The 57,973-nt window shown below is 49.0% G+C and overlaps 4 protein-coding genes across 4 annotated transcripts in view; 2 read left to right on the forward strand and 2 right to left on the reverse strand.

Annotated features, from left to right (window-relative positions):
- Positions 1-8,522: 8,522 nt before the first annotated feature.
- On the forward strand, positions 8,523-9,308 carry PHETA2 (PH domain containing endocytic trafficking adaptor 2). Its single transcript, XM_038756086.1, has one exon. The coding sequence runs from the start codon at positions 8,523-8,525 to the stop codon at positions 9,261-9,263; it is 741 nt and encodes a 246-aa protein (XP_038612014.1). The 3' UTR covers positions 9,264-9,308.
- Positions 9,309-21,206: 11,898 nt separating this feature from the next.
- SMDT1 (single-pass membrane protein with aspartate rich tail 1) lies at positions 21,207-29,099 on the forward strand. Its single transcript, XM_038756740.1, has 3 exons — positions 21,207-21,398; positions 26,589-26,729; positions 28,844-29,099. Exons 1-2 carry the CDS (start codon positions 21,207-21,209, stop codon positions 26,724-26,726), a joined length of 330 nt encoding a protein of 109 aa, XP_038612668.1. The 3' UTR covers positions 26,727-26,729; positions 28,844-29,099.
- Positions 29,100-34,376: 5,277 nt separating this feature from the next.
- On the reverse strand, positions 34,377-41,852 carry NDUFA6 (NADH:ubiquinone oxidoreductase subunit A6). Its single transcript, XM_038756354.1, has 3 exons — positions 41,626-41,852; positions 37,184-37,299; positions 34,377-34,584 (listed from the first exon to the last, which is right to left on the reverse strand). The coding sequence occupies exons 1-3, from the start codon at positions 41,828-41,830 to the stop codon at positions 34,453-34,455; spliced, it is 453 nt and encodes a 150-aa protein (XP_038612282.1). The 5' UTR covers positions 41,831-41,852; the 3' UTR covers positions 34,377-34,452.
- A 3,559-nt stretch (positions 41,853-45,411) lies between these two features.
- LOC119936823 (cytochrome P450 2D14) overlaps positions 45,412-57,973 on the reverse strand; it is a 28,468-nt gene continuing 15,906 nt past the window's right edge. Inside the window, exons 7-9 of the mRNA XM_038756353.1 lie at positions 53,283-53,470; positions 49,130-49,271; positions 45,412-46,138 (exon numbers count right to left, since the gene is read on the reverse strand). Of these exons, the coding sequence (XP_038612281.1) occupies positions 45,960-46,138; positions 49,130-49,271; positions 53,283-53,470 (509 nt within the window). The 3' untranslated portion in view covers positions 45,412-45,959. The remainder of the gene's footprint in view (positions 46,139-49,129; positions 49,272-53,282; positions 53,471-57,973) is intronic.

Here is a 57,973-nt window from a genome sequence, read left to right on the forward strand (position 1 = left end):
GGATGGAGAGGGGGACGAGGGGGAGAGGAAGGAAGGGGCTGAGTGTGGGAAGGCCTCCTGGAGGAGGTGAGCTCTCAGCAGGGCCTTGAAGGGAGGAAGAGAGCTAGCTTGGCGGGTGGGCAGAGGGAGGGCATTTCAGGCCTATCATAATGATGGCATTTATTAAGCGCTTACTAGGTGCCAAGCACTGCCTTAAGCGCTGGGGGGGGGGGCGGATACAAGGTCATCAGGTTGTCCCATGGGGGGCTCCCAGTCTCCATCCCCATTTTACAGATGAGAGAACTGGGGCACAGACCATAATAATAATAATGGCATTTGTTATAGCGCCTACTATGTTCCAAGCACTGTTCTAAGCGCGGGGGGGGGGGGGGGATGGTAATACAAGGTGATCGGGTTGTCCCACGTGGGGCTCCCAGTCTTGATCCCCATTTGACAGATGAGGGAACTGAAGCAAACAGAAGTGAGTTGCCCAAAGTGACACAGCTGACAGTTGGCGGATTTGAACCCGTGACCTCGGCCTCCCAAGCCCGGGCTCTTTCCACTGAGCCACGCTGCTTCTCAATATGTTATTATTCTTCTTATATGAGAGGAGTCCAAGCTTGCCCCAGCCCCAAACCCGCAGGCCCGGCCCTTCCCCTCCCCTCCCCTCCCCTCCCCTCCCCTCCCGGCGGCGGCCACCAAGTCTTGAATTTGGGGCCGAGGAAGAGGGGAGCACTAGTCGCCCCCCGGTCGCCCCCCGGCCCGGGAGCTGGCCCCAAGCGGCTGCCACGTGGCCCCGGGCCCCCTCCCGGGCATCCTGCCTCCGGGCCTTGGAGGAGCTCAGTAAGAGCCTGACGGGGGGCGAGGAGGGGGGCCTGGGGAAACAAGTTGTGGCCAACTTGGACTTCCCAAGCGCTCAGTACGGTGCTCTGCACACAGCGAGCGCTCAATCGGTACGGCGGAGTGAATGAATGAAGGAAGGAAGGAAGGAAGGAAGGAAGGAAGGGGCTGGGGGACGGGGGGCTGAGAGGCTGGGGACAGGGGGCTGGGGACAGGGGGAGGGGGCTGGGGGGCTGAGGACAGGGGGCCTGGGGATTGGGGATAGAGGGGGCTGGGAGGATGAGGACAGGGGGGCTGGGGACAGAGGGGGAGGGGGCCGGGGACAGGAGGAGGGGCCTGGGAAGATGAGGACGGGGGGCTGGGGGCAGGGAGAGGGGGCTAGGAGGATGAGGACAGGGGAGCTGGGGACAGGGGGAGGAGGCTGGGAGGCTGAGGACTGGGGGGCTAGGGGGCTGGGGACAGAGGGGGAGAGGGCTGGGGAGCAGGGGAGCAGGGGGAGGGGGCTGGGGACAGGAGGAGGGGCCTGGGAAGATGAGGACGGGGAGCTGGGGTCGGGGGACGGGGCTGGGAGGATGAGGACAGGGGGGCTGGGGGCTGGGGACAGGGGGAGAGGCCTGGGAAGATGAGGACAGGGGGGCTGGGGACAGAGGGGGAGGCCTGGGAAGATGAGGACAGGGGGGCTGGGGACAGGGGGAGGGGGCTGGGAGGCTGAGGACAGGGGGGCTGGGGGCTGGGGACAGAGGGGGAGGCCTGGGAAGATGAGGACAGGGGAGCTGGGGGCAGGGGACGGGGGAGAGGCCTGGGAAGATGAGGACAGGGGGGCTGGGGACAGGGGGAGGGGGCTGGGAGGCTGAGGACAGGGGGGCTGGGGGCTGGGGACAGGAGGAGGGGCCCGGGAAGATGAGGACAGGGGGGCTGGGGGCTGGGGACAGGGGGAGAGGCCTGGGAGGATGAGGACAGGGGGGCTAGGGGCAGGGGGAGGGGGCTGGGAGCATGAGGACAGGGGGGCTGGGGGCTGGGGACAGGAGGAGGGGCCCGGGAAGATGAGGACAGGGGGGCTGGGGGCTGGGGACAGAGGGGGAGGCCTGGGAAGATGAGGACAGGGGGGCTGGGGGCAGGGGGAGGGGGCTGGGAGGATGAGGACAGGGGGGCTGGGGGCTGGGGACAGAGGGGGAGGCCTGGGAAGATGAGGACAGGGGGGCTGGGGGCAGGGGACAGGGGGAGAGGGGGCTGGGGGGCTGAGGACAGGGGGGCTGGGAGCAGGAGGAGGGGCCCGGGAAGATGAGGACAGGGGGGCTGGAGGCTGGGAGGCTGAGGACAGGGGGGCTGGGGGCTGGGGACAGAGGGGGAGGCCTGGGAAGATGAGGACAGGGGGGCTGGGGGCTGGGGACAGGGGGAGAGGGGGCTGGGGGGCTGAGGACAGGGGGGCTGGGGGCTGGGGACAGGGGGAGAGGGGGCTGGGGGGCTGAGGACAGGGGGGCTGGGGGCAGGAGGAGGGGCCCGGGAAGATGAGGGCTGGGAGGCTGAGGACAGGGGGGCTGGGGACAGGGATGTTGGGGACAGGGAAGTTGGGGACAAGGAGGCTGGAGGCTGGGGACAGGGGGGCTGGGAAGCTGAGGACAGGAGGAGTGGGGGCTGAAGGATCCGGGTCAGTGTGGGATTGGAGAAGTCACGTGAGGGAAGCATTCCCATTCCTCCACTTCCCATTTCAAGAAAAGCAGCATGGCCTAACGGGTAGAGCACCGACCCAGACTTTAGGAGCTTAATAATAATAATGGTGGTATTTATTAAGTGCTTACTATGTGCAAGCACCGTGGAGAGTTGAGAGAGGCAACGAGGACCTCGGTTTCCACTCTTCATAGCACAGCCCTGCCCATTTGGAAGCCTCCTCTTTGCCAATGCTAAGTGAAGTTTGCCAAGAAATGGCAGGAACGGCGATGCTGAGGGCTTTGGACTCAGCCGTGGCTCGCTTGCGCTTCATTAGCGAACGTGGTAATGACGGAATCAGTCGGTGGTTAATTGGGCACCTACTATGTGCAGAGCACTGCCCCAAGGAGCTCAACAAGGGAGATGTAGAATAATTTACAGGCGGGAGGAAGATTTGTGATTTGCTAGGCAAGGTAGTGCAACGGGAGGTTGAGCACCAGTGTCCTTTGTCACGGACGCATTGACCCAAGCGACCAGGCAGGTACTCAGGAAGTACCGCTGATTGGTTTGGGGCGCCTGGGTCATCATCAATCGTATTTATTGAGCGCTTACTATGTGCAGAGCACTGGTCCAGGGTGCGGAGGCCCAAACTGGGCATAAATGCCATCCTCAGCCGGGGAAGACCCAGGCTATGATGGGGCAGCTGGTAGGGAGGGCCGTGGACACTGCTAAATGGCAGGGGGCCATTTGGAGCCCGGGCTTTGGAGTCAGAGGTCATGGGTTCAAATCCCAGCTCCACCAATTGTCAGCTGTGTGACTTTGGACAAGTCACTTAATTTCTCTGTGCTTCACCTCATCTGTAAAATGGGGATTAAGACTGTGAGCCCCCCGTGGGACCACCTGATCACCTTGTAACTTCCCCAGCGCTTAGAACAGTGCTTTGCACATAGTAAGCGCTTAATAAATGCCATCATCATCACCGTTCTAAGCGCTGGGGAGGTAACAAGGTGATCAGGTGGTCCCACGGGGGGCTCACAGTCTTCATCCCCATTTTACGGATGAGGGAACTGAGGCACAGAGAAGTGAAGTGACTTGCCCAAAGTCACACAGCTAAGTGGCGGAGCTGGAATTTGAACCCGTGACCTCTGACTCCAAAGCCCAGGCTCTTTCCACTGAGCCATGCTGCTTCCCTCCCAGCTCTGCCACTTGGCTAGGTGACCCTGCTGAAGATCCTTGCCAGCAGGGAGTGCTTCTGTTTTTATTGTTATATTGTACTCTCCCAAGCGCTTAGTACAGTGCTCTGCACACAGTAAGCAATAAATATACCGGACTGACTGATTGACTTAACTTCTCTGCGTCTCAGCTACTTCGTCTGTAAAATGGGAATTGAGACTGCATCTAGTCTGGTTTTAGGACGTCAAGTCATAGTAAGTGCTGACAAATACCCTGAAAAAAAGCCCCCAAACCGCTTTATAATAATAATAATAACAATATATCTATCATCATCATCATCATCGATCGTATTTTTTGAGCGCTTACTATGTGCAGAGCACTGTACTAAGCGCTTGGGAAGTACAAATTGGCAACATATAGAGACAGTCCCTACCCAACAGTGGGCTCACAGTCTAAAAGGGGGAGACGATAATATATATCTATACTATATATAATATATTATGATAATAACGGCCCCAAACCCCTTTATAATAATAATATTATTATATATAATATATTATATTATAATAATAATGGCATTACAGAACAGTGCTTTGCACATAGAAAGCACTTAATAAATGCCACTGTCATTATTATTATTTGTTACACACTTACTCTGTTTCAAGCACTGTTCTAAGCGCTGGGGTAGAGACAAGCTAATCAAGTTGGATACAGTCCACATCCCACATGGGGTTCACAGTCTTAAGTAGGAAGAGGAACGGGTATTTGATCCCATCTTACAGACGGGAAAACTGAGGCACTGAAATGTGAAGTGACATGCCCAGAGTCACACAGCAGACAAGTGGAGGAGCCAGGATTAGAACCCAGGTCCTTCCGACTCCCAAGGCCCATGCTTGGGAGAGTATCGTACAACAATAATAATAATAATAATGATGGCATTTGTTAAGCGCTTACTATGTGCAAAGCACTGTTCTAAGCACTGGGGGATACAAAGTGATCAGGTTGTCCCACGTGGGGCTCACAGTCTTCATCCCCATTTTACAGATGAGGGAACTGAGGCTCAGAGAAGTGAAGTGACTTGCCCAAGGTCACACAGCAGACATGGGGCGGAGCTGGGATTCGAACCCATGACCTCTGACTCCAAAGCCCGGGCTCTTTCCACTGAGCCACGCCGCTTCCCTGTTCTAAGCAGTGGGGTAGATACAAGGTCATCAGGTTGTCCCACGTGGGGCTCCCAGTCTTCGCAGCTTGGCTCAGTGGAAAGAGCCCGGGCTCTGGAGTCAGAGGTCATGGGTTCGAATCCCGACTCCGCCACGTCTGCTGTGTGACCTTGGGCAAGTCCCTTCCCTTCTCTGAGCCTCAGTGACCTCATCTGTAAAATGGGGATGAAGACTGTGAGCCCCACGTGGGACAACTTGATCACCTTGTAACAGAACAGTGCTCTGCACGTAGTAAGCGCTTAACAAATGCCATTATTATTATTATTATCATTCCCACTTTCCAGATGAGGGCACAGAGAAGCAAAGTGACTTTCCCAAGGTCACACAGCAGACAGGTGGAGGAGTGGGGATTAGAACCCACGGCCTAAGACTCCCAAGCCCGGGAGCGAGTCGGGGAGGGGGGAGAAGAGGAAAAGAGGCCCAGCACGTCCCCCCCCATCACCTCCCCCAAAGCTCAGAGAGTTTCTTTATCAATTTGGGGGTTTGGAGAAAAAAATACGAACGGGGACTGTGGGGAGGCCAACAGGGCTTGTGTGGTGGTCATGGGCTGAGCGACACCTTGCCTGGGGAGAGGAAGTTTCACCACATTCAGAGTACTTGCTCAAGAAGTCTTCCTGCTGTTCATGGTGGTGAGATTAATTAACGTCCAGGCTAGCTGCTTCGCCAGGATGGGTGCCTTTCTATTTTAAGGCTCTCCCGGGTCTTAATAATTGTGGTATTTGTTAATAATAATAATAATAATGGCATTTATGAAGCGCTTACTACGTGCAAAGCATTCATTCATTCAGTCATATTTATTGAGCGCTTACTGCGTGCAGAGCACTGGACTAAGCGCTTGGGAAGTCCAAGTTGGCAACATCTAGAGACGGTCCCTACCCGACAGTGGGCTCACAGTCTAGAAGGGGGAGACAGACAACAAAACTGTTCTAAGCGCTGGGGAAGTTACAAGGTGATCGGGTTGTCCCACAGGGGGCTCACAGTCTTCATCCCCATTTTACAGATGAGGGAACTGAGGTCCAGAGAAGTTGTGACTTCATTCATTCATTCATTCATTCAATCAATCGTATGTATTGAGGGCTTACTGTGTGCACTTAACTAAACTTAACTAGACTGTGAGCCCATTGCTGGGTAGGGACCGTCTCTAGATGTTGCCAACTTGGACTTCCCAAGCGCTTAGTACAGTGCTCTGCACACAGTAAGCGCTCAATAAATAATAATAATAATGATGGCATTTGTTAAGCGCTTACTATGTGCAAAACACTGTTCTAAGCACTGGGGGGGATATAACATGAGCAGGTTGTCCCACGTGGGGCTCTCAGTCAATCCCCATTTTACAGATGAGGTAACTGAGGCTCAGAGAAGTTAAGTGACTTGCCCAAGGTCACACAGCAGACATGTGGCAGAGCCAGGATTGGAACCCATGACCTCTGACTCCAAAGCCCGGGCTCTTTCCACTGAGCCACGCTGCTTCTCTATTTATTCATTCAATAAATACGATTGACTGACTGAATGAATGAACTAACTAAACTTAACTAACTTAACTTAAACTTAACTACTTACCGTGTACTTCACTAAAGTTAAACGCTTTAGTTTCTGCCAGGCACTGTTCTAAGCGCCAGGGTGGATACAAGCAAATCGGGTTGGACACAAGCCCTGTCCCACATGGGGTTCAGCCCCGTTTTACAGATGAGGTAACTGAGGGTCAGAGGAGTGAAATGACTTGTCAAAGGTCACACGTCAGACAAGTGGTAGAGCCTGAATTAGAACCCAGGTCCTTCGGATTCCCAGGCCCGGGCTGTAGCCACTAGGTCATGCTACCGGTCCAGCCTTGGTCAGTGCCCGGCCCCTTTGGGGCCTGAATCCCATTCATTCATATATTCATTCAGTCAGTCGTATTTATTGAGCGCTTACTGTGTGCAGAGCACTGGACTAAGCGCTTGGGAAGTCCAAGTTGGCAACATCTAGAGACGGTCCCTACCCAATAGCGGGCTCACAGTCTAGAAGGGGGTGACAGTGAACAAAACATATTAACAAAATAAAATAAATAGAATAGTAAATATGTACAAGTCAAATAGAGTAATAAATATTCATTCATTTATTCATTCATTCAATCGTATTTATTGAGTGCTTACTGTGTGCAGAGCACTGGACTAAGCGCTTGGGAAGTACAAATCGGCCACCTATAGAGACGGTCCCTACCCAACAGCGGGCTCACAGTCTAGAAGGGGGAGACAGAGAACAGAACAAAACATATTAACAAAATAAAATAACTAGAACAGTAAATATGTACAAGTAAAATAGAGTAATGAAAATTCATTCATTCATTCAATCGTATTGATTGAGCGCTTACTGTGTGCAGAGCACTGGACTAAGGCTTGGGAAGTACAAATCGGCAACTTATAAGAGACGGTCCCTACCCAACAATGGGCTCACAGTCTAGAAGGGGGAGATAGACAACAAAACAAAACAAATAGAGAGGCGTCAATACCATTAGAAGGCCAAATGCTTATTATCAATACCACATGCTTATTAATAATGATAATAATAATGATTCATTCAATCGTATTTATTGAGCGCTTACTGTGTGCAGAGCACTGTACTAAGCGCTTGGGAAGTACAAGTTGGCAACATATAGAGACGGTCCCTAATAATGATGGTATTTGTTAAGCGCTTACCATGTGCCAAGCACTGTTCTAAGCCCTAGGAGGATACAAGGCAATCAGGTTGTCCCCCGTGGGGCTCACAGTCTTCATCCCCATTTTACAGAATGAGGGAACTGAGGCACAGAGAAGTGAAGTGGCTTGCCCAAAGTCACCCAGCTGACAAGCGGCGGAGCCGGGATTAGAACCCACGACCTCTGACTCCCAAGCCCGGGCTCTTTCCACTGAGCCGGACTGTCTCTATGTGTTGCTGACTTATACTTCCCAAGCGCTTAGTCCAGTGCTCTGCACACAGTAAGCGCTCAATAAATACGATTGATTGATTGATTCATTCATTCATTCATTCAATCTTATTTATTGAACGCTTACTGTGTGCAGAGCACTGTACTAAGCGCTTGGGAAGTCCAAGTTGGCAACATATAGAGAGGGTCCCTACCCAACAGTGGGCTCACAGTCTAGAAGGGGGAGATGGACAACAAGACAAAACACGTGGACGGCTGTCGAGTCAATCAATCAATCAATCGTATTTATTGAGCGCTTACTGTGTGCAGAGCGCTGTACTAAGCGCTTGGGAAGTCCAAGTTGGCCACATATAGAGACGTTCCCTGCCCAACAGTGGGCTCCCAGTCTAGAAGGGGGAGAAGGACAACAAAACAAAACATGTGGACGGGTGTTGAGTCAATCAATCAATCAGTGGTATTTATTGAGCGCTTACTGTGTGCAGAGCACTGGACTAAGCACTTGGGAAGTCCAAGTCGGCAACCTATAGAGACGGTCCCTACCCAACAGTGGGCTCACAGTCTGGAAGGGGGAGATGGACAACAAGACAAAACACGTGGACGGCTGTCGAGTCAATCCATCAATCGTATTTATTGAGCGCTTACTGTACGCAGAGTGCTGTACTAAGCGCTTGGGAAGTCCAAGTCGGCAACCTATAGAGACGGTCCCTCCCCACCAGCGGGCTCACAGTTGTTCTTATCTTCAGGCCACGAGGAGGGGTGCGATGAAGCTGAACGAGAGGAGCGTGGCCCGCTACGCCACGGGGCTCACCCCGGCCGACCACGCCGGCTTCCTGCAGCAGCGCGGCGCCGCGCCCGCCGGCCCCGGTGGCGCCGCCAACTACTACTACCGGCGCCGCTGGTTCGTCCTCAAGGGCAACCTGCTCTTCTACTTCGAGGAGCGGGCCAGCCGGGAGCCCCTGGGCCTCATCGTGCTGGAGGGCTGCACGGTGGAGCTCTGCCAGGCCTCCGACTTCGCCTTCGCCGTGCGCTTCGACCGCGTGCCCGGGGCCCGGCCCTACGTGCTGGCGGCCGACGGGCCCGGGGCCCTGGAGGCCTGGCTCAAGGCCCTGTCCCGGGCCAGCTTCGGCTACATGCGGCTTCTGGTGCGGGAGCTGGAGAGGCAGCTGGAGGAGGCCCGGGCCCGCTCCCCCGGCCGGGGGGCCGCCCTCCGCCGCTCCGCCGCCCGCCGGGCCCCGGCCCCGGGCCGGGAGGACGCTTCCGCCGGCCGTCCCGAGGCGGGGGGGATGACGGGCGACCCTCTTCCTCCGCCTCCCCCGCGGCGCCCGCCGGGCAGCGGCCCCTTCCCCGGTTTGGGGGACAGCCCCGTGTCCCCGGAGACGGCCTGCTTCGCCAGGCTCCACGACTGGTTCGGGCAGGAGATGGCCCAACTGAGACGGGAATGGGGACGGACCCAAAGTCGGGGGCACCGGGGCGGCCCGGCGGGTACCCCTCCGCCCCCCTGACTTTTACGGCCCGGGCCTCCCACCGCTGCCCCGTCCGCCCGCCCCGCCGCCCCAAAGCAGCGGTCCCCAGCTGTCGTCATCATCATCAATCGTATTTATTGAGCGCTTACTGTGTGCAGAGCGCTGGACTAAGCTCTTGGGAAGTCCAAATTGGCAACATAGAGAGACAGTCCCTACCCAACAGTGGGCTCACAGTCTAAAAGGGGGAGACAGAGAACGAAACCAAACATACTAACAAAATAAAATAAATAGGATAGATATGTACAAGTAAAATAGAGTAGTAAATATGTACAAACATATATACAGGTGCTGTAGGGAAGGGAAGGAAGTCTCGCGGGGGAAGTGCCACCTTGTACTTCCCAAGCGCTTAGTCCAGTGCCCTGCACACAGTAGGCGCTCAATAAATACGACTGATTGGGCCTGGAAGTCGGGAGAGCCGGGTTTCCAATCCTGGCCCGTAAGGAGGCCGCCCGAAGATGGGATGCCGGCTCCCAAGACTGCGATCTCCGAAGGCGTCAGTCCCAGAGGACCTGGAATATTATCCAACACCTTTCGCCTTTCAAGCGCTCGAACCTGGGTCCCGGGGACAAAATTTCCGTCTGAAAGAGTTCGGCTTCCTCCGGTCGGATTTACTGAGCGCTTACTGCGCTTCTTCCACGGGGGACTCAGACCGGGCTCCCAGTTGCCGATGCCAGGAAGGGGAGGAGAGTGGGGCGGGAAGATCCATCTGATGGGCTTTTCCTAGGGAAAAGTACTAGAGAAGCAGCGTGGCTCAGTGGAAAGAGCCCGGGCTTTGGAGTCAGAGGTCATGGGTTCGAATCCCAGCTCCACCAACTGTCAGTTGTGTGATTTTGGGCCAGTCACTTCACTTCTCTGTGCCTCAGTTCCCTCATCTGTAAAATGAGGATTAAGACTGTGAGCCCCCCGTGGGACAACCTGATCACCTTGTAACCTCCCCAGCACAAAGAACAGTGCTTTGCACATAGTAAGCGCTTAATAAATGCCATCATTATTATTACTATTTTCCTTCAGCTCTTTACATTTTGTAATAGCATTTGTTAAGCACTTACTATGGTCCAGACACTGTACTAAACGCCGGGGCAGATACACGTTAATCAGATTGGACACAGTTCCGGTCCCACGTGGACCGCAGTCTTAATCCCCGTTTTGCAGGTGGGGGAACTGAGGCACAGAGAAGTGAAGCGACTTGCCCAGGGTCACACAGCAGACAAGCGGTGCAGGCGGGATTAGAATCCAGGTCCTGTGACTCAGCTTCGGAGGAGAGGAGTGAGAGGGTGGTGACGGGCAGGGAGTTGAGCGCCCAGATATTCCCCCAAGACTGTAGTGGGGGAAGAGTCCGGCTTCGCCCCCAAAGGGGACTAGGTGGTCAATCGATCGTATTTATTGAGCGCTTACTGTGTGCAGAGCACATAGTGGTCGATACCATCGCGTTTCTCTTCCTGTGCGGAACCATCTAAGGGGGAAGAATGCCTTAGTTTCCAACCCAGGTGATGACCCCGAAAGTGCCGCAGAGCGTCAAGCGCACAGTTGCTTCCCTTGATTCAGTTCGCAAATACTCTTAGGCCCCGCTAGCGTGTAAGCTCCTTGCAGGCAGGGAACATTCATTCATTCATTCAATTGTATTTATTGAGCGCTTACTGTGTGCAGAGCACTGGACTGAGCGCTTGGGACGTCCAAGTCGGCAACATATAGCGACGGTTCCTACCCAACAGCGGGCTCACAGTCGAGAAGGGGGAGACAGACAACAAACCAAAACACGTAGGCAGGTATAGTGCTTGGCCTACGATAGTTCGGGTATTTGTTAAGCGCTTACCATATGTCAAGCACTGTTTAAAGATATATTATATATATCATATTATTATGATATTATATATATCAATCAATCAATCGTATTTATTGAGCATTTACTGTGTGCAGAGCACTGTACTAAGCGCTTGGGAAGTCCAAGTTGGCAACATATAGAGACCGTCCCTACCCAGCAGTGGGCTCACAGTCTAGAAGGGGGAGACAGAGAACAAAACAAAACATATTAACAGAATAAAATAAATAGAATAAACATATATATATATATATATATATGTATATATATATATATATACATATATATACATATATATATATATATCACACTGGAGAAGCAGCGTGGCTCAGTGGAAAGAGTCTGGGCTTGGTAGTCCAGCAGTCATGTGTTCTTATCCCGGCTCCGCCGCTTGTCAGCTGTGTGACTTTGGGCAAGTCACTTCACTTCCGTGTGCCTCAGTTCCCTCATCTGGAAAATGGGGGTTTAGACTGTGAGCCCCATGTGGGACAGCCTTAATTACCTTGTATCCCCCCCCCCCCCCCCCCCAGTGTTGAGAACAGTGCTTGCACAGTTTCTAGACTGTGAGCCCACTGTTGGGTAGGGACCGTCTCTATGTGTCGCCAACTTGTACTTCCCAAGCGCTTAGTCCAGTGCTCTGCACACAGTAAGCGCTCAATAAATGTGATTGATTGAGTGATAGTAAGTGCTTAACAAATACCAACATTATTATTATTATTATTATAAGTGCTTAACAAATACCTACATTATTATTATTATTATTATAGTAAGCACTTAAATACCTTCATTATATATTAAGCGCTTAACAAATACCACAATTACTATAAACAAGCCCCCAAATACCTACATTATTATTATTACTATTGTAAGCACTTAAATACCTTCATTATACATTAAGCGCTTAACAAATACCACAATTACTATGAACAAGCCCCCAAATACCTACATTATTATTATTATTATTGTAAGCACTTAAATACCTTCATTATATCTTAAGCGCTTAACAAATACCACAATTACTATGAACAAGCCCCCAAATACCTACATTATTATTATTATTGTAAGTACTTAAATACCTTCATTATATCTTAAGCGCTTAACAAATACCACAATTACTATAAACAAGCCCCCAAATACCTACATTATTGTTATTATTATTGTAAGCACTTAAATACCTTCATTATATATTAAGCGCTTAACAAATACCACAATCACTATAAAAAAGCCCCCAAATACCTACATTATTATTACTATTGTAAGCACTTAAATACCTTCATTATACATTTAGCGCTTAACAAATACCACAGTTACTATAAACAAGCCCCCAAATACCTATATTATTGTTATTATTATTGTAAGCACTTAAATACCTTCATTATATCTTAAGCGCTTAACAAGTACCTCAATTACTATGAACAAGCCCCCAAATACCTACATTATTGTTATTATTATTGTAAGCACTTAAATACCTTCATTATATCTTAAGCGCTTAACAAGTACCACAATTACTATGAACAAGCCCCCAAATACCTACATTATTGTTATTATTATTGTAAGCACTTAAATACCTTCATTATACATTAAGCGCTTAACAAGTACCACAATTACTATAAACAAGCCCCCAAATACCTACATTATTGTTATTATTATTGTAAGCACTTAAATACCTTCATTATATATTAAGCGCTTAACAAGTACCACAATTACTATAAACAAGCCCCCAAATACCTACAGTATTGTTATTATTATTGTAAGCACTTAAATACCTTCACCATATATTAAGCGCTTAACAAATACCTCAATTACTATAAACAAGCCCCACAGTTACTATTATTATTAACAATACTTATTATATTGTTAATATCGATATATTGTTAATATTATTGGTTTTTTATTATAAATTGTTAATATTATTGTTGTTATTTCAGTTTCTGTAGGTTTCCCCCATCATCGCTGGCCCAGTACCCCGGAGCGGGAGGTTTTCACAGGCTCAGCCTCTTTGGGTAGGTGTTTTAGAGAACGTCCAAATGGTCACGAGTTCCCCCGGGGCCCGGTTTTCCGTCCGGCGTCCATGGTCCGATGTCCAGTTCCTCCTCCCGGGCCACATTCCTCCCCTCTCGCCCCTCCGATAAAGGTGAAGGGTCCGAGCAGGCCCCAATCCTGGTGATAGGGAGAGATTTCGGGGCGAGCGGGGCCCCCCTGAGAAGATAAGAAAGGATCTGACCATCCTGGAGGGTGGCATGTACACTCTGGACGCACGGCGCCTTATTGATTTCCCCTGCCTGACCGCTGAGGAAGGAGCTGGACGGAGCTGGGGATGTAGGGAAGACCACGCGGGACCGGGCCAAGCTAATCAATCAACCAATCAATCGTATTTATTAATCATAATAACAATAATGATGGCGTTTGTTAAGCGCTTACTATGTGCCAAGCACTGTTCTAAGCGCTGGGGAATTTACAAGGTGATCAGGTGGTCCCACGTGGGGCCCACAGTCTTCATCCCCATTTTCCAGAGGAGGGAACTGAGGCCCAGAGAAGTGAAGTGACTTCATCAATCATCAGTCGTATTTATTGAGCGCTTACTATGTGCAGGGCACTGTACTGAGCGCTTGGGAAGGACAAATTGGCAACATATAGAGACGGTCCCTACCCAACAGTGGGCTCACAGTCTAAAAGGGGGAGACAGAGACTGCCCAAAGTGACTTGCCCAAAGTCACACAGCTGACAAGTGGCAGAGCCGGGATTTGAACCCATGACCTCCGACTCCAAAGCCCGGGCTGTTTCCGCTGAGCCACGTTGCTTCCCCGAGCGCTTACTGTGTGCAGAGCACTGTGCTAAGTCCTTGGGAATCAATCAGTTGTATTTATTGAGAGCTTACTGTGTGCCAAGCACTGTACTGAGCGCTTGGGAAGTAATCAATCAATCGTATTTATTGAGCGCTTACTGTGTGCAGAGCTGTGTACTGTGTAGGGAAGTATAAGGTGGCAACATATAGAGACAGCGAAGCTGACCACCCCGCAGCTGCTGGCTCTGGGAGCTGGAAGGAGGTGGCCTGCGTTTTCAAGAATAATAATAATAATGATGGCATTTGTTAAGCGCTTACTATGTGCAAAGCACTGTTCTAAGCGCTGGGGGGATACAAAGTGATCACATCCCACGTTGGGCTCACAGTCTTCATTCACTCATTCATTCAATCGTATTGATTGAGCGATTTCTGTGTGCAGAGCGCAGGACTAAGCGCTTGGGAAGTACAAGTTGGCAACATCTAGAGACGGTCCCTACCCAACAGCGGGCTCACAGTCTAGAAGGGGGAAGACAGACAACAAAACAAAACATATTAACAAAATAAAATAAATAGAATAAATATGTACAAGTAAAATAAATAATAATAATAATAATAATAATGGTGTTTGTTAAGCGCTTACTATGTGCAAAGCACTGTTCTAAGCGCTGGGGGGATACAAAGTGATCACGTCCCACGTTGGGCTCACAGTCTTCATTCATTCATTCATTCATTCATTCAATCATATTGATTGAGCGCTTACTGTGTGCAGAGCACTGGACTAAGCGCTTGGGAAGTCCAAGTTGGCAACATCTAGAGACGGTCCCTACCCAACAGCGGGCTCACAGTCTAGAAGGGGGGAGACAGACAAAACAAAACAAATAAACCAAATAAAATAAATAGAATAAATATGTACAAGTAAAATAAATAAATAAATAGAGTAATAAATCTGTACAAACATATATACATATATACAGGTGCTGTGGGGAGGGGAAGGAGGTAAGGCAGGGGGGATGGGGAGGAGGGGAGAGGGGGAGAGGGGGAACCTTAATCAGATGAGGTCACTGAGGCTCAGAGAAGTTAAGTGGTTTGCCCATGGTCACACAGCAGACACGTGGGGGGGGCCGGGATTAGAACCCACGACTTCTGACTCCCAAGCCTGGGATCTTTCCATTGAACCACGCTGCTTCTCTAGGAACTTGGAGAGTGGAGAATTTGGGCAAGTTACAGAATAATAATAGTAATAGTCGTGGTATTTGTTAAATGCTTACTATGTGCCAGGCACTGTAATAATAATAATGATGATGGTATTTGTTAAGCGCTTACTATGTGCCAAGCACCGTTCTAAACACTGGGGGAGATACAAGGTGATCAGGTTGTCCCACGTGGGGCTCACAGTCTTCATCCCCATTTTCCAGATGAGGTCACTGAGGCTTAGAGAAGTGACTTGCCCAAGGTCACACAGCAGACACGTTTGGGGGGGGGAACCGGGATTAGAACCCATGACCTCTGACTCCCAAGCCCGGGCTCTTTCCACGGAGCCACGCTGCTTCTCTAGGAAGTTGGAGAGTGGAGCATTTGGGCAAGTTAAAGAATAATAATAGTAATAGTCATGGTATTTGTTAAATGCTTACTATGTGCCAGGCACTGTAATAACAATAATAATGATGGCATTTGTTAAGTGCTTCCTATGTGCCAATCACTGTTCTAAGCACTGGGGGGAGATACAATAATAATGGCATTTATTAAGAGCTTACTATGTGCAAAGCACTGTTCTAAGGGCTGGGGAGGTTACAAGGTGATCAGGTTGTCCCACGGGGGGCTAACAGTCTTAATCATCATCATCATCATCAATCGTATTTATTGAGCGCTTACTATGTGCAGAGCACTGTACCAAGCGGTTGGGAAGTACAAATTGGCAACATATAGAGACAGTCCCTACCCAACATTGAGCTCACAGTCTTAATCCCCATTTTACAGATGAGGTAACCGAGGCAGAGAGAAGTGAAGTGACTTGCCCAAAGTCACACAGCTGACAACTGGCAGAGCCAGGATTTGAACCCGTGACCTCTGACTCCAAAGCCCCTGCTCTTACCGCTGAGCCACGCGGGGGGCTCACAGTCTTAATCCCTATTTTACAGATGAGGGCACTGAGGCCCAGAGAAGTGAAGTGACTTGCCCAACGTCACACAGCAGACAAGGGGGGTAAGGACCGTCTCTATATGTTGCCAACTTGTACTTCCCAAGCGCTTAGCCCAGTGCTATGCACACAATAAGCGCTCAATAAATACGATTGAAGGAATGAAAGTGAGGGAGCGGTATTAGAACCCATGACTTCTGACTCTCAAACCAGTGCTCTTTCCTTGTGTTTCCCTTCTTTGTCCCTGGGCCTCTTTCTTCCCAATCCCCAAGTTTGCTTCCTGGTAGCATTTAGTAATTAGGCAATAAATACCACTTCCATTACCACTATTGCCAAAGTACACGGATCTGCAATTAGAGGTGGGTGAGGCCAACAATTTCTTCTCCTCCTCCTCCCCCACAATATTCCCCGGGGCACTTTAAGAGCACACCTCCTCTACTTTGAAAAGAAAATACATTATTATGAGGGTATTTGTTCATTCATTCCTTCATTCAATCGTATTTATTGAGCCCTGACTGTGTGCAGAGCACTGGACTAAGCGCTTGGGAAGTCCAGGTTGGCAACATCAATCAATCAATCGTATTTACTGAGCGCTTACTGTGTGCCGAGCACTGGACTAAGCGCTTGGGAAGTCCAGGTTGGCAACATCAATCAATCAATCGTATTTACTGAGCGCTTACTGTGTGCCGAGCACTGGACTAAGCGCTTGGGAAGTCCAAATTGGCAACATCTAGAGACGGTCCCTACCCCACAGCGGGCTCACGGTCTAGAAGGGGGAGACAGACGACAAAAGAAAACCTATTTAACAAAATAAAATAAATAGAATAAATATGTACAAATAAAATAAATAGAGTAATAAATAAGTACAAACATATTTGTTCATTCTATTCATTCAATCGTATTTATTGAGCGCTTACTGTGTGCAAAGCACTGGACTAAGCACTTGGGAAGTCCAAATTGGCAACATCTAGAGACGGTCCCTACCCCACAGCGGGCTCACAGTCTAGAAGGGGGAGACAGATGACAAAACGAAACCTATTAACAAAATTAAAAAAATAGAATAAATATGTACAAATAAAATAGAGTAATAAATAAGTGCAGACATATATACAGGTATATTTGTTCATTCATTCATTCAATCGTATTTATTGAGCACTTACTGTGTGCAGAGCACTGGACTAAGCACTTGGGAAGTCCAGGTTGGCAACATCTAGAGACAGTCCCTACCCCACAGCGGGCTCACAGTCTAGAAGGGGGAGACAGACGACAAAAGAAAACCTATTAACAAAATAAAATAAATAGAATAAATATGTACAAATAAAATAAATAAATAGAGTAATGAATAAGTACAGACATATATACAGATATATTTGTTCATTCATTCAATCATATTTATTGAGCGCTTACTGTGTGCAGAGTGCTGTACTAAGCGCTTGGGAAGTCCAGGTTGGCAACATCTAGAGACAGTCCTTACCCCACAGCGGGCTCACAGTCTAGAAGGGGGAGACAGATGACAAAAGAAAACCTATTAACAAAATAAAATAAATAGAATAAATATGTACAAATAAAATGAATAAATAGAGTAATAAATAAGTACAGACATATATACAGGTATATTTGTTCATTCATTCATTCAATCGTACTTATTGAGCGCTTACTGTGTGCAGAGCGCTGTACTAAGCGCTTGGGAAGTACAAGTTGGCAACATCTAGAGACGGTCCCTACCCAACAGCGGGCTCACAGTCTAGAAGAGGGAGACAGAGAACAAAACAAAACCTATTAACAAAATAAAATAAATAGAATAAGTATGTACAAATAAAATAAATAGAGTAATAAATACAAACACTGCTCTAGGTTCTGGGGTAGTTACAAGTGAACTGGACACATTCCCTATCTCACATGGACTCACAGTTTAAGTGGGAGGGAGAACAGGGTTTCCAGGATTTTTTAATGGTATTTGTTAAGCACTTACTATGTGCGAGGCACTGTACTAAACGCTGGGGTAGAGAAGCAGCATGGCTCAGTGGAAAAAGCCTGGGCTTTGGAGTCAGTGATCAAGAGTTCAAATCCCGGCTCTGCCCATTGTCACCTTGTAACCTCCCCAGTGCTTAGAACAGTGCTTTGCACATAGTAAGCGCTTAATAAATGCCACTGTTATTGCTATTATTATTATTCTCCGTGCCTGTTACCTCATCTGTAAAATGGAGATTGACTGTGAACCCCCGCCATGGGACAACCTGATGAACTTGTATCCCCCCAGCGCTTAGAACAGTGCTTTGTACATAGTAAGCTCTTAACAAATGCTATTATTATTATGATCATCTATGGTATTTATTGAGCAGTTACTGTGTGCCAAGCACTGTACTAAGTGCTTGGGCGAGTACAACACAACATCATCATCATCATCATCAATCATATTTATTGAGTGCTTACTATGTGCAGAGCACTGTACTAAGCGCTTGGGAAGTACAAATTGGCAACATATACAGACAGTCCCTACCCAACAGTGGGCTCACAGTCTAAAAGGGGGAGACAGAGAACAAAACCAAACATACTAACAAAATAAAATAAATAGAATAGATATGTACAAATAAATAAATAAATAGAGTAAAAAAATATGTACAAACATATATACATCTATACAGGTGCTGTGGGGAAGGGAAGGAGGTAAGATGGGGGGATGGAGAGGGGGACGAGGGGGAGAGGAAGGAAGGGGCTCAGTCTGGGAAGGCCTCCTGGAGGAGGTGAGCTCTCAGAAGGGCCTTGAAGGGAGGAAGAGAGCGAGCTTGGCGGATGGGCAGAGGGATTGGGGGCATTCCAGGCCCGGGGGATGGCATGGGCTGGGGGTCGATGGCGGGACAGGCGAGAGCGAGGTACGGGGAGGAGATCAGCGGTGGAGGAGCGGAGGGTGCGGGCTGGGCTGGAGAAGGAGAGAAGGGAGGGGAGGTAGGAGGGGGCCAGGGGATGGATGGACAGCCTGGAAGCCCAGGGTGAGGAGTTTCTGCCTGATGCACAGATTGATTGGTAGCCACAACAGAGTTGGTAGACACGTTCCCTGCTCACAATGAGCTTACAGACTAGAGGAACGATACCGGATAATCAGCTACAAGATAATCAGGTTGAACACAGCTCCCTGTCCCACGAGGGCTTCACAATTTAATCCCCATTTTACAGATGGGGGAACTGAGGCACCGAAGTTAAGTGACTTGTCCAAAGTCACCCAGTGGACAACTGGCAGAGCTGGAATTGGAACCCAGGCCCGTGCTCCTTCCACCAAGTCACAATGTTTCTCTTGTAAGCCCTGTTATCTTTCACTCATTCATTCATTCAATCGTATTTATTGAGCGCTTACTGTGTGCAGAGCACTGTACTAAGCGCTTGGGAAGTACAAGTTGGCAACATATAGAGTTGGTCCCTCCCCAACAGCGGGCTCTCACTGGTACAAAACCAGAGAAAAGGCCCTACTCAGTTGAATGGGTGAAGGCCTTGGGTGAGGTGAGCCCATTCTTTCAGACTGTGAGCCCACTATTGGGTAGGGACCGTCTCTATATGTTGCCAACTTGTACTTCCCAAGCGCTTAGTACAGTGCTCTGCACACAGTAAGCGCTCAATAAATACGATTGATACAGCGAATAGGTTGCTATTAGAGGAGCGAAGCGTTTGGGGTGAGTTGTCGGCCAAGGGCAAGGTAAGGTAGAAGGGGGAAAGGTGATGGAGTGCTTTGAAGTTGATATATGTTTGTACATATTTATTTATATTTATTACTCTATTTATTTATTTATTTTACTTGTACATATCTATTCTATTTATTTTATTTTGTTAGTATGTTTGGTTTTGTTCTCTGTCTCCCCCTTTTAGACTGTGAGCCCACTGTTGGGTAGGGACTGTCTCTATATGTTGCCAATTTGTACTTCCCAAGCGCTTAGTACAGTGCTCTGCACACAGTAAGTGCTCAATAAATACGATTGATTGATTGATTGATTGATGGTGTAGGCAGGCAACTTGGGGAAAACTTTTTTGTTTCCGCAAACAAAATAAATACAGTTTATTGCCTGAGCCTTCCCAGACTGAGCCCCCCCCCCTTTTCCCCTCCCCGCAGCACCTGTATATATGTTTGTACGTATTTATTACCCTATTGATTTTAACTCTGTTAAAATAAACTCTGTTTATTTTAAACTCAGTGGTGTTGTGTTGTGAGAAGCAGCGTGGCTCGGTGGTGAGAGCCCGGGCTTTGGAGTCCGAGGTCATGGGTTCAAATTCTGACTCCACCAACTGTCAGCTGGGTGACTTTGGGCAAAGTCACTTCACTTCTCTGGGCCTCAGTTACCTCAGTTGGAAAATGGGGATTAAGACTGTGAGCCCCCCGTGGGGCAACCTGATCACCTTGTATTCCCCCTCAGCGCTTAGAACAGTGCTTTGCACATAGTAAGCGCTTAATGAATGCCATTATTATTATTCTTATTCTTATATTTGTACATATTTCTAGACTGTGAGCCCACTGTTGGGTGGGGACCGTCTCTATATGTTGCCAACTTGGACTTCCCAAGCGCTTAGTACAGTGCTCGGCACACAGTGAGCGCTCAATAAATACGATTGAATGAATATTTATTCTATTTATTTTATTTTGCTAATATGTTTTGTTTTGTCATCTGTCTCCCCCTTCTAGACTGTGAGCCCTTTGTTGGGTAGGGACCATCTCTAGATGTTGCCAGCTTGTCCTTCCCAAGCGCTTAGTCCAGTGCTCTGCACACAGTAAGCACTCCATAAATACGACTGAATGAATGAATATTTATACTATTTATTTTATTTTGCTAATATGTTTTGTCGTCTGTCTCCCCCTTCTAGACTGTGAGCCCACTGTTGGTAGGGACCGTCTCTAGATGTTGCCAACTTGGACTTCCCAAGCGCTTAGTACAGTGCTCTGCACACAGTAAGCGCTCAATAAATACGATTGAATGAATGAATGAATGATTGAATGAATGACTTTTTCGAGGGCCGGAAGTGGAGGGGCCGCAATGACACAGCGCCGCGCGGCGTGATGACGTCACAGGCCCCGCGACGTCCCCGCCCTCTTCAGGTTGCCGGGCTCCCGGCCGCGTCCCTGCTCTCGCGAGATCTTCCGGCGGCGGGCTCGCCTCGGGCGCAGCCAATCGCCTCAGAGCGCCGAGTAGAGGCCGCAAGATGGCGGCGGGAGCGTGCCGCTGGCTGATGGCCGCCGCCCCCGCCCTGTCCGGGCCCCCTGGGAACGGGCTGAGGCTGGGAGGCGGAGGGGCGGCGCGGGGAACCGCCCGGAGCGGCCCGGCACCGGCCCGGGGCCCTTCGCGGACGCTGATCGTCACCCAAAGCGGCGCCATTTTACCCAAACCAGTCAAAGTGAGTATGGGGGCGGGCTCTGAATGACAGGGCCGGCAGCCAATCACAGCCATACGGGCGGGGGTGGGCGGGCTGTGATTGAGAGCGCCGGCAGCCAATCACAGCCATTGTCCCGGGGGCGGGGGCCTTGGGGGGTCTGATTAACAGGGCCGGCAGCCAATCACAGCTTTTGCCCCGAGGGGCGGGGGCCGCGGGCTCTGATTGGCAGGGCCGGCAGCCAGTCACAGCCATGGGGCGGGCTCTGATTGAGAGGGCCGGCAGCCAATCACGGCTATTGTCCCGAAGTGGGTGGGGGCCGCGGGAGCTGTTTGATAGGGCCGGCAGCCAATTAAATCCATCGGGGCGGGCTCTGATTGACAGGACCGGCAGCCAATCACAGCCATTGTCGGGGGGCCCGGGAGGGGGGGTCTGATTGACAGGGCCGGCAGCCAATCACAACCATTGACCCAGGGGGGCGGGGGCTGCGGGCTCTGATTCATTCATTCATTTAATCGTATTTACTGAGCCCGCTGTTGGATAGGGACCCTCTCTATATGTTGCCAACTTGCACTTCCCAAGCGCTTAGTCCAGTGCTCTGCACACAGTAAGCGCTCAATAAATACGATTGAATGAATACTGAGCGCTTACTATGTGCAGAGCACTGTACTAAGCGCTTGTTTGACAGGGTCGGGATTAGAACCCATGGCCTCTGACTCCCAAGCCCGGGCTCTTTCCACTGAGCAATGCTTTTTCCCATACCATTATCTAATAATGGTGATGGTATTTGTTAATCGCTTACTATGTGATAAGCACTGTTCTAAGCGCTGGGGTAGATACAAGGTGACCAGTTTGTCCCACGTGGGGCGCACAGTCCTCATCCCCATTTTCCAGATGAGGGAACTGAGGCCCAGAGAATAATAATAATAAAGGAGGCCTTCCCAGACTGAGCCCCTTCCTTCCTCTCCCCCTCGTCCCCCTCTCCATCCCCCCCTTCTTACCTCCTTCCCTTCCCCACAGCACCTGTATATATGGATATAGGGTTGTACAGATTTATTACTCTATTTATTTATTTATTTATTTTATTTGTACATATCTATTCTATTTTATTTTGTTAGTATGTTTGGTTTTGTTGTCTGTCTCCCCCTTTTAGACTGTGAGCCCACTGTCGGGTAGGGACCGTCTCTATATGTTGCCAACTTGGACTTCCCAAGCGCTTAGTACAGTGCTCTGCACACAGTAAGCGCTCAATACATACGATTGATGATGATGATGTTAAGCGCTTACTATGTGCCCGGCACTGTTCTAAGCACTGGGGAGGATACAAGGTGATCATGTTGTCCAATGCGGGACTCACAGTCTTAATCCCCATTTTCCAAATGAGGGAACTGAGGCCCAGAGAAGTGAAGTGACTTGCCCAAAATCACCCAGCTGACAAGCGGCGGAGCCGGGATTAGAACCCATGACCTCTGACTCCCAAGCCCGGGCTCTTTCCACTGAGCCACGCTGCTGCTTCAAGCACTGTAGTAAGTGCTTGATCATTATGGTATTTGTTAAGCGCTTACCATTGCCCTGGTCCAACGTGGGGCTCACCGTCTCAATCCCCATTTTACGGATGAGGTAACTAAGGCACAGAGAAGTCAAACGACCTGCCAGAGGTCACAGAGCAGACAAGGGGTGGAGCCGGGATTAGAACCCACGACCAGATGGTATTTTAATGGCATTTGTTAAGCGCTTAGTATGTGCTGACCACTGTACTAAGAGCCGGAGTAGACTAGACTGTGAGCCTGTTGTTGGGTAAGGACTGTCCTCTATATGTTGCCGATGTCTACTCTCCCAAGGGCTTCATATCTTGACTGTGAGCCCATTGTTGGGTAGGGGCCGTCCTCTATATGTTGCCGATTTGTACTCTCCCAAGCGCTTCATACAGTGCTGTGCACACAGTAAGCGCTTAATAAATCATCATCATCATCAATCGTATTTATTGAGCGCTTACTATATGCAGAGCACTGTACTAAGCGCTTGGGAAGTACAAATTGGCAACATATAGAGACAGTCCCTACCCAACAGTGGGCTCACAGTCTAAAAGGGGGAGACAGAGAACAAAACCAAACATACTAACAAAATAAAATAAATAGAATAGATATGTACAAATAAAATAAATAGAGTAAAAAAATATGTACAAACATATATACATATATACAGGTGCTGTGGGGAAGGGAAGGAGGTAAGATGGGGGGATGGAGAGGGGGACGAGGGGGAGAGGAAGGAGGGGGCTCAATCTGGGAAGGCCTCCTGGAGGAGGTGAGCTCTACGATTGAATGAAAAATGATTGATTGAATAAATACGATTGAATGAATGAATAGAGGCAGATCAGACACCGAGGAGCCGGGCTAGAGGGGATGGAGTGTCTCTGGGAAAGGGGAGGCGGGATCCTGGGTGCAGGGACTATTGGTATATTGTACTCTCCCAAGCGCTTGGTACAGTGCTCTGCACACAGTAAGCGTTCAATATATACCATATCCAAGGAGGACCATAAAGGGCCCGACCCCCGGAATTGCGGCCAGAGAATCCCAACCTTCTGCCCCCAATTCCCTAATTGCCAGATTTTAAGATCCTCGAGGGCAGATATCGCCCCCTCCCCATCCCCCCTTACCTCCTTCCCCTCCCCACAGCACCTGTATATATGTATATAATAATAATAATTTTGGTATTTCTTAAGCGCTTACTATGTGCAAAGCACTGTTCTAAGTGCTGAGGAGAAGACAGGGTGATCAGGTTGTCCCATGTGGGGCTCACAGTCAATCCCCATTTTACCAATGAGGTAACTGAGGCCCAGAGAAGTTAAATGACTTGCCCAAAGTCACACAGCTGACAAGCGGCAGAGCCGGGATTTGAACCCATGACCTCTGACTCCAAAGCCCATGCTCTTTCCACTGAGAAAGAGCTGTATATATATATACACATATATATACATATATATTTCCGCTGTATATACGTTTGTATGTATTTATTACTCTATTTTATTTCATACTCTATGAGTATACTCTAGAGAATATTCTATACTCTATTTTATACTCTATAGAGTATTTTATACTCTATGTTATTTTATTGGTACATATTCTATTTATTTTATTTTGTTAATATGTTTTGTTTTGTCGTCTGTCTCCCCCTTCTAGACTGTGAGCCCGCTGTTGGGTAGGGACCGTCTCTCGATGTTGCCAACTTGGACTTCCCAAGCGCTTAGTCCAGTGCTCTGCACACAGTAAGCGCTCAATAAATACGATTGAGTGAATGAATGAATGAATTGTACTCTCCCAAATGCTTAGTAAGATATTCGGCTCAGAGTAAGCTATCAATAAGTATGTCCATTGATTGATTAATTATGCTTAGTAAGATACTCAGCTCAGAGTAAGCTATCAATAAATATATCCATTTTTTTATTAATTAACATAGGTCTGGGGGAGGAGGGTCAGTGTCTTTTCCCCCATTCCCTTGTCAAAAAATGTTGTCATGGGGCAGAATTAGTAATGCCAGGGCTCGGTTCCCATAGTCTTTATCCAGGCAGACCCTGAGGATGGGGGCCTTGGATTTGGGCCATAAATTGGAAGCCGGACTAAGGAAGTAGGTTCAATGTGTAAGGCCTTGCAGGGATCCAAATAATAATAATAATAATATGATGGTATTTGTTAAGCATTTACTATGTGCCGAGCACTGTTCTAAGCACTGGGGGAGATACAAGGTTATCAGATTGTCCCACGAGGGGCTCACAGTCTTAATCCTCATTATACCGACGAGGTAACGGAGGCCCAGAGAAGCGAAGTGACTTGCCCAAGGTCACCCAGCTGACAAGTGGCGGAGCCGGGATCGGAACCCATGACCTACATATTGTCATAAAATTGTCATAAAATTGTACATATTTATTACTCTATTTACTCTATTTATTTTACTTGTACATATCTATTCTATTTATTTTGTTAGTATGTTTGGTTTTGTTCTCTGTCTCCCCCTTTTAGACTGTGAGCCCACTGTTGGGCAGGGACCGTCTCTAGATGTTGCCAATTTGTACTTCCCAAGCGCTTAGTACAGTGCTCTGCACACAGTAAGCGCTCAATAAATACGATTGATGATGATGACCTCCGACTCCCAAGCCGGGGCTCTTGCCACTGAGCCACGCTGCTTCTCCATTCCAGAAAGTAACCCTGTAAGGAGTGACCTCTCTGGTGCCAGCGGTGGGAATAATAACAATAATAATAATGTTGGTGTTTGTTAAGCGCTTACTATGTGCAAAGCACTGTTCTAAGCGCTGGGGGGGGGGATACAAGGTGATCAGGTGGTCCTACCTAGGGCTCAGTCTTAATCCCCATTTTTACAGATGAGGGAACTGAGGCACAGAGAAGTTAAGTGGCTTGCCCAAGGTCACGCAGCTAACAAGTGGCAGAGCAAGGATTCGAACCCATGACCTCTGACTCCCAAGCCCGGGGTTCTTTTCACTGAGCCACGCTGCTCGAGTGAGACCACCGTAGCTGGATACGGGATTCTCCGTGAGATTTCCCAAGGTGGATCGTTTCAGCCCTGGCAGACGGGCCCGTGCCGGAGGTTCAGGGAGATCAGACCTTTATTTTCTGTCTTTTAGACTGTATTTTCTGTGTCCGGACTGTAAATTCGTCACGGGCAGGGAACGTGTCTGCTAATTCTGTTGTGGCGTACTCTCCCAAGAGCTCAGTACAGTGTTGCGCACCACGTGGGACAACCTGATCGCCTTGTATCCCCCCCCCAAGCCTCAATTCCCTCAACTTGTACTTCCCAAGCGCTTAGTCCGGTGCTCTGCACCCAGTAAGCGCTCAATAAATACGATTGAATCAATCAATCAATCATATTTATTGAGCGCTTACTGGGTGCAGAGCACCGGACTAAGCACTTGGGAAGTCCAGGTTGGCAACATCTTGAGACGGTCCCTACCCGCCAGTGGGCTCCCAGTCTAAAAGGGGGAGACCGAGAACAAAACCAAACATACTAACAAAATAAAATAAATAGAATAGATATGTACAAGTAAAATAAACAGAGTAATAAATATGTACAAACATATATACGTATATACAGGTGCTGTGGGGAAGGGAAGGAGGTAAGATGAGGGGGATGGAGAGGGGGACGAGGGAATGAATTGAATGAATGAATGATTAATTCCACCGATTGATTTTTAAAACTCCGCAGATGTCCTTCGGCCTCCTGCGGGTGTTCTCCATCGTGATCCCTTTCCTCTATGTTGGGACGCTCATTAGTAAGAACTTCGCCGCCCTGCTCGAGGAACACGACATTTTCGTCCCCGAGGATGACGACGACGACGATTAACCGGTAAGGTTTGAGAATTTAATAATAATAATCATAATGGCATTTGTTAAGCGCTTACTGTGTGCCAAGCGGGGGGATACAATGTGATCAAGTTGTCCCACGTGGGGCTCACGGTCTTCATCCCCACTTTTACAGATGAGGGAACGGAGGCTCAGAGAAGTGAAGTGACTTGCCCAAGGTCACACAGCAGACTTGTGGTGGAGCCGGGATTCGAACCCCCGACCTCTGACTCCAAAGCCCGGGGTTTTTCCACTGAGCCACGCTGCTTCTCTTTGGGGCGAGGGAGGAGGAGTAACTCCAAGAGCATCCGTGGCGGGGCCGGTCAACACTTGGTTTCTGGGCACTTGGAGGGCGGGTGTGGCCCCTGATCTTTGCCCTAGCTGGCGGGGAGTCCAGTACAGAGCAAGAGCAAGCCCGGGAGGGCTTCCTGGCCGTCAGGAGGAGGTGGTGGGTGACTCTTTTTGGGTTTGAGGTGACCAAGGGGTGGCCGTGCGGAGAGCCAGGGAGCTGGTGCTATCTCCCTCCCACCCCCCGGCCAACCGCACTTCAGTCAGCCAGTCAATCAATCCTATTTATTGAGCGCTTCCCGGGTGCAGAGCAGCCTGGCTCAGTGGAAAGAGCACGGTCTTGGGAGTCAGAGGTCATGGGTTCTAATCCCGGCTCCGACAACTGTCAGCTGTGGGACTGTTTATTTTATTTTGTTAATATGTTCCGTTTTGTTGTCTGTCTCCCCCTTCTAGGCTGTGAGCCCGCTGTTGGGTAGGGACCGTCTCTATATGTTGCTAACTTAGACTTCCCAAGCGCTTAGTACAGTGCTCTGCACACAGTAAGCGCTCAATACGATTGAATGAATGACTTCACTTCTCTGTGCCTCAGTTTCCTCATCTGTAAAATGACTCTGGCATGCTATTTACGCGGCCCCCCGAGCCTTCCCAGACTGAGCCCCCTCCTTCCTCTCCCCCGCCCTACCTCCTTCCCCTCCCCACAGCACCTGGATATATGTTTGTACGTATTTATTACTCTATTTATTTTACTTGTACGTATCTATTCTATTTATTTTATTTTGTTAATATGTTTTGTTTCGTTCTCTGTCTCCCCCTTCTAGACTGTGAGACCAATGTTGGGTAGGGACCGTCTCTAGATGTTGCCAACTTGTACTTCCCAAGCGCTTAGGCCAGTGCTTTGCACACAGTAAGCGCTCAGTAAATACGATTGAATGAATGAATGAATGAATGCTGTTTACGCAACCCCCCAAGCCTTCCCAGACTGAGCCCCCTCCTTCCTCTCCCCCTCCTCCCCCTCCGCCTTACCTCCTTCCCCTCCCCACAGCACCTGGATATATGTTTGTATGTATTTGTTACTCTATTTATTTCATTTGTACATATTTATTCTATTTATTTTGTTAATATGTTTTGTTTTGTTCTCCGTCTCCCCCTTCTAGCCTGTGAGCCCGCTGTTGGGTAGGGACCGTCTCTATATGTTGCTGTGCTTCCCAAGCGCTTAGTCCAGTGCTCTGCACACAGTAAGCGCTCAATAAATACGATTGAATGAATGAATGAATAAAGTGGGGATTAAGACTGTGAGCCCCACATGGGACAACCTTGATTACCTTGTGTCCTCCCAGCGCTTAGAACAGTGCTTGGCACATAGTAAGCATTTAACAAATACCAACATTATTATTATTTGTATTAATGTCTGTCTCCCCCATTCTAGTGTGTAAGCTCGTTGTGGGCAGGGACTGTGTTTTGTTTATTGTACATATTTATTACTCTATTTTACTTGTACATATTTATTCTATTTTATTTTGTTAGTATGTTTTGTTGTCTGTCTCCCCCTTCTAGACTGTGAGCCCACTGTTGGGTCGGGACTGTCTCTATATGTTGCCAACTTGTGCTTCCCAAGCGCTTAGTCCAGTGCTCTGCACACAGTAAGCGCTCAATAAATATGATTGATTGATTGATAGTATCGTACTCTCCCAAGCGCTTAGGACAATGCTGTGCACACAGTAAGGGCTCAGTACGACGGACCAATTAATGCCGTGATGATTATTTCACAGGGGTGGCGGGAGGGGAGAAGGCTGTCTACCCCCAAGTAATTTTTGTGTTGCTTTGTTCCAGAGCTCTTTGGAAGAGCAGAAGGGAGACAAGCCAACAAGCGGGCGGCGTGGATGCGGTCACTGCTTCCCTCCGTCCTAGCGAGAGATCGGAGCTGACCTTCCAGACCTCCGAGAGCTCCGTGAGCCCTGGACCGGCGGCCCGCCAACGGCCACACGGACCCCTTTGTTAGCCCTGGGGGTCGTTTGACCTCTGGCCGGGACACGTCTGTCGTCCGAACCCGCGGTCTGATGATAATAAATCAGGCAAAAACTCCTCACCCTGGGCTTCCAGGCTGTCCATCCATCCATCCCCTCGCCCCCTCCTCCCTCACCTCCCTTCTGTCCTTCTCCAGCCCAGCCCGCACCCTCCGCTCCTCTGCCCCTGCTAATCTCCTCCCCGTTAGGCCTCGTTCTCGCCTGTCCCGCCGTCGACCCCTGGCCCACGTCCTCCCCCTCTCCCGGAATGCCCTCCCTCTGCCCATCCTCCAAACTAGCTCTCTTCCTCCCTTCAAAGCCCTCCTGAGAGCTCACCTCCTCCAGGAGGCCTTCCCACACTCAGCCCCCTCCCCATCCCCCCCGCCTTACCTCCTTCCCCTCCCCACAGCACCTGTATGTATGCATATATATTTGTACGTATTTATTACTCTATTTTATTTGTATTTATTTCATTTTGTTAATATGTTTTGTTCTCTGTCTCCCCCTTCTAGACTGCGAGCCCGCTGATGGGTAGGGGCCGTCTCTAGATGTTGCCAACTTGGACTTCCCAAGCGCTTAGTACAGTGCTCTGCATACAGTAAGCGCTCAATAAATACGATTGAGTGAATGAATGAATGAAATCCCCCGAGGTACCAGAACCCCAGCCTGCTCTAGTCCTTGTTCCAGAGGCATCCTGGGACCCAGCATCCCGCTTCTTTCCTTCCCTGGGCTTTCTTCCCAACCGGATAAAGTGTAACGTAGCGCCCTCCCCCCCACCCCCCCAGGTCCTATCGCTCAATCAATCCATGCTATTGATTGAGCGCTTTTGTGCAGAGCACTGCTCATTCATTCAATCGTATTTATTGAGCGCTTACTGTGTGCAGAGCACTGTACTAAGCGCTTGGGAGAATACTATTTTGCTGTGAGACCTTGGGTAAGCCATTTCACTTTTCTGGGCCTGTTCCCTCATCTGTAAAACGGGGATTGAGACTGTGAGCCCCATGTGGGACAGGGACTGTGTCTAACCTGATTAGCTTGTATCTACCCCTGATGATGATGGCATTTTTTGAGCGCTTACTGTGTGCAGAGCACTGTACTAAGCGCTTGGGAGAATACTGGTTTGCTGTGAGACCTTGGGTAAGCCATTTCACTCTTCTGGGCCTCAGTTCCCTCATCTGTAAAATGGGGATTGAGACTGTGAGCCCCATGTGGGACAGGGACTGTGTCCAACCTGATTAGCTTGTATCTACCCCTGATGATGATGGCATTTATTGAGCGCTTACGGTGTGCAGAGCACTGTACTAAGCGCTTGGGAGAATACTGGTTTGCTGTGAGACCTTGGGTAAGTCATTTCACTTTTCTGGGCCTGTTCCCTGATCTGTAAAATGGGAATTGAGACTGTGAGCCCCATGTGGGACAAGGGACTGTGTCCAACCCGATTAGCTTGTATCTACCCCTGATGATGATGATGATGATGATGATGGCATTTATTGAGCACTTACTGTGTGCACAGCACTGTACTAAGTGCTTGGGAGAATACTGGTTTGCTGTGAGACCTTGGGTAAGCCATTTCACTCTTCTGGGCCTCAGTTCCCTCATCTGTAAAATGGGGATTGAGACTGTGAGCCCCATGTGGGACAGGGACTGTGTCCAACCTGATTAGCTTGTATCTACCCCTGATGATGATGATGATGATGGCATTTATTAAGTGCTTACTATGTGCAGAGCACTGTACTGAGCGCTTGGGAGAATACTGGTTTGCTGTGACACCTTGGGTAAGCCATTTCACTTTTCTGGGCCTCAGTTCCCTCATCTGTAAAATGGGGATTGAGACTGTGAGCCCCATGTGGGACAGGGACTGTGTCCAACCTGATTAGCTTGTATCTACCCTTGATGATGATGGCATTTATTAAGCGCTTACTATGTGCAGAGCACTGTTCTAAACGCTGGGGAGGTTACAAGGTGATCAGGTTGTCCCACGGGGGGGGCTCACAGTCTTAATCCCCATTTTACAGATGAGGGAACTGAGGCCCAGAGAAGTTAAGTGACTTGCCCCAAGTCGCAGAGCTGGGATTTGAACTCATGACCTCCGACTCCAAAGCCCGGGCTCTTTCCACTGAGCCACGCTACCCCTGCGCTTAGAGCGGTGCTTGACACATAGTAAGCGCTGAACAGATACCATTATTATTATTATTACTCCTTCTACAACAGAAGAATTAGCAGATATGTTCCCTGCCATGTCTTACTCACAAGAAGATTGTTCCTCCGGTCCGGTCCAGGGTAAGATATAAGAATCGTTGGGCGGAAAACAGCAAGGGGATGGTTTACACCCTGAAGTTCATTCGTTCAGTTTATTTTACTTGTACACATCTATTCTATTTATTTTATTTTGTTAATATGTTTGGTTTTTTAATCTGTCGCCCCCTTCTAGACTGTGAGCCCACTGTTGGGTAGGGACCGTCTCTAGATGTTGCCAACTTGGACTTCCCAAGCGCTTAGTCCAGTGCTCTGCACACAGTAAGCGCTCAGTAAATACGATTGATTGAGTCAGTCGTATTTATTGAGCGCTTACTGTGTGCAGAGCACTGGACTAAGCACTCTGTTAGTAATTAGACATCTGCCTCTGTGGCCAAGGTGCAAAGTAGACAAAAACTTTATCTCCCCCAATCAAAAGAACTCAGTTTGCTGCCATTAAGTTTGAGAGCAGGACGGCTAGCAGTCAGTAGTATTTATTGAGCGCCCACTGTGTGCAGAGCACCGTTACTAAGTGCTTGGGAGCGGACAACACAGTAGAGAAGCAGCGTGGCCCAGTGGAAAGAGCATGGGCTTTGGAGCCAGTGGTCATGGGTTCGAATCCAGGCTCCGCCAATTGTCAGCTGTGTGACTTTGGGCAAGTCGCTTACCTTCTCTGGGCCTCAGTTCCCTCAGCTGTAAAATGGGGATTGACTGTGAGACAACCTGATCACTCTGTAGCCCCCCCAGTACTTAGAACAGTGCTTTGCACATAGTAATAATAATAATGATGGTATTTATTAAGCGCTTGCTATATGCAAAGCACTGTTCTAAGCGCCGGGGAAGTTACAAAGTGATCAGGTTGTCCCACGTGGGGTTCACAGCCTTAATCCCCATTTTACAGATGAGGTAACTGAGGCCCAGAGATGTTAAGCGACTTGCCCAAAGTCACACAGCTGACAATTGGCGGAGCCGGGATTCGGACCCAGGACCTCTGACTCCAAAGCCTGGGCTCTTTTCCACTGAGCCACGCTGTTTCTCAAATACAAGTCGGCAACCTATAGAGACGGTCCTTATCAATCAATCAATTGTATTTATTGAGCGCTTACTGTGTGCAGAGCACTGTACTAAGCGCTTGGGAAGTACAAGTTGGCAACATATAGAGACGGTCCCTACCCAACAACGCGCTCACAGTCTAGAAGTCCCAACGCTCAGTACAGTGCTCTGCCATCAGTAAATGCTCACTAAAGGCCCTTGATTGACTGCCCTTTATTAAGCTTATTTTGCCAGAACCTGCGCCCCATCTTGGGAGCTACCGGCCCATCTGCTTCAGGCCGTGGTTTTGATCCCCCTTCTAGACTGTGAGCCCACTGTTGGGTAGGGACCGTCTCTATATGTTGCCCACTTGGACTTCCCAAGCGCTTAGTACAGTGCCCTGCACACAGTAAGCGCTCAATAAATACGACTGAATGAATCCATCCGACTGCTGCCTTCCTTCATCCGTGGGAGTTGACAGGCCGCTCCAGAATTATGGCATTAAAGCCTTAATTCCGGTGTTCTCCTGAGCCCCACCACACATTAGGGTCCTTATTATCATTATTATTATTCTCTTCTCTGGGCCTGTGACCCCATCCAGAAATGCGGATTGAGACTGGAATAATAATAATGATGGCATTTGGTAGGCAAAGCACTGTACTAAGCGCCGGGAAGGTGACAAGGTGATTAGGTTGTCCCATGGTGGTGCTCACAGTCTTAATCCCCATTTTACAGATGCAGTCACTGAGGCCCAGAAAAGTGAAGTGACTTGCCCGAAGTCACACAGCTGACAATTGGTGGGGCTGGGATTTGAACCCATGACCTCTGACTCCAAAGCCCGAGCTCTTTCCACTGCACCACGCTGCTTCTCTTCTCTTCATTTGTACAGATTTATTACTCTATTTTACTTGTACATATTTACTATTCTATTGATTTTATTTTGTTAATATGTGTTGTTTTGTTGTCCGTCTCCCCCTTCTAGACTGTGAGCCCGCTGTTGGGGAGGGACCGTCTCTATATGTTACCAACTTGGACTTCCCAACCGCTTAGTACAGTGCTCTGCACACAGTAAGCGCTCAATAAATACGATTGATGATGATGATGACTTCCCAAGCGCTTAGTACAGTGCTCTGCACATAGTAAGCGCTTAACAAATACCATCATTATTATTATATAATGTTTGGTTCTGTTCTCTGTTCTGTTCTCTGTCTCCCCCTTTTAGACTGTGAGCCCACTGTTGGGTAGGGACTGTTTCTATATGTTGCCAATTTGTACTTCCCAAGCGCTTAGTACAGTGCTCTGCACATAGTAAGCGCTCAATAAATACGATTGATTGATTGATTGATTATTATATACTATTGGATGGTCTCCCCCCCCACCCCGCCCCCAAAATCCAGTGGAAGCCAAGCATCCTCTAAGCCCGAGTCCTTGAATTTGCTCCCTTCCTTCACCTCTCCCTCAGGCCTACACATCCATAATTTATTTACTTATTTATTATTTAACTTATTAATCCGTAATTTATTAATATCTGTCTCCCCCCTCTAGACTGTAAGCTCACTGTGGGCAAAGGAGCGTGTCTGCCAACTCCGTTATACTGTACTCCCCCAAGACTTTAGTACAGCGCTGTGCACACAGTAAGAAGCAGCTTGGCTCAATGGAAAAGAGCTCAGGCTTTGGAGTCAGAGGTCATGGGTTCAAATCCCGGCTCTGCCAGTTGTCAGCTGTGTGACTTTGGGCAAGCCCCTTAACTTCTCTGTGCCTCAGTGACCTCATCTGTAAAATGGGGATGAAGACTGTGAGCCCCCCGTGGGACAGCCTGATCACCTTGTAACCTCCTCAGAGCTTAGAACGGTGCTTGGCACATAATAAGCGCTTAATAAATGCCATCATTATAAGTACTCCATCATCATCAATCGTATTTATTGAGCGCTTACTATGCGCAGAGCACTATTAAGCGCTTGGGAAGTACAAATTGGCAACATATAAATACAGTTGATTGCTACTCACACGAAGGGGTCCAAGGAAGAGGATCCCCACCGCCGGGAGGGCGGGGGACCAGGACCGAGTTCCGCGCGGGAAGCGGAGACAGGGAATGCCGCCTGCTTCGAACGGACAAGGTTTATTTGCAGAAGAGGACGGGGCGAGGACGACTTCCGGGAGGCCCCCCAATCATGGATTATGACCGGAATAGAATTTCGACAGGAAGTCCTTGGGTCGTGGCATTTCTGTTTCATGGAAGAAGCGCATGACGTGCGTCCGCTGCTTCCACACTTTGATGGTCTCCTCCAGTTCCATCTTCCCCTGCGCGAACGGGAAGAGAGCCCGAGTTGGGGGAAGGAAGGAAAGCGTTTAAAGCGAGGGCCCGAGGAAGTCAATCAATCAATCAATCAATCGTATTTATTGACTGAATACCCAACAGACAATGACTCTCCCCTCCTTCAAGGCCTTATTGAAGGCCCACCTCCTCCAGGAGGCCTTCTGCCCATTTGTACTTCCCAAGCGCTTAGTCCGGCGCTCTGCACATCATCATCATCAATCGTATTTATTGAGCGCTTACTATGTGCAGAGCACTGTACTAAGCGCTTGGGAAGTACAAATTGGCAACATCTAGAGACAGTCCGTACCCAACAGTGGGCTCACAGTCTAAAACAGGGAGACGGAGAACAAAACCAAACATACTAACAAAATAAAATAAATACAATAGGTATGTACAAATAAAATAAATACACATAGTAAGCACCCAGTAAGTATGAATGACTTACTATCCAACAGACAATGACTCTCCCCTCCTTCAAAGCCTTACCGAAGGCCCACCTCCTCCAGGAGGCCTTCTGCCCATCTGTACTTCCCAAGCGCTTAGTCCGGCGCTCTGCACATAGTAAGCGCCCAGTAAGAAGCAGCGTGGCTCATTGGAAAGAGCAGGGGCTTTGGAGTCAGAGGTCATGAGTTCGAATCCCGGCTCCGCCACATGTCTGCTGTGTGACCTTGGGCAAGTCACTTCACTTCTCTGAGCCTCAGTTACCTCATCTGTAAAATGGGGATTAAGACTGTGAGCCCCACGTGGGACAACTTGATCACCTTGTATCCCCCCCAGCGCTTAGAACAGTGCTCTGCACATGGTAAGCACTTAATAAATGCCATTATTATTATTGAGCGCTTACTGTGTGCAGAGCACTGTACTAAGCGCTTGGGATGTCCCCTTGGGGCCCTGCTGCCGTGACCCGAGAGCAGGGGTGCCGACTTTTCCAGCTTGAGCCCGGGGACGTAAGCGGAGGGCGGATTTTAGAAGGGATGAGAAAGGGAATAAGGCAGAAAGCCCGGTGGCTTTGGGGCCTGCCCACAACAAGCTCACAGTCTAGAGGGGGAGACAGACATTAATATAAATCAATAGATAAATAAATCACAGATATATGTGCTATGCGGATGGGAAGGAGGATGAATGAAGGAGCAAGTAAGTGGCGCAGGAGGGAGTGGGAGAAGAGGAGAGGAAGGGCTTATTCCATGATGGCATTTAATGCCTATCACTATTAATAATAATAATGGCGTTTATTAAGCGCTTACTATGTGCTAAGCACTGTTCTATATTATTATTATTATTAATAGTAAACAACAATAATAAGTCTAAGTAGCCTTAGGACCTAGTTCATTCATTCAATCGTATTTCTTGAGCGCTTACTGTATGCAAAGCACTGTTCCAAGCGCTTGGGAAGTACAAGTCGGCAACATATAGAGACGGTCCCTACGGTATTTGTTCATTCACTCAACCAACCGTATTTATTGAGCACTTACTGGGTGCAGAGCACTATACTAAGCGCTCGGGAAGTACAAGTCGGCAATAAATACGATCAAATGAATGAATGAACTTGTACTTCCCAAGCGCTTAGTCCAGTGCTCTGCACACAGTAAGTGCTCAATAAATACGATCAAATGAATGAATGAACTTGTACTTCCCAAGCGCTTAGTCCAGTGCTCTGCACACAGTAAGTGCTCAATAAATATGATCAAATGAATGAATGAACTTGTACTTCCCAAGCGCTTAGTCCAGTGCTCTGCACACAGTAAGTGCTCAATAAATACGATCAATTGAATGAATGAACTTGTACTTCCCAAGCGCTTAGTCCAGTGCTCTGCACTCAGTAAATACGATCGAATGAATGAATGGCCTTGTACTTCCCAAGGGCTTAGTACAGTGCTCTGCACACAGTAAGCGCCCAATAAATACGATCGAATGAACATCTAGAGACAGTCCCTACCCAACAGCGGGCTCACAGTCTAGAAGGGGGAGACAGACGACAAAACAAAACCTAGTTCTCCCCCCTCTACTGTTCCTTTGAAACACTGAGCGTCCACCCACCAGCCCGTAGAGGTGATCAAATATAATAATAATAATAATGACGGTATTTGTTAAGCGCTTACTATGTGCAGAGCACTGTACTAAGCGCTTGGGAAGTCCAAGTTGGTAACATACAGAGACAGTCCCTACCCAACAGCGGGCTCACAGTCTAGAAGGGGGAGACGGACAACAAAACAACACATATTAAAATAAATAGAATAGTAAATATGTACAAGTAAAATAGAGTAATAAATCTGTACAAATAAATCGAAGAGAAGAAGCGTGGCGCAGTGGGAAGAGCTCGGGCTTTGGAGTCAGAGGTCATCAATCGTATTTATTGAGCGCTTACTGTGTGCAGAGCACTGGACTAAGCGCTTGGGAAGTCCAAGTCGGCAACATCTAGAGACGGTCCCTACCCAACAGCGGGCTCACAGTCTAGAAGGGGGAGACGGAGAACAAAACAGATGAGCAAAATAAAATAAATAGAACATAACGAGCGAGTCGCAGGCCACCACGGGCCCCGCCCACCCTCCGTCCACCCCCAGGACAGTCCGCCCGCTCGGCTACCTTGACGACCAGCAGGTCAATGGCTCTGGGGTCGGTGACGTGAGCGTTTTTCACGAACATCTCCCGCACCTTGTCACGCCCCTGCTTCACGGAGATGTCCAGCTGGAACAGGTGCACTAGAAGGACAACGGTTTCCTGAGCAGCCCGCCTGGTTAAAACCTCCTTCGTCGGGGCCCCACAGTTGTCTACAACACATGAGCGGGGATTATCTTTGCCCAGAAACGCTCTGGGCATATTACTCCCCTCCTCAAAAATCTCCAGTGGCTACCAATCAATCTGCGCATCAGGCAGAAACTCCTCCCCCTGGGCTTCCAGGCTGTCCATCCATCCCCTGGCCCCCTCCTCCCTCACCTCCCTTCTGTCCTTCTCCAGCCCAGCCCGCACCCTCCGCTCCTCCGCCGCTAATCTCCTCCCCGTACCTCATTCTCGCCTGTCCCGCCATCGACCCCCGGGCCTGGAATGGCCTCCCTCTGCCCATCCGCCAAGCTGGCTCTCTTCCTCCCTTCAAGGCCCTGCTGAGAGCTCACCTCCTCCAGGAGGCCTTCCCACACTCAGCCCCTTCCTTCCTCTCCCCCTCGTCCCCCTCTCCATCCCCCCCATCTTACCCCCTTCCCTTCCCCACAGCACCTGTATATATGTTTGTACATATTTATTACTCTATTGATTTATTTATTTATTTTACTTGTACATATCTATTCTATTTATTTTATTTTGTTAGTATGTTTGGTTTTGTTCTCTGTCTCCCCCTTTTAGACTGTGAGCCCACTGCTGGGTAGGGACTGTCTCTATATGTTGCCAATTTGTACTTCCCAAGCGCTTAGTGCAGTGCTCTGCACATAGTGAGCGCTCAATAAATACGATTGATGATGATGATTGCGTCTCCTGTGATTAGTGCAGCGCTCAGACCAGAGTAGGGTCCTCAATAAATCAATTCCAGAATTCCTCCAGGCAGGAAGCCAGGCTCGAAGTCCATTCTGGCCTCTGATGCAGTGTGGCTTAGTGGCTACAGCCCAGGCCCCATAAGGGCCTGGGTTCTAATCCCAGTTCCATCACTTGCCTGCTGTGGCGTCTCCTTCATTCATTCAGTCGTATTTATTGAGCGCTTACTGTGTGCAGAGCGCTGTACTAAGTGCTCGGGCAGTACAAGATGGCAACATCTAGAGACGGTCCCTACCCGACAACGGGCTCACAGTCTAGAAGGGGGAGACAGACGACAGAATGAAACATGTGGACAGGTGTCAAGGCGTCAGAATAAACAGAAGTAAAGCTAGATGCACAGCATCAACAAAATAAATAGAATAGTAAATATGTACAAGTAAAATGAATAGAGTAGCAGACTTGCTCAAGGTCACGTAGCAGACAAGTGGCGGAGCCGGGATTAGTACGTCCAACTTGATTAACTTGTAACTACCCCACTGCTTAATACAGTGTCTGGCACCTAATAAGCACTTCACAAATGCAGCAAAAAAAATTAAAAGCAGTCACTTCACTTTTCTGTGCCTCAGTTACCTCATCTGTAAAATGGGGATTAAGAGTGTGAGCCCCAGATGGGACAGGGACTGCGTCCAGCCTGATTAACCTGTATTCATTCAATGGGATTTATTGAGCACTTACTGTGTGCAGAGCACTGTACTGAGCGCTTGGGAAGTACAAGTTGGAAATGGCATTTGTTAAGCGCTCACTCACAGTCGTAATCCCCACTTTACAGATGAGGGAACCGAGGCACAGAGAAGTTAAATGACTTGCCCAAAGTCACACAGCTGACAAGTGGCAGAGCTGGAATTTGAATAATAATAATAATAATGATGGCATTTATTAAGCGCTGTTCTAAGCGCTGGGGAGGATGCAAGGTGATCAGGTTGTCCCACGGGGGACTCACAGTCTTCATCCCCATTTGACAGATGAGGGAACTGAGGCCCAGAGAAGTGAAGTAACTTGCCCAAAGTCACACAGCTGACAAGTGGCGGAGCCGGCATTTGAACCCATGACCTCTGACTCCAAAGCCCGGGCTCTTTCCACTGAGCCATGCTGCTTCTCTTATATGTACCCCAGCACTTAGAACAGTGCTTGTCACATAGTAAGCACTTAAGTACTATTATTATTATTATTAGTAATTTGTGCAGTGCTCAGACCACGGTAGAGTTCTCAATAAATCAATTCCAGAATTCCTCCAAGCAGAAAGCAGGCTCAAAGTCCACAGAGAATCAATCGTATTTATTGAGCGCTTACTGTGTGCAGAGCACTGTACTAAGCGCTTAAGAAGGGCCTGGGTTCTAATCCCAGCTCCACTGCTTGTCTGCTGTGTGATCCCGGGCAAGTCACTTCACTCTTCTGTGCCTCAGTTCCCTCATCTGTAAAATTGGGAGTAAGACTATGAGCCCCACATGGGACAACCTGATTACCTTGTGTCTATCCTAATGCTTGGAACGGTGCTTGGCACAAAGTAAACGCTTAGCAAATACCACCATTATTATTTTCCATTATTATTTTCCAAGCGCTTAGTACAGTGCTCTGCACATAGTAAGCGCTCAATAAATACGATTGATGATGATGATTTTCCTGGGCCTCCGTTCCCTCACCTGTAAAATGGAGATTAAGACTGAGGGCCCCCTGTGGGACAGGGACTGTGTCCAACCTGCTTAGCTTGTATCCATCCCAGCACTTAGTACAGTGCCTGGCCCGTACTAATTCATTCATTCATCTCATTCAGTCGTATTTATTGAGCGCTTACTGTGTGCAGAGCACTGGACTAAGCGCTTGGGAAGTCCAAGTTGGCAACCTCTAGAGACGGTCCCTACCCAACAGCGGGCTCACAGTCTAGAAGGGGGAGACAGAGAACAAAACATACTAACAAAATAAAATAAATAGAATAAATATGCACAAATAAAATAGAGTAATAAATCCATACAAACATATATACATATATCCAGGTGCTGTGGGGAGGGGAAGGAGGTAAGGGGGGGGGGGGGATGGGGAGGGGGCTCAGTGTTACTAAGCATTTAAGATCCCAGCTCTGCCACTTTTCTACTGTGCGACCCTGGGCAAGTCACTTCACTTCATCATCCCCCCCATCTTACCTCCTTCCCTTCCCCACAGCACCTGTATATATGTATATATGTCTGTACATATTTATTACTCTATGTATTTATTTTACTTGTACATATCTATTCTATTTATTTTATTTTGTTAGTATGTTTGGTTTTGTTCTCTGTCTCCCCCTTCTAGACTGTGAGCCCACTGTTGGGTAGGGACCATCTTTCTTTGTTGCCAACTTGGACTTCCCAAGCGCTTAGTACAGTGCTCTGCACACAGTAAGCGCTCAATAAATACGATTGATTCCCCACAGCACCTGTATATATGTATATGTTTGTACATATTTATTACTCTATTTATTTATTTATTTTACTTGTACATATCTATTCTATTTATTTTATTTTGTTAGTATGTTTGGTTTTGTTCTCTGTCTCCCCCTTTTAGACTGTGAGCCCACTGTTGGGTAGGGACCGTCTCTATGTGTTGCCGACTTGTACTTCCCAAGCGCTCAGTCCAGTGCTCTGCACACAGTAAGCGTTCAATAAATACGATTGATTGATTGATTGATTCCCCACAGCACCTGTGTATATGTATATATGTTTGTACGTATTTATTACTCTATTTATTTATTTTACTTGTACATATCTATTCTATTCATTTTATTTTGTTAGTATGTTTGGTTTTGTTCTCTGTCTCCCCCTTCTAGACTGCGAGCCCGCTGTTGGGTAGGGACCGTCTCTAGATGTTGCCAGCTTGGACTTCCCGAGCGCTTAGTACAGTGCTCTGCACACAGGAAGCGCTCAATAAACATGATTGATTCCCCACAGCACCTGTGTATATGTATATATGTTTGTACATATTTATTACTCTATTTATTTTACTTGTACATATCTATTCTATTTATTTTATTTTGTTAGTATGTTTGGTTTTGTTCTCTGTCTCCCCCTTCTAGACTGTGAGCCCGCTGTTGGGTAGGGATTGTCTCTAGATGTTGCCAACTTGGACTTCCCAAGCGCTTAGTCCAGTGCTCTGCACACAGGAAGCGCTCAATAAATACAACTGATTGATTATTATTGCTGCCTCTAAGGGTTCTGGGGCTCCGGCCTTCAACTCTCGCGAGATTGAAAGGGGGGAGAGACGCGGCTCTGGGGCTCCGGCCCCCAAAACTCGCGAGATCGAGGAGGGCCCCAGCTCTGGGGCTTCGGCTTCCAACTCTCGCGAGATCTAGAGAAGGGGGGGGCAGGCCTAGTTTCGAGGCTCCGATCCCCCCCAAGTCTCGCGAGATCGATGGTGGGCGTGGCTCTGTCCCCCGTGCCCCCGCCGTCCCCGTGACCCCGGTGCCCTTCCTTTGGGGATGGAGGGGACCTTGAGAGGCGGAGCTCGGCGGCGCCCCAAACCGCGGCACTTACAGGTGTTGGGGATCTCCCGGTACCAGGCCCGGTACAGCTCCCGCACCCGCCGCTTCGCCTCGTTCAGGTCCCGGCTGAAGATGGGCTTCACTGAGGTGCTGCCCGCGGCCGCCGCCGCAACGCCCCGCAACCCGCCCGCCGCCATCTTGGTAAAGCCATCAAGTGCCGGCTGCGGTGGGGAGAGGGAGGTCGGGGTAAAGTTCATCCATTGGCTGAGGCCAGGGGGCAGGAGCTCATCCATTGGCTGAGGCCAGGGCGGAGGCGTTCATCCATTGGCTGAGGCGAGGAGGGAGGGGTACAACCATGAGGGGAGGGGGAGGAGCTCATCTATTGGCTGAGGCGAGGGGGAAACGTGTATTCATTGGCTGAGGCTAAAGGGAGACGTTCATCCATTGGTTGAGGCGAGGAGGGAGGAGCTCATCCATTGGCTGAGGAGAGGAGGGAGGAGCTCATCCATTGGCGGAGGGGAGGAGCTCATCCATTGGCTGAGGCCAGGGGAAGGAGTTCATCCATTGGCTGAGGCGAGGGGGGAGGGGCTCATCCATTGGCTGAGGCCAGGGGGAGGCGTTCATCCATTGGCTGGGGCGAGGAGGGAGGGGGTACAACCATGAGGGGAGGGGGAGGATCTCATCTATTGGCTGAGGTGAGGGGGAATCGTGCATTCATTGGCTGAGGCTAGGGGAAGACGTTCATCCATTGGTTGAGGCGAGGAGGGAGGAGCTCATCCATTGGCTGAGGAGAGGAGGGAGGAGCTCATCCATTGGCGGAGGGGAGGAGCTCATCCATTGGCTGAGGCCAGGGGAAGGAGTTCATCCATTGGCTGAGGCCAGGGGGGAGGGGCTCATCCATTGGCTGAGGCCGGGGGGAGGAGCTCATCCATTGGCTGAGGCGAGGGGGAGGAGCTCATCCATTGGCTGAGGTGAGGGGGAGGAGTTCAACCATTGGCCGAGGTGAGGGGGGAGGAGCTCACTCATTGGCCGAGGCGAGGGGGGAGGAGTTAACCCATTGGCTGAGGGGAGGGGGAGGAGCTCATCCATTGGCTGAGGCGAGGGGGGAGGAGCTCATCCATTGGCTGAGGCGAGGGGGAGGCGTTCATCCATTGCACGAGGTGAGGAGGGAGGAGCTCATCCATTGGCTGAGGCGAGGGGGGGTTCTGGGCGGGACTACGGCTCTGATTGACAGTCACCCCTTTACCTCAGACTTGAGAGGACTTGATGGGGGTGTGTACTGCGCATGCCCCTGGGAACCAACGCCGCTCAATATTCATTCATTCATTCAATCGTATTTATTGAGCGCTTCCCGTGTGGAGAGCAGTGGACTAAGCGCTTGGGAAGTCCAAGTTGGCAACATCTAGAGACGGTCCCTACCCAACAGCGGGCTCACAGGCTAGAAGCACAATAGTAACGATGGCATTAGTTAAGCGCTTAATATGTGCCTAGTAATAAATAATAATGATGGATTTGTTAATCGCGCACTGTGTACCAAGCACTGTTCTAAGCGCTGGGGTAGATACAAGGTGATCAGGTTGTCCCACGGGGTGCTCACAGTCTTCATCCCCATTTTAATAATAATAATAAGCACCTGTATATATGTATATATGTTTGTACATATTTATCACTCTATTTATTTATTTATTTTGCTTGTACATATCTATTCTATTTATTTTATTTTGTTAGCATGTTTGGTTTTGTTCTCTGTCTCCCCCTTTTAGAGTGCGAGCCCACTGTTGGGTAGGGACTGTCTCTAGATGTTGCCAACTTGGACTTCCCAAGTGCTTAGTACAGTGCTCTGCACACAGTAAGTGCTCAATAAATACGATTGATTGATTGATTGATTGATTTGATGATGGTATTTGTTAAGCGCTTACTATGTGCAAAGCGCTGTTCTAAGTGCTGGGGAGGATACAAGCTGATCAGGTTGTCCCACATGGGGCTCAGTCTTCATCCCCATTTTACAGCCGAGGGAACTGAGGCCCAGAGAAGTGAAGTTTCTTGCCCAAAGTCACACAGTTGGCAAGTGGCATGTCACTCAGCTCTCTTCCCCTGCAGGGGCCTGTGTTCCCTCCAAACCACACCCCCAAGCTCACCTCCTCCCAAACCACACCCCCAAGCTCACCTTCTCCCAAACCAAACCCCTGATCCTTCTTCCCCACAGATCAAACCACCAATTCTGTCTCCCCCCATCCAAGTCCCCAATCTACCCCCACCCCAATCTTCCTGCGTCCCAAACCAAACCCCCAATCCTTTCCCTAAACCAAACCATCGAACCGTCTTCCCCTCAAACCCCACTCCTAATCCCATCTCCCCTTAAAACAAACCCCCTCTAAACCCCAGTCTCTCTCCCCCCCAAACTCCAAATCCTGTTTCCGCACTGAGACGAGCCCCCGATCCCTCTCCCTCCCAAACCAAACTCGCAGTTTCCTTTCCCAAAACCAAACTCTGATATTTCTTTTCCCCAAACCAAACCCCTGCTTCGCCTGGTCCCGGCAGCCACCCGCACGGACCCAAATGGAGAGGACGCCTTGCTGCCGGGCAGAGTCAGAGAATGACCCCCCCAGTCCCCAAGAGGGAAACCCCACGGTCAAGATGAGGACCCGGTGTCACACGTCTGGAGCAGCTGTCCCCTGATTTCCTCCTGCCATCTCAGGGGTGCAGGGCTCTCGGGGGCCGGATTTGGGGCGGCGGAGAACTCCCCCTCCCTCCTGGCTCTCCGCCGGCTTGGGATTTCTCCGGGTGAACGGGAAGAGGTGAATGTCCGGTCTTGGCCGTAATGCTGCCCCTCGGGACCGGACAGTCCCTTCCCGGGAGGGTGGGAGGATTCCCGGTGGCTCTGCTGGTCTGAGGTCTTTTAGACTGTGAGCCCACTGTTGGGTAGGGACCGTCTCTATATGTTGCCAACTTGTACTTCCCAAGCGCTTAGTACAGTGCTCTGCACACAGTAAGCGCTCAATAAATACGATTGATTGATTGATTGAGGTAGCATCGGCCCCATGGTGAAAGGGGGAAAGGGGTGGGACCTGGGGACTCCCACCCCTCGGCGGCTCTCTCCGTAGAGACAGCCCCTTTCACAAAATCCGACTTCCCATTCCGGAGTCTGTCGGCTGCAGCCGCTGGGCTGTCCGGCCTGGACTGTGGCCCGGCCCTGGGACTCTGTTTCCCGGCTCCACAGGAAGGCCCGACGCCATTGCAAGAAGTGCTCAATAAACACCACTGACGGGTTGGCCCTACTGAGAGCTCACCTCCTCCAGGAGCCCTTCCCAGACTGAGCCCCCTCCTTCATCCCCCCCGCCTTACCTCCTTCCCTTCCCCACAGCACCTATATATATGTTTGTACGGATTTATTACTCTATTTATTTTACTTGCACATATCTATTCTATTTATTTGATTTTGTTAATATGTTTGGTTTTGTTCTCTGTCTCCCTCTTCTAGACTGTGAGCCCACTGTTGGGTAGGGACCGCCTCTATGTGTTGCCAACTTGGACTTCCCGATCGCTCAGTCCAGTGCTCTGCACACAGTAAGCGCTCGATAAATACGATTGATTGAATGAAGGGAGGAAACCCCGTTCACAAAACCCGACTTCCCATTCCAGAGTCTGTCAGCTGCAGTCAATCAATCAATCAATCAATCAACTGTCAGCTGCAGCCGCTGGGCTGTCCGGCCCGGACGGTGGACCGGCCCCGGGACTCTGTTTCCCGGCTCCACGGGAAGGCCCGACGCCATTGCAAGAAGTGCTCAATAAACACCACTGACGGGTTGACTGAATGAGGGTTCCCAAAGACAAGATGCCCAATCTAAGCACGGAGTATTTATTCAGCGAGGGACTCGGGGTAGGTGCTGGCTAAAGGAACTAAAAAAGCCGGAAGACTTGGTGCCCCAGCTCCACCACCGGACGCTCCGAAGGCTCAAGAGGTCGGGCAGCCGTGGGATGGAAATCGGCCCGCCCACGAGGATGAGAGGATGGCACTGAATCGTCAGCATCGTCTAGACCGTGAGCCCACTGTTGGGTAGGGACCGTCTCTCTATGTTGCCAACTTGTACTTCCCAAGCGCTCAGCCCAGTGCTCTGCACACAGTAAGCGCTCAATCAATACGATCGACTGATTGATGAGAGAAAGAGAGAGCCAGAGCTGGTGCCCCGGTTGGGAGAGTGGAGACGGTGGGAGGGTCGGGGGGTGGGAAAGTGAGGCGGGGTGGGTAGGAGGGCGAGCCGCCAGTCTGCCAACCGTAAGTGGCCTGACTTTGTGGTGAGGTGGCCGGGTGGCCAAGCGGGCAGGGCGAGACGGGAAAGGAGGGCAGGGAAATGGCACGGGGTGATCCGGTGTATGTGTGTGTGCCTATCTGAGGAGGGCCCGGAGCTCGTAGGGCTTCGGGGCCAGGGTCAGGGCGAAGCGGGCCTGCAGGGAGGGCCGGGGCCCGAGTTCGGGCGGGCGGAAGGCGAAGCGCTGCAGGAGGCAGGTGAAGAAGAGGAAGAGCTCCATGCGGGCCAGCGGCTCCCCCAGGCACACGCGGCGACCTGACGCGGCGAGCGAGCGAGCGGGCCGGGACCCGGGAGAGAGGCGGCCGGTCAGAGCAGTCGCCCGCCGGGGGACTGTCCTGGCCCCCAACCCCCGCTGCCCAGCCCCGGGGAGACCGCACCGTGGCCTTACGGGGCCGGGAACCACCCACTCACCCACCTGCCCTGGCAAACCCGGGTTTGGGTCGAGGCCGGGCCAGTTGCCCCCTCCCCGCAGCCGGGGAGAAAGGGGGGGCTCCCACAACACCCACCCCTGCTCCTGACTCACCACCTCTTCCCTTTTATTTTTTAATGGCATTTATGAAGCGCTTACTATGTGCAAAGCACCGTTCTAAGCGCCGGGGAGGTTACGAGGTGATCAGGTTGTCATCATCATCATCAATCGTATTTATTGAGCGCTTACTATGTGCAGAGCACTGTACTAAGCGCTTGGGAAGTACAAGTTGGCAACATATAGAGACGGTCCCTACCCAACAGTGGGCTCACAGTCTAGAATAATAATAATAATAATAATAATAATAATAATAATAATGGCATTTATTAAGCGCTTACTATGTGCAAAGCACCGTTCTAAGCGCCGGGGAGGTTACAAGGTGATCAGGTTGTCCCATGGGGGGCTCACAGCCTTCATCCCCATTTGACAGATGAGGGAACTGAGGCCCAGAGAATAATAATAATAATGATGACATTTACTAAGCACTTACTACGTGCAAGGCGCTGTTCTAAGCGCCGGGGAGGTTCCAAGGTGATCAGGTTGTCCCACGGGGTGCTCACAGTCTTCATCCCCATTTGACAGATGAGGGAACTGAGGCCCAGAGAATAATAATAATAATGATGATGACATTTACTAAGCGCTTACTATGTGCAAAGCACCATTTTAAGTGCTGGGGAGGTTCCAAGGTGATCAGGTTGTCCCACGGGGGGCTCACAGTCTTCATCCCCATTTGACAGATGAGGGAACTGAGGCCCAGAGAATAATAATAATGATGATGATGACATTTACTAAGCACTTACTATGTGCAAAGCACTGTTCTAAGCGCTGGGGAGGTTACAAGGTGATCAGGTTGTCCCACGGGGAGCTCACAGTCTTCATCCCCATTTGACAGATGAGGGAAGTGAGGCCCAGAGAATAATAATAATGATAATGATGACATTTACTAAGCGCATACTACGTGCAAAGCACTGTTCTAAGCACCGGGGAGGTTACAAGGTGATCAGGTTGTCCCACGGGGGGCTCACAGTCTTCATCCCCATTTGACAGGTGAGGGAACTGAGGCCCAGAGAAGTGAAGTGACTTGGCCAAAGTCACACAGCTGACAAGTGGCGGAGCCGGGATTTGAACCCATGACCTCTGACTCCAAAGCCCGGGCTCTTTCCACTGAGCCGCGCTGCTTCTCTCTGCTCCTTCTCTCCCCCATTCCTGGCTCACTTTAATCGACGTATCACCTGTCCACATGTGTTGTTCTGTTGTCTGTCTCCCCCTTCTAGACTGTGAACCCATTGTTGGGTAGGGATCGTCTCTATATGTTGCTGACTTGTACTTCCCAAGCGCTTAGTACAGCGCTCTGCACACAGTAAGCGCTCAATAAATATGATCGAATGAATGGACTTGTACTTCCTAAGTGCTCAGTCCAGCGCTCTGCACACAGTAAGCACTCAATAAATACGGTCGAATGAATGAATGGACTTGTACTTCCCAAGCGCTTAATACAGTGCACTGCACACAGTAAGTGCTCAATAAATACGATCGAATGAATGAACTTGTACTTCCCAAGCGCTTAGTCCAGTGCTCTGCACACAGTAAGTGCTCAATAAATACGATCAAATGAATGAATGAACTTGTACTTCCCAAGCGCTCAGTCTAGTGCTCTGCACACAGTAAGTGCTCAATAAATACGATCAAAAGAATGAATGAATGGACTTGTACTTCCCAAGCGCTTAGTACAGTGCTCTGCACACAGTAAGCGCTCAATAAATACGATCAAATGAATGAATGGACTTGTACTTCCCAAGCGCTCAGTACAGTGCTCTGCACACAGTAAGCGCTCAATAAATACAATCGAATGAATGGACTTGTACTTCCCAAGCGCTCAGTCCAGCGCTCTGCACACAGTAAGTGCTCAATACATACGATCGAATGAATGGACTTGTACTTCCCAAGCGCTCAGTCCAGCGCTCTGCACACAGTAAGTGCTCAATAAATACGATCAAATGAATGAATGGACTTGTACTTCCCAAGGGCTTAGTCCAGCGCTCTGCACACAGTAAGCGCTCAATAAATAGAATCGAATGAATGAGTGAATGAATTAGGGTACTGGTTAAGCACTTATTAAGGTTAAGATTAAGGTTAAGGTTAAGATTAAGGTTAAGATTAAGGTTAAGTAGTTATGTGCTAAGCACTTGTAGATACGCTTTAATCACGTTGGACACAGTCCCGGTCCCACATGGGGCTCACACTCTTCATCCCCATTTTATAGCTGAGGCCACTGAGGCCCAGAGAAGTGAAGTGATTGCCCAAGGTCTCACAGCAGATAAGTGGCGGAGCTGGGATTAGAACCCAGGTCCTTCTGACTCCCGGGCCTCTGCCACTCGTCTGCCGTGAGGCCTCGGGCGAGTCACTTGACCCCGCTGGGCCTCCATCACCTCATCCGTAAAATGGGGATTGAGACCGTGAGCCCCACGTGGGACAGGGACGGTGTCCAACCCGATTAGCTTGGCTCCACCCCAGCGCTTAATCCATCAATCAATCAGTTGTATTTATTGAGCGCTTCCTGTGTGCAAGAGCACTGTACTAAGCGCTTGGGAAGTCCAAGTTGGCAACGTAGAGAGACGGTCCCTACCCAACGGTGGGCTCACAGTCTAAAAGACTGTGCTTAGTACAGTGCTTGGCGTTTAGCAAATACCGCAGTTCTGATTATTCCCCCGGCCCCCCCTTCTTTCCCCTTCAGTCCCTGTCCCGGCCGCCTCCGCCCGTCCAGGCTCGGACCTTACCTGCAGAGAAAGGCAGGAAGGCCTCTTGCTTCACGAACCGGCCCTCGGGGTCCAGAAAATGCTCCGGATAGAACTGGTGTGGCTTCTCCCAAACCGTGTCGTCCTTCAGCACGGAGGACAGGTTGGCGATCAGAAGGGTCCCCTAAAGCGCGGAGACAAGCTTGGACCACCACTTCGATCGATCAATCCATCAATCGTATTTATTGAGCGCTTACTCAATCCTATTTATTGAGTGCTTACGGTGTGCAGAGCACTGTACTAAGCGCTTGGGGAGTACAAGTCGGCAACACTTCCCGCCCCCAGTTCCCACCCAGGGCAGAAAGTGTGTTATTCCTCCACCTCCATCAATCCATCAATCGTATTTATTGAGCGCTTACTCAATCAATCATATTTATTGAGCGCTTACGGTGTGCAGAGCACTGTACTAAGCGCTTGGGGAGTACAAGTCGGCAACACTTCCTGCCCCCAGTTCCCACCCAGGGCAGAAAGTGTGTTATTCCTCCACCCACTTCCCTCTCCCCTGGGCCTTCACTTCCTCCTCCTCCCCTCACCCTTCAATCAATCAATCAATCAGTCGTATTTATTGAGCGCTTACTGGGTGCAGAGCACTGTACTAAGCGCTTGGGAAGTCCAAGTTGGCAACATAGAGAGACGGTCCCTACCCGACAGTGGGCTCACAGTCTAAAAGACTGTAAAAACTGTCCCTCTCCCCTACAAGCTCTAAGGGGGGCACAGGGCCAGCGGTGAGGAGACTATAAGCTCGTGGGCGAATAATGTGCCTGTTTATTGTTCTATTGCACTCTCCCAAGAGCTTAGTAATAATAATAATAATAATAATAATAATGACATTTGTTAAGCGCTTACTACGTGCAAAGCACTGTTCTAAGCGCCGGCGGGGAGACCAGGTGATCTGGTTGTCCCACGGGGGGCTCGCACTCTTCATGCTTGCCGAAGCAGCGTGGCTCAGTGGAAAGAGCCCGGGCTTTGGAGTCAGAGGTCATGGGTTCAAGTCCCGGCCCCGCCACTTGTCAGCTGGGTGACTCTGGGCAAGGTCACTTCACTTCTGTGGGCCTCAGTGACCTCATCTGGAAAATGGGGATGAAGACTGTGAGCCCCCCGTGGGACAACCTGATCACCTTGTCTCCTCCCCCAGCGCTTAGAACGGTGCTTTGCACATAGTAAGCGCTTAACGGATGTCGTTATTATTATTATTATTATTAATTATTATTATTATTATTGTTACTAAGCTCTTGGGAGAGTGCAATAGAACAATAAACAGACACATTATTCGCCCACAAGTTTACAGTTTCCTCACCGCTGCCCCTGTGCCCCTCTGAGGGTCAGAGCCTGTAGGGGCACAGGGGCCCCTGTAACCTCCCCGGCGCTTAGAACAGTGCTTTGGACATAGTAAACGCTTAATAAATGCTATGATTATCATTATTATCATCCCCATTTTCCAGATGAGGTCACTGAGGCTCAGAGAAGTTAAGTGACTTATCCAAAGTCACACAGCAGACATGTGGCGCAGCCGGGATTCGAACCCATGACCTCGGACTCCCAAGCCTCCGGCTCATTCCACCGAGCCACGCTGCGCTCTGCACACAGTAGACGCTCAGTAAATAGTGCTAGGTGAATGAACGAGGGAGGAAAGGAGAATCAATCAATCAATTGTATTTATTGAGCGCTTACTGTGTGCAGAGCACTGTACTGAGCGCTTGGGAAGTCCAAGTTGGCAACATATAGAGACGGTCCCTACCCACCAGCGGGCTCACAGTCTAGAAGTCTAGAAGAATCGTTCCCTTCCTGGGGACTGCAGCCCTGAGGAGAGCCCCAATCCTGGGGTCGTCATCATCATCATCATCATCAATCGTATTTATTGAGCGCTTACTATGTGCAGAGCACTGTACCAAGCGCTTGGGAAGTACAAATTGGCAACATATAGAGACAGTCCCTACCCAACAGTGGGCTCACAGTCTAAGAGGGGGAGACAGAGAACAAAACCAAACATACTAACATCATTCATTCTTCATTCAATCCTATTTATTGAGCGCTTACTTTGTGCAGAGCGCTGCACTAAGCGCTTGGGAGAGTACAATACTACAATAAACAGACACATTCCCTGCCCACAACGAGCTCACGGGGGCTCTGGATGCCCCTCTGCCCCAAATCCATCATCTCCCTTGGAAGCTGATGGGTCAGGCCGGGCTCCAGCATTCATTCATTCATTCATTCAGTCGTATTTATTGAGCGCTTACTGTGTGCAGAGCACTGTGCTAAGCGCTTGGGAAGTCCAAGTTGGCAACATCTAGAGACGGTCCCTACCCAAAAGCGGGCTCACAGGCTAGAAGGGGGAGACAGAGGACAAAACCAAACATATGAACAAAGTGAAATAGAATCAACCAATCAATCGTATTTATTGAGCGCTCACTGTGTGCAGAGCACTGTACTAAGCGCTTGGGCAGTACAAGTTGGCAACCTATAGAGATGGTCCCTACCCAACAGTGGGCTCACAGTCTACAAGGGGGAGACAGAGAACAAAACCAAACATATTAACAAAATGAAATAAATAGAATAGATCTGTACAAGTAAAATAAATAGAGTAATAAATCTGTACAAACATATATACATCTATACAGGTGCTGTGGGGAAGGGAAGGAGGTAAGATGGGGGGAATGGAGAGGGGGATATGTACGAATAAAATAAATAGAGTCGGCAATACAAGTTGGCAACATATAGAGACAGTCCCTACCCAACAGTGGGCTCACAGTCTAGAAGGGGGAGATAGAGAACAAAACCAAATATATTAACAAAATGAAATAAATAGAATAGATATGTACAAGTAAAATAAATCAACAAATAGAGTAATAAATATGTACAAACATATATACATCTATACAGGTGCTGTGGGGAAGGGAAGGAGTTAAGACGGGGGGGATGGAGAGGGGGATATGTACGGATAAAATAAATAGAGTCGGCAATACAAGTTGGCATCATCTAGAGACAGTCCCTACCCAACAGCGGGCTCACAGTCTAGAAGGGGGAGACAGAGAACAAAACCAAACATATTAACAAAATGAAATAAATAGAATAGATATGTACAAGTAAAATAAATAAATGGAGTAATAAATATGTACAAACATATATACAGGTGTTGTGGGGAAGGGAAGGAGGTAAGGCGGGGGGGATATGTGCGAATAAATAGAGTAATAAATACGTACAAACATATATACAGGTATGTAATACATATGTATATGACTTGTACATATCTATTCTATTTATTTTATTTTGTTAGTATGTTTGGTTTTGTTCTCTGTCTCCCCCTTCTAGACTGTGAGCCCACTGTTGGGTAGGGCCTGTCTCTAGATGTTGCCAACTTGGACTTCCCAAGCGCTTAGTCCGGTGCTCTGCACACAGTAAGTGCTCAATGAATACGATTGATTGATTGATTTTATATATATATATACATATATACACACACACATACATACGTATATATAATCAATCAATCATTAAATATTATATATAATGATTGATTATATATGTGCATATATATACATATATAATCAATCATCATATATTACATATATAATATATAATGATTGATTGATTATATATACATACATATATATACATACGTATATATAATCAATCAATTAATCATTACATATTATATATAATTTATATTATATATATAATATATAATGATTGATTGATTGATTATATACGCACATACATATATATACATACGTATATATAATCAATCAATTAATCATTACATATTATATATAATTTATATTATATATATAATAGATAATGATTGATTGATTGATTATATATGTGCATACATATATATATATATGCATACGTATATATAATCAATCAATCATTACATATTATATATAATATATAATGATTGATTGATTGATTATATATATGCATATATACATATATAATCAATCAACCATTATATTTTATATATATAATATATAATGATTGATTGATTATATATATGTATGCATATATACATATATAATATAATATAATGTGTATACATTATAATATATAATGATTGATTGACAGATATATCAATTCTATCAATATAATGATTGATTGATTGATTGCTATATAGCCGGGTGGGAGGCGGCCACCCTACCTTGGGGATGAAGAAGCCTTGGACCTGCGTGTCCCGGAGGGTCATGTGGGGCAGGCCGATGGGAAGGACGTCCCCGAAGCGTTGGGTCTCGTGGATGACCGCGTTGGTGAAGGGCATGTTGGCTTGGTCGTCCATGGTGGGCCTCCTGTGTCTGCCGATCACCCGGTCTATCTCCTCGTGGACTCGGCCTGCTCGGAAGGTCAGGACACGGGGGCTGGAGGGAGCCTCCTCGGTCAGTCGTTTCCCTTCCGTCGTATGGACTGAGCGCTTACCGTGTGCAGAGCACTGGACTAAGCGCTTGGGAAGGCCCAGTTGGCCACGTATAATAATAATAATAATAATAATAATGATGGTATTTGTTAAGCACTTTCTACGTGCAAAGCACTGTTCTAAGCGCTGGGGGGGATACAAGGTGATCAGGTTGTCCCACGGGGGGCTCACAGTCTTCATCCCCATTTTCCAGATGAGGGAACTGAGGCCCAGAGAAGTGAAGTGACTTGCCCAAAGTCACACAGCTGACAATTGGCGGAGCCGGGATTTGAACCCATGACCTCTGACTCCAAAGCCCGGGCTCTTTCCACTGAGCCACGCTGCTTCTCTAGAAGCGGTCCTCCACGCTGAGATGCGGCACGGCGGAGCGCGGGAGGCCGGCCGCCTCAGCCAAAGTCAGGGGGAGAGGGCACACACAATTATCATAATAACGATAGCATTGATTAAGCGCTCACTATGTGCAAAGCACTGTTCTAAGCGCTGGGGAGGTTACAAGTCGGGGGGAGAGGGCCCACAGAATAACAATAATAATAATTATAATGATGGCATTTACTAAGCGCTTACTATGTGCAAAGCACTGTTCTAAGCGCTGGGGAGGTTACAAGTCGGGGGTAGAGGGCACACAGAATAATAATAATAATGATAGCATTTATTAAACACTATGTGCAAAGCACTGTTCTAAGCGCTGGGGAGGTTACAAGTCAGGGGGAGAGGGCCCACAGAATAATAATAGTAATGATAGCATTTATTAAACACTATGTGCAAAGCACTGTTCTAAGCGCTGGGGAGGTTACAAGTCAGGGGGAGGGGGCCCACAGAATAATAATAGTAATGATAGCATTTATTAAACACTTACTATGCAAAGCACTGTTCTAAGTGCTAGGGAGGTTACAAGTCGGGGGGAGAGGGCACACAGAATAATAATAATAATAATAATAATGGCATTTATTAAGCGCTTCCTATGTGCAAAGCACTGTTCTTAGCGCTGGGGAGGTTACAAGTCAGGGGGAGAGGGCACACAGAATAATAATAATGATAGCATTTATTAAGTGTTTACTACGTGCAAAGCACTGTTCTAAGTGCTGAGGAGGTTACAAGTCGGGGAGAGGGCACACAGAATAATAATAATAATAATAATAATGGCATTTATTAAGTGCTTACTATGTGCAAAGCACTGTTCTAAGCGCTGGGGAGGTTACAAGTCGGGGGGGGAGAGGGCACACAGAATAATAATCATAATGATAGCATTTATTAAGTGCTTACTATGTGCAAAGCACTGTTCTAAGTGCTGGGGAGGTTACAAGTCAGGGGGAGAGGGCCCACAGAATAATAATAATGATAGCATTTATTAAGTGCTGACTATGTGCAAAGCACTGTTCTAAGCGCTGGGGAGGTTACAAGGTGATCAGGTTGTCCCACGGTGGGGCTCACAGTCTTAATCCCCATTTTCCAGATGAGGGAACTGAGGCCCAGAGAAAGGAAGTGACTTGCCCACAGTCACACAGCTGGCTATTGGCAGAGGCGGGATTTGAACCCACGACCTGCGACTCCAAAGCCCGGGCTCTTTCCACTGGGCCACGCTGCTTCTCTAATCGACCCCCTCCCCATGGAGCCGTGCAGCCGGAAAATCCGGCAGTTGCCGGGACGGTTGGGATGGATTCGTGGACGAGTGGTCTGTGCTGGGTCACTGGGGGACGGTCAGGGATGGAAAGAGGAGAGTCAGGGGTGTGGGGTAAGAATTATAATAAGAATGATCGTATTTGGTAAGCGCTTACTATGTGCCAAGCACTGTTCTAAGCGCTGGGGGGATATAAGGTGATCAGGTTGTCCCATGTGGGGCTCACAGTCTTAATCCCCATTTTACAGATGAGGTAACTGAGGTTCAGAGAATAATAATAATAATAATGATGATGATGATGGTACTTGTTAAGCGCTCACTATGTGCCAAGCACCGTTCTAAGCGCTGGGGGGGATATAAGGCGATCCCCATTTTACAGATGAGGTCACTGAGGCTCGGAGAATAACAATCATGATGGTGGTATTTGCTAAGCACTTACTCTGTGCCAAGCACCGTTCTAAGCACTGGGGGGATACAAGGCGATCAGGTTGTCCCACGGGGGGCTCACAGTCTCAATCCCCATTTTACAGGTGAGGTAACTGAGGCTCAGAGAATAATAATAATAATGATGGTGATGATGGTATTTGTTAAGCTCTTACTATGTGCAAAGCACAGTTCTAAGCGCTGGGGAGTTTACAAGGTGATCAGGTTGTCCCACGGGGGGCTCACAGTCTCAATCCCCATTTTACAGATGAGGTAACTGAGGCTCAGAGAATAATAATAATGATGGTGATGATGGTATTTGTTAAGCGCTTACTAAGTGCACAGCACAGTTCTAAGCGCTGGGGGGTTACAAGGCGATCAGTTTGTCCCACATAGGGCTCACAGTCTTAATCCCCATTTTACAGATGAGGTAATTGAGGCTCAGAGAATAATAATAATAATGATGATGATGGCATTTGTTAAGTGCATACTATGTGCCAAGCACTGTTCTAAGCACTGGGGGGATACAAGGCGATCAGTTTGTCCCGCGTGGGGCTCACAGTCTTAATCCCCATTTTACAGATGAGGTAATTGAGGCTCAGAGAATAATAATAATAATAATAATAATAATAATAAGCGCTTAGTACAGTGCTCTGCACATAGTAAGCGCTCAATAAATACGATTGATGATGATGATGATGATGATAATAATAATAATAATAATAATAATAATGGCATTTGTTAAGTGCTTACTATGTGCCAAGCACTGTTCTAAGCACTGGGGGGATACAAGGCGATCAGTTTGTCCCACGTGGGGCTCACAGTCTTAATCCCCATTGTCCAGATGAGGGAACTGAGGCCCAGAGAAGTGAAGTGACCGGCCCAAAGTCACCCAGCTGACAATTGGCGGAGCCGGGATTTGAACCCATGACCTCGGACTCCAAAGCCCGGGCTCTTTCCACTGAGCTTGGTCGCTGGGGGAGAGGGGAGGGTCAGGGGTGTTGGGCGGTCCATCTCGGCCCCGAGGGCGGGTGTCCAGTAGAGCAGCCTGTCAATCAATGGTATCGATTGAGCCTGTACCCTGTGCAGAGCAGTGTACTAAGCACTTGGGAGAGTCCAAGACAACAGAGTTAGTGGACATGTTCCCCGCCCACAAGGAAGCAGCGTGGCTCAGTGGAAAGAGCCCGGGCTTTGAAGTCAGAGGTCATGGGTTCAAATCCCGGCTCCGCCAATTGTTGCTGTGTGACTTTGGGCAAGTCACTTCTCTGGGCCTCAGTTCCCTCATCTGTCAAATGGGGATGAAGACTGTGAGCCCCCCCCCGTGGGACAACCTGATCACCTTGTGACCTCCCCAGCGCTTAGAACAGTGCTTTGCACATAGTAAGTGCTTAATAAATACCATTTAAAAAAAAAAAAGGAGCTTACAGTCTAGGGGTTTCAGTCCTTAGTTCCTCTAGGCCCTCGGTCAGAGACCAAGCCCTGGACCAGATGGACAATTGGTTTCATAATAAATAATAATGATGATGGCATTTGTTAAGCGCTTACTATGTGCCAAGCACTGTTCTAAGCGTTGGGGGGGATACAAGGTGGTCAGGCTGTCCCACGTGGGGCTCACAGTCATTCATTCATTCATTCAGTCGTATTGATTGAGCGCTTACTGTGTGCGGAGCACTGGACTAAGCGCTTGGGAAGTCCAAGTTGGCAACATAGAGAGACGGTCCCTACCCGACAGCGGGCTCACAGTCGTCTTCATCCCCATGTTCCAGATAATAATAATAATAATAATAATAATGTTGGTATTTGTTAAGCACTTACTATGTGCAAAGCACTGTTCTAAGCGCTGGGGTAGATACAAGGTAATCAGGTTGTCCCGCGTGGGGCTCACAGTCTTCATCCCCATTTTACAGATGAGGGAACTGGGGAACAGAGCAGTGAAGTGACTTGCCCAAAGTCACACAGCTGACAAGTGGCGGAGCCGGGATTTGAACCCACGACCTCTGACTCCAAAGCCCGGGCTCTTTTCCGCTGCTTCTCTGTGACCTCTGATGAGTGACTTGCCCAGGGTCACACAGCAGACAAGCAGGATTAGAACCCGCGCGGTTTGGCCCAAGAGCGGTCCTGCGGCCTTGCCAGCGCCACGGGAGGGTCCAACAGCCCGCGAGCCCCTCTCCGGAAAACTTTCCACGCTTCCACGGGAAAAGGTGAGGGGGGGCAACAAGCCGGGAGCAGGTATGTGCTGAAGAAGCAGTGGCTCAGTGGAAAGATCACGGGCTTTGGAGTCAGAGGTCATGGGTTCAAATCCCCGCTCTGCCACATGTCTGCTGTGTGACCTTGGGTGAGTCACTTAACTTCTCTGAGCCTCAGTTCCCTCATCTGTAAA

Source organism: Tachyglossus aculeatus, chromosome 14 (genome assembly GCF_015852505.1).
Source record: "Tachyglossus aculeatus isolate mTacAcu1 chromosome 14, mTacAcu1.pri, whole genome shotgun sequence".
NCBI classification, from domain to species: Eukaryota; Metazoa; Chordata; class Mammalia; order Monotremata; family Tachyglossidae; genus Tachyglossus; species Tachyglossus aculeatus.

Excerpts from the sequence above, each read along its gene's own strand:
- PHETA2 (XM_038756086.1), top strand. The coding sequence starts at position 8,523 with ATGAAGCTGAACGAGAGGAGCGTGGCCCGCTACGCCACGGGGCTCACC.
- SMDT1 (XM_038756740.1), top strand. The coding sequence starts at position 21,207 with ATGGCGGCGGGAGCGTGCCGCTGGCTGATGGCCGCCGCCCCCGCCCTG. Across the intron at positions 21,399-26,588 it reads TTTTACCCAAACCAGTCAAA|ATGTCCTTCGGCCTCCTGCG; the intron begins GTGAGTATGGGG and ends AAAACTCCGCAG.
- NDUFA6 (XM_038756354.1), bottom strand. The coding sequence starts at position 41,830 with ATGAACTTTACCCCGACCTCCCTCTCCCCACCGCAGCCGGCACTTGAT. Across the intron at positions 37,300-41,625 it reads CCGGGAGATCCCCAACACCT|TGCACCTGTTCCAGCTGGAC; the intron begins GTAAGTGCCGCG and ends TTGTCCTTCTAG. Across the intron at positions 34,585-37,183 it reads TTGACCTGCTGGTCGTCAAG|GGGAAGATGGAACTGGAGGA; the intron begins GTAGCCGAGCGG and ends CCGTTCGCGCAG.